Source organism: Diospyros lotus, chromosome 11 (genome assembly GCF_014633365.1).
Source record: "Diospyros lotus cultivar Yz01 chromosome 11, ASM1463336v1, whole genome shotgun sequence".
Classification (NCBI taxonomy): Eukaryota; Viridiplantae; Streptophyta; class Magnoliopsida; order Ericales; family Ebenaceae; genus Diospyros; species Diospyros lotus.
In genome coordinates, this window is record NC_068348.1 from 16,336,190 (window position 1) to 16,397,332 (window position 61,143).

Genomic DNA, 61,143 nt, shown 5'->3' on the forward strand with positions numbered 1-61,143 from the left:
GACTATGGGCTGTTTCACCCTCAAATCGAGTCCATAACATAGCAATCAAGGAAACACAAATTTGGTTTTGATAAAACCCTTACCGTGAAATTGATCGAGAAAACCAAAGGGTTTTTTCGATTAGGTTTTGATTTCGCACAACCCAGGAGCCACACAAGGCTTTGATACCAATTGTTACGAAAATTACTACAAAATAGTAGGTTAGTACTCAATCGAAATCAAACCAAAACAACCAAATGTAAGAACAAATCAAGGCACAAAAATAAACTCCCTGTTTCGGCAACAATGGCAGTCACGAAAACTGCTCCAAGGCTCAGATCTGGGCTCGTTCAATCACCACTTAGGCAACAACCAACGAATAGGGACACCAAGCCACAAAAGAAACCCACACGCCCAAGGATTCGAAACCCCCCTCAAACTGAAAGCCCAAAAAAGACCTCAACACCTCTCGGCTGAACAGAACGAAGTACTCTCCCACCCCAATCGATCAAAGTCACACAAAGTAGGTCACCACCAAGGTAGATCGATCAGCAAGATGAAGGGTCAAAAGCACAAAGCCAAGAGATGAACTTACCCGAAAAAGAAGACCTCAGCCTCAGATATCTAGAGGTTTCAAACGACAGTAAAGGACCGTCTTTCGCACACAAGGAAATGCGATCGAACACATGGAATGATGGATCAACCACAGAAGGCAAGAAGATCCCATCACAATCGGTTGAACAATGAAGGAGGGAGAGAACAATCAGCCAAGAAGGAAACAAGAGAGAAAGATCGACCGCCACATAAGGACAAGGAAGAGAAACACATTCCCTTTTATATTGTGGGCCTAGGGCAAGAGATAGATGGGCTAAGAAACGGGCTTGGGCTTGGGCTTGCTCCCCTTCTCTTGAGCAAATGGGCCAAGGCCCATTTCTCCTCCAATGAAAGGGTTAAGGGCTTATGGCCCGACTTCTATAAATGGGCTGCCAGTAAGTGGGTTGAACCGTTGCTTCAATCCCTGGCCGAAGCCTATGAATCTAACCCGAACCATCGTCATTGCCTTGGGCCTTATTAGGAAACATAAAACCCAATAATTGTCTTACTATCAAAAATATCTTTGAATTGATATGATAAGTATTCACTCCCACAATTAGTTCAGGAAACTTTTACCCTCAAGTTCAACAGATTCTTAAGCAAACTTAAAAAATGTCTAAAGCAATCCAATACTTTAAACTTTGGGGATATTAAGTAAACTATTACATGAAGTGTGTAATCATCAATAAAAGTGATGAAATATGAATTGCCATTCTGTGTCTTAACATTCATAACTCCACATATATTAGAATGGATTACCCTTAAAAGAGCGGATGCTCTTTGTGCCCTTCCAAAGGGCTTCCTAATTAACTTACCCATTACACAAGATTCACAAGTGGACAATTCCACTTTAGTGAGTGAGCCTAATAGGCCTTCTCTAGCTAGACTTCTCAAGCAATCTTATCCAATGCGACCCAATCTAGCATGTCATTTGATACTTTCATTCGCATTATCATCATGTGAAATCAAATAGGAAACATTAGAATTAGAATTAAAATAAGCATCCTCAACATAACATTGTTGAGCCAACTTGCTCCATTCAACCTAATATTAGTTTTAATGGTTAACAAAAGCACATTTTTGTATTAAAAATATTATTTGATGCCTTTAAATGATATCTAATTAATTTATAAGTTTTTATCTAAGTCTTATATATATGCTAAATTTAGTTTCTCAAATTATAGTAGTGTTATAAAGGTTGTATAGTATTTTTTTAAGTGTTTCAAAATTTCTAGACCAAAAGTCAACTCCCATATAGGAGAAGTCGACTTCTCTCATGCCAATCGACTGGGCTTAGCCACAGTCGATATAGCCGAAGCTTGGGTTATATAGAGTCGACATAGCCGAGAGCTATGTTTCGACAGTCGACTCCCTTCAAAGGGAAGTCGACTTTTTTCAAGTTGTAGTTAACTATTGGATAGGACAATCGACTATCCCGGTCCAACGTTCAAATTTTTTAACCCAATTTTCTGCTCGTTTCTTTAACCATATATAAGCATGCTCTTCAAAAGAAAAAAGATATACAAGGTGTGTGTGCTCTCTCAAGAACTAACTCTCTAAAAGCAAGAAAGTGCTCAAATCTCTAAAGCCCACTCAAGAAGCACTCAAGCTCACGGATCTACATTATGCAACCATCTTTGGAGCTCTTGCAATCAAATAAATGAAAAGATACATTGCAAATCCGCTTGAAGGTTGCTGTATATTTGATCTAATTTGTGTATCTTGTATTTATAATTGCTTCATTGTAATCTATTGTGCTTTACTATTTTTGTCCAACGATGGACATTGTTGTAAACTCTATAAACACTATCAGTGCGGTTGTTGGTTGGTTTCCTAGAACCATTATAAAATATAGGTGTAATAGTTTTCAAGTGGGGTGTTTTAAGAATAGTGGAACCCTAAGTGTAGTTGATACCTTAGGAGAGTGGATTAGGCGTGGGATCGTCAAACCACTATATGTCTTGTGTGCCTCATTGCTTTATTTCTTGTGCAATCTAATTTAAGCAAAACAACTATTTAATGTGAATTTTTCCTAATTCATGGGAATAAAGAATGTCATAAAGAACCAATGTGTGACTATCTCGCAACTTCAGCTAGTAGGTACTAATTCCTAGAACCTTTGTAAGTGTTGTATGCCCTAATGCTAGATTTAGATGACATTTAGTATGTAATAGGGATACTTGTATGATAATATTATAATTAATAAAATAGTCATATCCTCATTCATAGCTCTCTAATTGTATATGAATGAGTAGATTTCCTAATAATCTTGTTCTTAAGCAGTTAAAAATATGTGACAAAGATCTATAACATAGTATTTCTTAAAGTTATTACTAGTCCTTAGATTTCTTAGATGGGGACTATGATTAATTGATTATGAACTAGCACATGGGCTACTACCTTTGATTTGTATGAGATACTAATGATAAAGGATGGTAAGTCACATGCCATTTTGCATGAGATGAAAATAATAAACATGTGAGTAGGTGTTGGTTTAACATCTATTGAATTTGACACTTCTAATAAATCACATGGCTAAGAAGATTAATCATTTGTTACTAGTTTTTTTATTATGTATCTAGTCCTTAAACTAAAGGTGACACAATCAATCAAACAATACTAGATCTTGGCATAGTCAGCGAGTCTTATGAGTTTGATTAGTCAATGGCTCTCACTCAGTCAGATGTTAGTTAGTGGAAGGATTATAATGCACGATAATCAAAAACCCTAATAGGTTTACCTAAAATAATAACTTCATTGCCATTAATATCATCCTAACATTATACTAGAATTCACTCAGGACCTTTTGGGGTGATGTGAGGAAATAGAGAGTTTCTCATAGTATATCGAAGTGTTTGATTGGCGTAAAAGAGTTTGACATGTCCCAATTGCTATATGGTTGTGAACTTAAAAGATCATTCACAAACTAGGTAATGCATTGGATTAGTTATTCTTAGCTATCATGTGTTCTCAATCACCATTAAAAGCTAATGATGATGATGGATGTCTAGTTAAGAGTTAACAAATGGATCAAGAAACTTTTAAGAGTTAATATAGACAAACCATTAAGAGTTAACAAGAGGTCTTGGTTCCATTAAGAGTTAATGGAAGGGCTATTAAGAGTTAATGGTCGGCTTTAATGCAATTTGAGGAAACTTTCAATGAAAGGCATGAAAAAGTCAACAGACCTTCTTGAACGACAGAGCATTTAATGCTCTGTTGGTGGTTGTAATAATGCGTTCTCAAATGCATTTATGAATGAGAGAAAATATGGAGACAAAAGTGAGGGAAGAGCAGCATGATCTTCATGTTTTAACCATTCTATGTTTTGTGTCTCTCTAAGAAATGCATAAACAAAGGCTCTCAACTGCTTTGGTTCTTAATCTTCTTCCTCTTTCTCTATCATTGCTTCTCTTATCCTTGCTCCCCTCATCTTCTTGTTGGTCCGTCAATCATGAGACAACAGTTACATCTGAGAAGAGCCAAGTATAGCTTGGCATCACCTTCGACCATACCTATCTAGCTCATAGGTAAGGCGAAGGGTTCCATTGCGACCTAGGTGTGAGCTACCTAGGTCCCCTACAAATATGGGAGTTGGCGTGGTCGCCAAAGTGTAGGAACTAGAGTAGGCGAGGCTTGGAGCAAAGCTATTTTGTGGAAGCTTGCAAGAGACCAAAAGAATTCAAGTCTTAGTGCATCAATGAAGCAACTAGCGGCATCCTAACGTGCATGAGGTAACAGTTACTTTCATGTTTTCATTTTAATGCTTTTGTATTACATATGGTTGTCTACACTGAGTCTTGCAAGCATGTTTGTTTAATTTCTGCTACATTTGTGTTGAGTTTTGTGAAAAAGTTTTGAAAACCACCCTAACCCCTTACATGATACAATAGGCATTGGTGTATTATAACAACCTCTTCATTAGTGTTGTTCCCTATGTATATTTTTTTTCCTTCGGAAGTTGGCAATACTCTATATACCCTCCATGATCTCTCACTATGTAATTTGTTGCTCTTGTGTATGGAAAGAATGAGAGACAAACACATTTCTACAAATAAAGATTGATGTACGAGAGACAAGGTTAAGGAGTTATTTTTCTTTCTTACGCTGTAGTCACGAGCGAAGTGTCTCGACTTGCCATAATTTTAGTAAGCATTCCTTAATTTCCCTTTGCCTCTACCACACTTATCCTTGCAACGCTTGGTGGTCTTTTCCTTTTGGGGACCAAGTCTTTGTAGTTGAGGGTCTTTCTTCCCAAATTGTTTTTGCTTAGGACCAAATGCCTTAAGTGATTTTGACTTTGTGAGAAAAAGCATTACCGTCTTTTGTCTCTAAGTGCTCAGCCTCAAGCTCAAGCTGTCGAGATTTGTCTTCGAACGTTTGGATGTTCTTATCATGCATTAACATGAGCTGTAATAAATGATGGACACCCAAGAGGGGGTGAATTGGATTTTTTCAAAAACTTTTCTTAATTTTAAAGACTTTTTGAATAAATCAGTTTGGATTTTTCAAACTATAAACACTAATGCTTTAAATATATTCTTGACAGAAAATGATATGAAATAAGTGTAAGATAAATTCAATACAAGAAAACTTAGGCTCTGTTCTTTTTGCTGTTTTCAGTTTTCAATTTTCAATTTTTCAAAACAGTGAAAACGTATTTACTTTCATATTTTTAAAAATGCATTTTTGAAAACAAAGAAAAATTTTGTAAAGAAACTCAAAATAACAAAAATTAATTTTGATTGTTTTCATTACAAACACGCTCAAAATTTTTAAAACGTGAAAAACACTATAGACAAAAAGAATATGTTTTTAGCAATCTTAAAACAGACACTTAAAACACAAAATTCAAAATAAATTCAAAACTCAAAACCAAAACACGAAGAGAAAAACCCCTTATCCTTTTTAAGTTTTAGAAAGCTTTTGTTGAAATATTAAAACTAATATCAAATTTTCTGTAAATAACTCCCACTGAAAACAGAATGAGAATGTTGAAATAAAAGAGAATAAACAATGCAACACACAAGGATTTTATAATGGTTTGGCTCAACCAGCCTAATCCATTCCCTAGGGTCCTCACTAAGGATTTCAACAATCCACTATAGTTTTTGCAGGCTCAGCTATAACCTCAGGTTTTAACGGGTGCAGCTATAATCTATGTTTTTCAATGGCTCAACAGTAACTAAAAACAAACTTTACAACGGTTTTTAAAGACTCAACCAAAACTAATGCCTTTTAAAGGATAAATCATTGCCTTTTTAAAGGATAAGGCGTCACCTCTTACGTTTTAGCGATTAGGAAGAACCACAACAAGATGGGTAAATATTACAATTTGAAATACTTTGAGAAGCTCTTATAAGATTTGAGATCAAATAACAGAGGTAGTTTCTCACAAATAAAAGAGAGATTGAAAGATTTAGAAGATTAGCACTCTTTCTCTCTTTTTTTAATTGGAGATGAAAACTTGAAGAAGCTTTTTGTCTCAGTGGTAGAAAGTATTCAAGAATAGCATACTTTTATCTTTATCCTTATCTCCTTTTATACTTGTTGTCAAATAGAATGAAATCTACAAGTACAGCTATAACACCCCGCCCTATACAGGCGTGTCACTATAAGGAAATTCCCGGGGTTTCTTTTTTTTTTCAAACCTGTTACTCACGGCGCCTGTGAGCACAATCTTCACATGCAGATGAAACACTCGTCGTAAAACTACAGCCGGCACCCGCGGTGATCTTAAGAACAATCTCCACATGCAGATATATACCCCGAGAGTTCCAGTTTTACTCGTTTAGTTAACAATAACAAATCTTAACCGAACGAGACAATATAAACACAGCGGAAAACTTAATTAATCAAAATGACGTGGCCTATCATGTGTTACACACCAAAATGTTCCCATACCGTCATATGAATACAACATCAAAATTATTACAACATCGTCAAGCGATATATAACATCAATGCTTCCAAAATAATACAACAACAACAACTATCAAACAAACACCACTGGCTCATCGGTCGTGTCCTCGACCTCGCTGTTGTCCCTGACTGGAACGTTGAATGTTCCAGGGGCATAACCCATGTTAGAGGATAAACCATCTAAGTGAAGGTATGAAACAGTTATACAATGCATGAAAGACATACGAGCATGGCATACTATACGACAACATGCAGGACACGTCTAACTCAAGATATCACCCTGACATGCTTAATCCCTCGAATGTCCCACTGTGGCACACGTTCACCTGGTCCAACGTTAATCCCTCGGGTGCACCGTCGTGACACCCGTTCACCTGGTTTAACATTATTCCCTCGAGTGCCCCAGTGTGACACCCGTTCACCTAGATTAACATTGTCCCAATCGCAAGTAGACCCCATACCGCCCCATACGGACCCAACAGTGCAATTAGACTTGACCCCACATGATATGAAAATTTACACGCCATGCACCAATATTTTAAAAATAAACAGTTAATGCAATGCAGTGAATATCGACACAACGAATGTAAGTAAAAGCCTTGTAAAATAAGCTAAGTCTAGGAGGGTATAATTACTCATAAGAACTCACCAAAAGCACTTAAAAACACTTTCGAGTCAAGGTAAGGCTAAAATCAAACCACTCACCTCAATTCGGAAAAGTCCAGATTTCGCCTCGAAAAACGTGCCACACCTTAAAAAATGTGTAATTCTTCTTCCAATGACCCAATTGATTCCTATTTCACCATTTAAGACCTTTGGAATCAACATTTCTATTTTTCCACAATTTTCTCTATTTTTATTTAATTTTCAAACATTTCTACCTTCGGAAATTCATTAAAAATACCTAACATCAATTTTCACAAAATATTTTTCCATGATAATTCCTAGAATAATTTTACCTAAATTATGAAATTAAAAACACATAAAAATCATACCTCACGCGCCACCCAGAGGTCTCGCGAGTGGGAGCCACGCTCCGCCGCACAGTCTTCTTCTCCGGTCGTCTTCCCCGATTTCGGCGATGTCCAATGCCCTAAATTCTTATAGGGGCTTGTAGAGCTCTTCAAGGCGACCTCAATGGTGCCCTTGTTTGTCAGAAAATGTGGCTGGAGGTAGGTTTAAAAGCGAGTTGCAGGTCGCGGCGGCGGCGGTTCGTTTTTCCGGCCAAGCTTCTAAAACCCCTCCATTTCTACACCAAACGCCCCCAAAATTTCCAGAATCGATCCTTAGAACACTAAGAACAAAAGCCCCTTATCCTTGTGCCTCGATTCAAGCCCGAATGCCCTGAATTTCTCTTGATTTTGAAGAAAACCCTCGGCCTCTCGACGTCTATTTATACCCTCTCTCGACCCAATTTTCCACCATAGATCGGTTGCCCTTATCCCCTTAACCCTAGATCTAGCTTCTAAACCAATTAAGAAGCACCAAATCGCGAGCCTAAGCCCCCGAAAGATCAGGCCAAATCGGAAATCTTTTGGCCATGATTTCCGATCAAATCACACCATTTTCCGGCCAATGGAAGCTCCCAACGAGACCATCATCGTCTGGAGGCTAGCCTAGAGCCTCCGGGCGACCTGCCCGATGCCCCAGAAGCGACCGCCAGCGGCCATAGGCGGCCGGTCGGTTTCACACCAAGAACTTTGCAAAAATTGCATTTTAGCCCCCAACCTTCTTTTAATTGAATTTCCTCCCTTTCTTAGATACCCCTGGACTTTCTAACACTTCCACAACGGCCCTCAAGTTCTATATTTTCCATTTCCTTTTGGAATTTCTGAAAAATTCGTCGATTCGACCTCCTTTTGATATTTTGCAAAATCTGCACTTTTGCCCAAACTCTCCTAATTGCGTGCTTTTGACTTCAAACCTTTGAAAATCCTTGATTTTTATCAAATATCGTCTAATTGTGCCATTTCTCGTCAATTGGCTCATCTTAACTTAGTCATTCCTCTTTCGTTTAAGTTCTGAATATCGCACTTAGGCCTGAAACTTTGCTAAATATCATTTTTGACCCATATCTTCAAAAATTCTCTTATTATTTAATACCGGGTATTACAACAGCCTTCTTTTTTATAAAATAATCATTAAAATATTTAAATATCATGCTAAAAGATTGAGGAAAACTTTAGAGCTATTTTGGAGCCTTATCGATCAAAACTGTGCATTAAAAGCACTTACAATAGCTATTTTAACGGCTATAAAAATCAACTTCAGCACACATTTACCCAAGTAAGTTTGGCCCTTACTCTACTAATATAGGTCTCTACTTGAGTAAGCTTTGACTGCACTCGGGTATACTTAACAGATACTCAATTATACTTGATTTGCTCACAGCCCACAGAGAGATGCAAAAGATACTCAATTATTTCTCAAAGACAGTCGATTATACATCAACTTTTACTCGATTACTCATGAAGAACACTCGATTAAAAGAAAATAAAACTTCATAATCAATGCTCAAACACAATTACTCAACTATGGAATCGACATACTCAACTAAGATAAGAATTTACTTGATTAAGCTTAACTCTTAGTTGATTGAAAAAGGCATAACACTCGATTATAACTTTGATTACTCGATAGCTTTTGAGATAGCCAAAACTTGCAATAAACACTCGATTTAACACGGATAATACTTGACTATTATTCAAACAACATATATTGTTTTGAATATCATCATCAAAACAACATCTAAAGAATCATAAACATTGAGCTTAAATATAAAACTCAATTTTCTCAACATCTAAATAAGAAACATAAACATTAAGCTCAAACAAACACAAGTGTTGTTTGTGAAAGTTGGATGAAACTAACTTTCCAAATACATTCATTTGGTTACATAGAAAGTCTTAGAGAATAAAAGAGATATTCTTAAGGCATATGGCTTTGATAACAAGTTGAAAACAATATATGTTACTCAACTAAAAGCTTCTATTTTTCTATATTCAAATGAGAATCATTCTACTAGGCTCGTACATTATTACACAGCATGAAACATAAAGATGCATCATTATAGCTTTATGAAACATACTCACATAAAATATTCATAAGTCAAGTAACTTATATTTACTTAACTAAAACATATAGAACATTGCAAATATATTGATCACACTATATGTTACTCAAAGCACAACATATATCACAAAGATGCCCTAACTTGATCATCATGATATTTCATTTATATTTATCAAAACAAGAGTACACGTAAGACAAATAAATCATATCTATGATATATATTCTATAAGCTCTATTAATGCGTACTTTAAGTAATTCTTGAAAGATAGAATCCTTAGAATTCTACTACTCAAATGAAATGAATCTAAACATGAGCAACACTAGAAAGTATTGCTTGGAAAACATACAACATTTAAATTCATTCAAGAACTTAAAAGATTCTTCTTATCAAGCAACATACATTCAACTTAATAAGTTCTTCAAGAGGTCCTTTTAAGATTTCAGGACTTGAGAATTTTAGACTCTATGAGATAGAACTTAGGATCATTTGCCTAAGCATGAATACATTTACTCAAGAGAATAGATGATAGAAACATATTCATTAAATAAAAACACATTGCTCTGAGATATGAGAAATGCTTCAACATATTTTGAGTACTTAAGGCATTCCCCAACCTTAAGCTTACTCTAAGCATTTTGAGGTCCACATGACACTCATGCAATATGGATACTTAAGATATCCCTTGTGACATATCAAGCATATTTACAAATAAGAAACAACAAGATTAATCACAAATAAAACATATTAAGCTTATTAACACAACCTTAAAATGAAGGAAAAGACAATATAAATTCTACAAAACAAAACTCAAGTACACACTTGAGTATATGATCATTTACTAAAAAATCTTGATGATTAACACTTAAGCATTAGATATGAAATATAGAACACATTACTCTTATACTTTGAGTAATGATGCCACATAGAACACTTAGAATATCATGAGTAAAACACTTGTGCATTATCTTTAGGATGACCCCAAAGAGAAGTACAATAAAAGACATATCAATAAAACATATGGCTAAAATAATTTTAGCTCATATGAAAACGTTAATAGATAAAACATAGTAAAAGATAAACCTGTTAAGGTTCCCTGACCTTATATATTCTCAAAACAACCTCAACATATATTCTATCAAGATAGGCTTAACATATCCTTAAGCAATATTCTAACTAAGGATAAAATAATTTCTACATATACAAAATATATTAATAAGCCTATAAGAACATAACATAAGAGGACATTAAAGTTTCAACATAAATGCAGTCATCATCAAAACATTCATAACATAAAACTCAACATAAGCTTTATTTGATCCCAAGAGTCAGGAAGAGATTAGATGACATCTAGGACTTTAGGACTTGTTGCTCATCAATGAGGTTGTTTCTAGTAGCCATTAGATCATGGATCATGTTTGACATCGTTCTTAGATGTTCACGCATGGTCACACTTGTGAGCATCTTATACATGTTAAATTTGATGGTCAAACCCCGCAACCTCATGGTGCTAAAACCACCATATTTTGCTTTTAAAGCAATTCACGTCATTTTTTTTATGTTTTATATTCTTCAAACTCTCCAACCATATCATTATACATGCAGTTTAACATCGTAAAGTGCACGCAATCGAGCATTCTTATACCAAGCTTGGTAAGTTTAGAGTTTAGTTTGATATGTTGAAGATTTTTTGTCTAGCTTGGACATAGTATTGGTGAGATCTTCTAAAACACCCTATTCTTCCAACAAGTATTGGATTTTTCAGTGCCATATATAAAAATTATTTTCATTTAGTTTCTCTCCATTGTTGAAATCAGCAATAACATTTTTCGAGATCATAACTAGAAATGAGTCACATAAAGATTATTTTGTGATTAAAGCACGTACACAAGTAATTGCATCAATTAACATAAATTAGAAAAATAAAATTCTTTATAAGTCACATCATCAAAATTGGGTGCTATCAAATAATTTAATATTATATTTCTAATTTATTTAACACGCAATTACAATGAGTATCAAGGCACAATTTAAGCAATTCAATGTGTAACTATGCTCAAGGATTTAAAGTGTACATACACCCTAGTATATCTTAAAATTGTGGAACATTTATAATAAATACTTAGATTAATTTAAGCACATGTGCCTTATAACATACCAAAATAGCATTATAATTGTCATGTAAGTATACAAAATTAAATTCCCAAAATTTTCATGCATATGAGTACTTTTTTGGAATTAATTATGCTATATATTTATTTTATTTTTATTTTTTTCTCCCTCTTAAATAAAATGGGTCTTTATCTTTTATTTTTTAAGTTTATTTAATGGGCTAGTCCAAGGAATTAATTGAAGCCTAGCCCAGCCAAAAAAGTCCTTGGTCCAAATCCCTTTAAAAATAAATTTTTGTCCAAAAGGGCCTGGCCCAAAAAGATTAAAAAAACCCGCGGTGGACTGGGCAAAACCGACCCAAGAAGCAAGAAGAAAAAAAGGGTCCTATCCCATGTCTTCATCATCACCATCATCTTCTTCTGGAAAGCCCCGGGGAAATACTGCCTGAATCGGTTCCGACTTTCGAGGGAGACCGCCATCGCCGTCGATCAGCTGCCGGATCCGGTGCTGGACTTCGCCCTCTAGGGCCAGAGAAGACGAAGGGCCTGCAACCGCTTCCCTTCGCCGTCGAGCGCCAGTGAAGTCGAAGGAGCTGCCGCTGCTTCCGTCGCCATCGAGCGACAGTGAAGTCGAAGAGTCTGCCGCCGCCACCGCGGCTTCCCGTCGCTGTCGAGATGGCGCGGGAGAGGGAAGCTGCCATCGCCGTCTTCGGTGTCTCTTCACATTCCGCCAGATCTGCAGCTTGCCGCCTCTGCCGTTTCCTATGCATCTCGCCATCGTTGCTTCAGTCCATCCCTGACGCCTGTTCCGCTACCGTCCAGTGCTAGAATGGGGAAGGCGAAGGGTGGGGCCGGAACCACGAAGGCGAAGGGTCTTCCCAGATCTTCAGGCTGCATCCTCCGCCGCCCTCGACCACTTCGCCGTCGCTGCTTCCCATTGCCGTCGGGCGCCAGGAACGGGAAAGACGAAGGGTCCCAAATCTGTAGGTCGCGACCAATGCGGTTGCTGTTTCTGGAGAAGCAACCGCCTGTAGTGGGGATGACAAAGGGTCGCCGAATCTGCACCTTGCGGGCACCGGCTGTTTGAAGTAGAAGATATGTATGTATGTATATGTGTATATTTCTTTTTCTTATTTAACACGAACTTTATGAAGAATAAAAAAATAACCATAAAACACCCCTATCAAAAAATACGGTTGAACAAAATAAGCCTAAACCCCATATTTTCTCACCTAAACTTTAAATCTAACATATTAAATATTTAACATTTATAATTTACAGCTATTAACTACATAATTATCTTATTTATCATTGAGCGTATAATAGACGTGCTATTAATCGAAAACAAAGCAGCAAAACACTATGACCAGTGACTATTGATTACAAACTCACCGGTAGATAAGTTGTGAGTCATTGGTTAGAGTAAAGAGAACAGGGAATGATGAGTCAGTTGTGGGTTGTTAATCAAAATAAAGAAAAAATGGAAGGATGGGTTGACCGCGACTTGCAGGTCATTGAGGGTGGGGAATGGTGGGTCAATCATAAAGTTACCAGGTCAGATCAAAGAAGAAGATGAATGGTGGGTTGCTTGTGGGTCACTAGTTAGAAAAGGTGAATGATGGATCGATCATGACTCGCGGGTAGCTAGTTAGAAGATGAAGGGTTGAGATGGCAACAACTGATTTAGTCAATTATTCTTCTATTCTTCTGTTTTTCTTTTTTCCAACTTACATTATGTGTAACTATTCGAGACAATAACAGTCGAAATGAGACTTGGTTCTTCCATTCGATTGATAGGAGACGAGAGAAAGGAGCAAAGACAATAATGAAAGACTAAATGGAAGGCAAAAAGAATAATTATTTTAATTAGTTCTTCTTCTGTTATTTTTTCTTTTCTTTTTTTCTATTTTTCTTCTTTCGAACTCAATTCAAGTGTAACTCATGCATTATTTTAAACCATGTTAGGTATTCAATAGATGTATATTATAAATGTTATGTATTCAATAGGTCAATTTTAAAATTCAAGGGGTGATAGACTTTAAATGTAAAGTTTAAAAGAGAAAATATGAATTTAATAAAATAATAATAATTAAAAAAATACCATAAAACACCACAAGCATGGCTCCTCTAATACTAATGTAAAAAATATCATATATATACATAGTGAAATAATAAATTATTTACATACCTTGATAACTTCATAATTAGATTTGTACCATGAACTTCTAGACATTTCTAAGTAGTAAATCTTCAATGCTCCCATTGTATGGTTATCGTTAGAACAACCATTAACACCCAAGGTGTAAACCCCATGAGCTTGGCTCTTGGACAATATATGGAAAGAGAGATTTGTATTTTTATCTATGTCTAAAATTATGAGATGATGTATTTATATATAGGTAATTGGTAATATGGATAATTGAACTCTTTTCTTATCCTAGATAAGTATTGAGATAAATCTTATTTCTGATAAGATAAGATAAATCATATTTCTTAATTATACTCAACAAATGAAAAGACAAGTTTTATCAATGTGAGGACAAGTTAATCTGCATCTCTCAATTATTTTAAGGCTTAATGTACTTTTTAGTCCCTGAACTAATAAAAAAAATGACTTTAAATATATCAACTAAATTGTGCTCATTATTCATTCATGGATAAAATAATTTTATACACTTTTAGTCCATGCCTTAATTTACGTTAACTGAAAAGTTAACTTTGCCTCGTCACATCGTCACATCACTCCTCAACATTGTCACGTCATCATATATACACACATAGCTTAATGCATTTTTTAGTCCCTGGACTAATAAAAAAAAATAGCTTTAAGAACATCAACTAAATTGTCCTCACTATTCATCCTTGGACAAAATAATTTTATACACTTTTAGTCTCTGGTTTAACCGACATTAACTGAGACATTAACTTTTTCTCGTCACGCTGCCACGTCATTGACATGTTACTACCGCATCACTCATAATATCCACGTCTATTGTCCATATTTTTATAAAAAAAAAAAAAAAAAACAATATCTACACACACCCAGCCATGGCTCCGATGACTAAAAAATGTATTAAGCCGCGTGTGTATATGTGGTGACGTGGCAGTGCTGAAGAGTAACGTGGCAGTGTGACGAGACAAAGTTAACATATCAATTAACGTCGGTTAAGGCAGGAACTAAAAGTGTATAACATTATTTTATCCAAAGATAAATAATAAGTACAATTTAGTTGATATCCTTAAACCAATTTTTTTGATTAGTTCAGAGACGAAAAAATGGATGAAATCTTATTTTAAATAAGAAAGATGATTAAGTAATTTATTTTTTATTTATATATCTCATATAAATACAAGATAATCATCACTTTAAGATAATTAAATGCATATGGATGCAATTATATCTCTAACAGCCATGGAGCACGTCAAACTATGCTATAAGGAACTCATCAATATGAACCCATAAGAGTCATGTTACATGTACATCATTTTTGTACATCTTAGGCTACACAAGGTATATCAATGACAAAAATACCCTGCGTCTCTCCATGCGCCTCACGCGCCTCTATGCGCCTCAGAGAGATATTTTTGTCATTGATACACCTTTGTGTACCCCAAAGTGTACACAAAGGTGTACCAATAACATTTTTCGAACCCATAAAGCCCCTCTTGCTCCAAATGCAGCATAGTCAAAAGTCAAGATTAAAGAACAAAACCCCTTAATGGACTGACCAAAAGGCTAGGCTATTTTTATTTCACTTCAACAGATCAGATCATTAGATTATGAACCCAAAAAGGGATAGGTTCGCCTAGATTTCTCTTTGGTTAGGGAATAAGACCATTAATATGGCTAAAAAGATTACCAGCAAAACACAAAATAACTACAACATTACTTGGGCCCAAAAAAAAGCAACAAAACCAAAAGTCAAACACAAGCCTTAAGCCCAACAAAAATAAGGCCCAACAAGACGTCTTCAATCCTAAACACAAAAGGAAACTTTTAATTTAGATTGCATGGAAAGGAAAATGGGAAACAGATACGATACGAAATAGAAACATGAAATGTTATTTTTCAAAAAAATAAGAAATGAAAACACAAGAGAAAAGCGTAAATAAAAAAAATATAGGGGCATTTTTGTAAATATAATTTTTAATATAGAAAATTATAAAAAATAGTTATTCAACCTAAAAATAAATATAAATTTTATAATGTATTCAAACAAATTCTATAAAAAATTAAAAATTTTGAGTTAAAGACAAAAAAAAATTCATCTTTGTTCATAAATAGAAATGTGTTTTTAAATCAAAAAAAACATTTACGATATTTTCATAATATTACAAAAATGACCACAAAAGTTTTTGAAATTACAAAGCCCACAAACGTTTCTTAATGTTTTGAAAACGAAAATATTTCAAAAATCCCGAAACGATTCTCCTAAAAAGGTTTCGTGCATCATATCTTTTAACATCCCAAAAACAAGTGAAACTTACCTTTCCCTAAAACAATTACTATGGGTGCTATGGAGCAATTATCCAATTGTAAATTGTAATTTTCTCTAAAACAAATTAGTTTAAAAGGGGGATGAATTAAGCTCTCCAAAAAATTATATTTTAAAAATTTAATGTAATAAATTGAAAGATCACCCAAGAGGGGTGTGAATTGAGCGTTTTGATACTTTTGAAAATATACTACAATAAATTTATTTGAAAAAAATAATTTTCTTAAACTTCAAACAAAATGCAATTGCAGACAGAATAAGCATAAATGCATATGCAACACAGAGAATTTTTCATAGAAGATAGTCTGATAAAACATTAGACATTTGATAAATTTATATATGAAAATATTAATATGAGAGTGTATGCATTTAAAAAGGAATTTAAGAAACATTTGTGAATTGAGAGAAATCAGTTTGAATCATATCAAATTTAATTGTATGTATGAAGAAATAAGTGTTTTAACATAAGTGTTTTGTGAAAACTGAAATCAAGTTTATTTTAGTCAATTGAATTTTAGGGAAAAAAAAATAGCAACAGCAAAAGAAATGGATTTATAAAACAGAAGAGAAATAGATGCATAGAAGATAAAAAATAATAATAATGTTAAAATACACATCCACTAAGGATATTAGTTTTTAGGGTTCAATTATAATCCATACACAATTTTTACAAACTCAACTGAAAGTTTTACTTTTACGGGTTAAGTAAGAATCTCAATTTTTATAGATTAAGTAGTAACCTCCACTTTTACGGGCTAAATAAGAATTCTAGCTTTTACATAAGCAGTTGTAATATTTACGTGAACATTTTTCACATTTGACTCCACTACAACTTAGATATTGCTTTTCAAAAAACGTAAGCAATCATTTAATCATGTATAAATCATTAAAAGATATCAATTTTTTAAAACATTAAACACAATTTCTCATGTAAATAATAATTAAGTTTTGAATCAAACTAAACAAATAATCATATAATCCCAAAATTAAAATTCATTCAAACCCTAACTAAAACAATTTACCTAAACATAATTAAAATAAAAATTGAATGTTGAATGGAGAAAAGAGGAACTCCCTATCCAGATCTGAAACAGATCTGGGTAAAAGGGATTCGCTTCGCGTCCCAACAGCTTTTCAGCTGCCGTGCATGCCTTACGTCTGCCAAGCATCGCGTGCGTCTTCAGCCTGGGTTGTGCCGAGCCTTGCGACTTTGCTATGCGTGCGAGTGTCTGCCCAGCAGCCTTGCTGTTGCCCCTGCTTGCGTTTCCCAGAATCCTTTCTTCCTCTGCCGCCTCCAATCTCCCTTTTCTTTCAATCTCCCCCAAAATCACTTTATAATATACTATACATACATATATATATATATATGCGCATTGCTCGGCCGCCTAGCTTCCTCTCCATCCCCTTTATATATTATAATATATATATGTGCATCGACTACCCCTGATCTCCCAAGTTCACGCCACCGCTAATATATAATACATATATATAAATATTATAAAACTAATTATATTAACTTTAATTGTATTATAATAATAATTATATATCATATTTATTTATTTTTATTTTTATTATAATATTAATTTATAATATTTTTTTCTTTTTATGCTTAACTTTTTTAATTTAATTCATTTATTTGTTTCTTGCAAACAAAAATTGGATAAAAATATATATACAATTAAAGTCTATCACATTGCTTAATAAAAAAAAGTATGACATTAAAAGATATTATAGTAATATTTTAAAAAATGTATAAAATTATCTTATGTATGTATGTGGGGTAATTTTGTGTGAGGAGGGGAGAGAAGGGGGTGGGGTTGGTGAAACGTGGCACTGTCACATTCATGTCGAGTAAGATAAGAAATGTTTGACACGGACAGAAGATTAAGCCTGCATCTAAGTGTTACATGAAGAGTATAAAGAGTGAAAGTTTTGAACTTGGATCTTATTGAATGTTTTAAACAACATTTTTAGAGATTTATTGTTTATGATCATTATTTGTTATAGATTTTAATTATCATCAAAATATGTAATTAAGATCATAATTTATCATGAAATAATATTTCAAAATTTTTAATTTTGTAATCGTTAAATCATAATTTAACTATTTATTGTATATATCTATTCAATAAAAAAATAATTTGAACATTAACCTTTTAACCCTCTCCATTTTTTTTATTTGATTCCTAGTCTAGTTTTTAAAACATCAATAATTCTTAAATAATTTAGATTTACTTATAACATAATTGTTATATTATCCGCATCAAATAATATAATAATTACACAATGCGAATAATATGGACATAAGTTCCAAGAAGAATAGTAGAGCCCACATAAGCGTCGAGGGTATATGTCTCTTACTTACAATTTTGTAATGAGCCATTTAAGTGGAAGGAGAAAAGTACAAAATATACTTAGTGAACAAGTGGACAAAATCAAGTAATATTTACCATTTCGTGTGTAACTATTCATAGACAAGCAGCAAAGGAATTTTTAATTTTTGGGGGGAAAATGCTACTTCACCTGAATGGTTGACGCACGGAATGATTGAAAGGATAAATCGTTATAAACCGCAATATTTTGACACTGTAAATATTGCGATATTTTGTTTAAATTTTGGTGAAAGAAAAGGCGTTGTCTCTGTCTTTGAAGTTTGTTCCACATTAAGTCTCTCTCGATCGCTGTCTTACTTTTGTCGTCGGTTGCTCACAGACGTCGCACGTAGCTCTCTCCATCGATTGCAAACGATAAAGTCGCACGGTGCCTTTTCGCCTTCTCCAGCAAACACTCACGCCAGTATAGCCACCAACGACGGCAATGTCGGACCCAGGTTAACTTCTTCCTATTTTTCTTCGCCTCTGTTTTGTGTATATGGATGCTTGCATTATTTTCTGTATTTGTTCAACACAGCAAACCCCACCCATTTGTTAATGGATGCCGCATTGTTCAAGTCCGCCTGGATGAAGTATCCGACGGACTTTATATGGGATGAAATCTGATAGAATAACTGGTGGGCTTCATCCCATATAAAGTCCGCTGGCGGACTTCAGTATCGGCGGACTTCATCCCATATGAAGTCCACCAGTTATCATCCAGCAGACTTCATCCCATATGAAGTCCGCCATGCTTCATATCTGTGCTGTTTTGAAATTTGATTAAATTCTTCATGCATTGAATATGAGATCAATTTTCGAATTGTAATGAAGAGAATGTAGTTGCCGAGGATGATGAGATTGAAATTGAAGTAGGGGTGGACAATGAATGCACATCAGAGGCCAGTGAGATCATTGTGCCAACAGTTGGGATGAAGTTTAAAGACCACAATGAGATTTTTGAATTTTACAAAACATATGTTTATAGTGTGGGTTTCCCTGTTAGGAAAAGATCTTCAAGAAAAGATGATGATGGGTTGTTGAAGTATGTGACATTTTCTTGTAGTCAGGAAGGACGGAGAACTGGGGATACGAGCAATTCTTTGAGGCCTCAACCAACCATCCAAACAAGGTGTTTTGCTAGGCTGACAGCTACGACAGATTTGAATGGAGCATGGCGTGTTAACAAAGTCATCTTAGAGCATAATCACCCTACAAGTCCTTCAAAATCCAGGCTTTATCGATGTAATCGACAATTGACTGAAAAGGTGAAACGAAAACTTGAAGTCAACGACATAGCTGGTATTCCTATGCACAAGAGTTACAACTCAGCTGTTGTTGAAGCGGGTGGATATGAGAATCTGCCATTTATAGAAAAGGATTGTAGAAATTATATTGATCAGATTAGGCGATTAAGACTTGGGGAGGGTGATATAGCTGCGATACAAGCATACTTTACAAAAATGCAAGCCCAATGTCCTGGTTTTTTCTCTAGTTTGGATTTGGACGATGATTGTCGATTGAAAAACGTGTTCTGGGCCGACAATAGGTGTAGACAAGCATACAAGGAATTTGGTGATGTTATCACATTCAATACGACGTACTTGACTAATAAGTACGACATGCCTTTTGCCCCTTTTATTGGTGTCAATCATCATGGACAGTCGACGTTGTTTGGATGTGGGTTAGTATCCAATGAGGATACTAGGACTTTTGTTTGGTTGTTTCGGACTTGGCTTAAGTGCATGGAGGGTTAGGCCCCTGCTGGTATAATAACTGATCAAGATAGGGCCATGCAAAATGCCGTTCAAATTGTTTTTTCAAACACAAGGCAAAGATGGTGTTTATGGCACATATTGAAGAAGTTGCCTGAAAAATTTGGGGGCCATGCTCACAAGGCTACAATACTTTCTGCCATGCATGAAGTTGTTTACGAATCACAAATCGCTGAAGAATTTGAACGGGGTTGGATTTCATTCATTGACATATATACATTGTATGACAATGAGAAGTTGCGTGGGCTATTCAATGAAAGATGTCGTTGGGTACCTTGTTATTTGAAAACAAGTTTTTGGGCTGGGATGTCAACAACGCAACGAAGTGAGAGTATGAATGCATTTTTCGATGGATACGTCACCTCAAAGACCTCGTTGAAACAATTTATTGAACAGTACGAGCGAACTTTGAGGTGTAATGTTAAAAAGGAGGTCCAAGCAGATTTTAAGTCCTATTCACGGATGGTACCATGCGCAACTCGGTATAGTATAGAGAAACAATTCCAAGAGGTTTACACAATCTCAAAATTCAAAGAATTTCAAGAAGAGCTCACTAGAAAAATGTATTGTGATATTATCTCAGTCGAAGTTGGGTGTCATGGAACTACATATGAAGTCAAAGAAGACATCATACTCCACAAAACAAGAATGAAGAGAAAGAGATTTACAGTTATGTTTGAGGGAGAAAAGTGTCACATTGATTGCAGTTGTCACTTGTTCAAATTTCGAGGGATAATATGTAGACATGCTCTTTCGGTATTGATCCGAAATGGTGTGACATTGCTTCCCAACCATTATATCTTGAGGAGATGGAGGAGAGATGTGCGTAGAGCATATAGAAAGGTGAAGATAAATTACAATGGTTGGGTTACCACTCTTGAGCAGGCATAATACGATCAATTGCGTGGTTTATTTGACGAGGTGGCAAATTTGGTGATAGATGATGATGAACGCACTCGCAATTTAACAGATTTGCTTCAAAATGAAATTAAGAACTTGACCATTTCGAGACTGATAACAAGCTATGGTAGTAATCCCCTATCCCAAGGCAGTGTTCAAATTGCCTCTGATTGTCCCGAAGGTGCAAGGACATCATCTGGTCCCATTTTGGATCCGCATTGCACGATAACCAAGGGAGCTCCAAGAAAACTTCGTAAGAAGGGGATATTGGAAACGATGTCCAAGAAAAGGAAGGTATGTTTACGACTCTATTTTATGCGTCTATTATGTACTTGTACTATCAAATGTTGGTATATAATGGTTGAGACTATTTTTTTGCCTAGGTACCTTCGAACAAAAGTAAAGGAAAGATGACAATGCAACAGGAAACACAACCCATTGAATGCCTAACACAAGCATCAGTCAATCCAGCGCAAACCCCACTAACTTATGAACAATAGTTGATGGTGCATGATTGTTGTGTTGTTTTACTTTTGTATACTTAGTTTTGATGATGAAAAATAATATTTTATTTAATCCCTAAGTCATGATCTGAATTGTAACTAAGAGATTCATCTCTTAGATTCTCTCATATTCTATATTTTTTATATTTCTTAGCTTGTGTAGCTAGAGGGCCCATTTGTGTGGAAGGTTTTGTAATTTTCCTAATCGCGGACTAGAGGACCTACTTGGTTTAAGTAGGGAGTTTTAGTGGATTGTTTGAAAAATCCTTAGTGACGAGCTAAGGTAGTAGATTAGGCTTGGGTTAAGCCGAACCACTATATATCTTGGTGTTCTTGTGTGCTTGTGTTCATTAAATTCTCTTTATTGTCAAGCACCTATCCAATCCTCACTTGCATTGAATTCTTATTTTCCATCAAAAGTTTTTCAAGTTTAATTAAGTTTTTAAATTACCCAATTCACCCCCCCTCTTAGTATGTGCCATAGCATTTCAAGTCTAACATGTTGGATCATATACTACATTATATTTTTTCATTTTGTATTTTGTAGAATTTAAACTGAAAATTTTTATCCTCTTTGCAGGCTGCTCAATATTAATCTTGGCAATCTTTTAATACAGATTATGGAGTGTACTGGGGCCGAATTAAGTGTATGGGTTAACCTGAGGAAGACGAGGTGATAGGATCATAGTTTGGAGATAGCAATAACTTGTGATATCATGACAAATTTGTGTCAAATGTAAATTTAATAACAGTAAGCTTGTTGATGCATGACAAATTTGTTCCAAATGTAAATCTCCAAATGATGCATGCAATTGCTTAGTCATTTTTTTCTATATGGTATTGAAATGGTTGAGGCATTACTTATCAAATGGACAAATTTGATATAGAAAAAGTCCTATACCTATTGTTAATGCATGAGCAATGAGTTACTGCTAGGGGTGAGCATAAAATCGGTTTAACCGATTAAACCGAACCGAACCGACCGATTCGGTCGGTTCGGTTCGGTTATTCATGGTGGGCGGTTCGGGTTCGGTTAATTTTTTGCAAAAATTTCGGATAATCGGTTCGGTTCGGTTATTTGGGAAAAAATACCCATAAAACTGAACCAACCCGCGCCCAACAAAATCGACCCGTGCTGCTACCACCGACTCTGTCCATTCCTTTCTTCTTCCTTCTTGGCACTTGCGCATCAGTGAGTCGCGGTGTGATTCACACCCGATAGCCCGCCCGAGCCGAGAGATCGCCTCATAGACCCCCCCCCACTCGTCGTCAATCTTCACATCGTCGTCGCCGTTGGAGCCAAACACCTTCGTCGTCGGTTTCTCCCCCACCCGACCCAACACCCAGCCCCCCTCACTCGTCGTCGTCGTCGAAGCATCAACCCACAACCCTAGCCCTAGGTCTTTGGGGGCTAACCCTCACCTTGCCATCGTCATTAGACCCAAACGCCTTCAAGCCCTTCACGCTTTACCGTCGACTTCTTCCCCACCCAAGTCCAACACCCAGCCCTTCACACTTCACTATTGTTGTGTGATTTGGAGACTAAGACCGACCGATAGAGAGAGAGAGAGAGAGAGAGAGAGAGAGAGAGAGCGAGAGCCTCCAGCAAACAAGTCAATCGCACAAATCGATCGATTTTGTGTCAGTTGGCGCGTTGCCATGGGTGAATCCTTGTGCTTGGACGATCGATCCACACTAATGACCACTGACCGTCGACAGAGGTTACTCAGGTTAGTATCGACAGTTAGGTTAGGGTTTTGTAAGATTTTTTAATTTTTTTAAACTTTTAGTTGGGTTTGGGTTTTGTATTCTCTCGTACTGTTCTCACTTGCCATATATTCTATCTTATGGTTTTGAAATACTATCTTATGAGTTGTATTTCTTCTGTTCTTCTATATTTTAAATGGGTTTGCATTTTTCTGTTCTTCTTCACTATAATTGGATTTGTATTCCTTCATTTGCACAAATGTTGTTCCTCTGTTTATGTAAATCAATTTGTTTCTATATCAATTTCTATATCAATTTCAAGTTTTGCACAATCGATTTTCGGTTCTCGGTTCGGTTAATTTAGTTTAAATTTCGGTTAGTTCGATTTCGGTTAGTTCGGTTAGTTAGGATTAGTCGGTCGGTTCGGTTCAGTTAATATTTTTTGGTTGGTTCGATTCGGTTATAACCGAATGCACACCCCTAGTTACTGCTAAAAACACAACCAATACCTATTGTTAATGGACAAGGACGTGGTCGATCATCTAACAGGAATTCATTGTCAATTGTGTGGGAAACCTGGACAATTGTCTGGGCGGACTTGCATTTTGGCGGACTTCATCGCTGATGAAGCCCGCCAGATAATCGGTGGGGCGGACTTCATTAGCCAGAATGCGGGATGAAGTCCGCCAAATTGATATAGGCGGACTTCATCTGGGATGAAGTCTACCACCTTGCTACTTCAGGCAGACTTCATCAACGATAAAGTCCGACCAACGTAGTATCCGGGCAGACTTCATCCCAGATTAAGTCCGCACTGCTGGTGGACTTCTTGATGGGATCAAGGGGTTTCTATGAAAAATCACTAACCATATTGATTTTAATCTTTATTAAAAATAATTTTAGACATTTGTTAACATTGATGTATTATAATAAATATTGTTTTAGGTCGACCTTAGCTCGAACCTTAATATTGTGTTGCCAAATTTAAGAATTACGAAATGATTTGGAGATTAAAGAAACCAGAAAACATGTATTAAACAGTGGTCAAACAATTCGCCTTCGCCATGAAGTTTGGATTCCTTTTCAGCAATTCAAAAAACACAAATGCATTACAAGAGGGAGGAAGGCTACAGCCTTACTGTTAAATGAGAAGAGAAAATACACAAACGCATAGAAATGCCTCATCGATCATGCTTGGAACTCGGCCGATTCATTTTAAAAATCCAGAACTAATACATCACTTTTTTTTTACAAAAAATGCCAATGTCTCGGTTTATCAATTAGAAAAAATACAAAACAATACTCACAAAAGTAAAATACAACAGCTAACTAGAAAAAACAATGAAAATTACACGGAACTAAGAAAACACAATATAATAATTGTTACACCTATCTAACTACAAGAAGTAATTCAGACCAGACATCTATGGCTGTGGTGTACTTGGTAGCCCCAAATATAAGCTTACAACTTCGATAGTATCTGGATCAGCTGTAAGATATAAGTACATACACCACATGCAAAACAAAGTCAACTGAGATGCAAATTACAAACCAACACTTTAGCACTCCCAAAGTTGCATAACCCAAAAATAAAAGTTAGTTTGACAGAGGTTTTTACTAACCTGTTCAAATTTCCTGGAACATTCATGACATTGGACAACACCTAAATAACTTTCAGTCTCAAACAAATTAGTATGTGGAATTCAAGACATGCACAATGAATAAATAAATATGCCTCAACACAAACAATATAGTTAACCACTACAACAAACACATAAAACATAGCTAAAACTATTGCAATTACACTTTTTTAATGTGCAGCATTGTGTAGCGAACAATTACACCAACCATTTTACCATTTTAATAGTTAATGGGAAACAACCTTCAGCAAAATGTACATGAGGCAAATGCACATCTGAACAAAAACACTTCCACTTGCAGCTTCTTGGACCTAAAATAGAACAAAAGCTATGAGCGAACGCCAGTTAAACAAGCAGCCAGATCATTGTAAAAATTTAAACAAATCGAACCATTCGTATTGTCTGATAAGAAAAAAAAAGACTATAAAACCAAGTGTATTTACAAAGTGTGACTTTTTATGCTTCAAATCTTAGGTAAAACTGAATCTGCCACTGTTGAGCTTTGTAGTAGTAGACCATCAGGGCTTACTGATGAAGAAAGAAATGAGGTGGTTAGTCTTATGCACCATAATTTGTGTCAATCTAAGGGGGAAAACGCATGTGATGTTCAAGAATATTTGATAAATAACAAACTTACTAAACATGCCCCATAAATGGCCAAATCTTTGGATCTAGTAAAACAAAACACCATGAGATAAAAAATAAATGGCCAAATCTTTGGATCTAGTAAAATTGGGCCAGCATTCAAATATGGCACAAACCTTAATCACAACAATGTGTGCTGGTAAATTTAGTCCCCATGCTAAAGTAGCTGTGCATACGAGCACCTAAAACAAGTGCAAATAGAGGTCTTAAACAAGGGGTGGAAAATGTAACAGCATAAAGATCAAACGTGAAGATATAAACTACAAAAAAAGGTTTAATATAAGTTACTTTCAATAGTCCATCAGCGAAAAGATGTTCAGTTAAACCCCGATCGCCATTTAACATCCCAGCATGATGGATGCCAATACCATATTCAAAGAGTTGAACAAGCTCCTTGTTTCTAGACTTCAACACTTTTCTCTAAAATTCATAAATAAAGTCATTCAAAAAAACAAATTAAACATATATGCTACTGTGCATATGCCACACAAACAGACGAGAAAAGATACTTACTTTCCTCAACTCAACCTATGGATGTGTATCAGTTATAAAAAGATCCAGCTCGCCATTTTTCTGGGCAAGTTCAGCCCTGTGAATATTCACTTTCCTTGAAATTCCATCAATTAAACAACTGGCACAATAAATATTTTGCATAATCCTGGAAAAATAAAGAGAACATTTTTTCAAAATTAACAAGCATACCTTAAACAAGATCAAACGGTATAAAATGCTTGCCCCTCCAAAGTTATGTAACTGCTCAAAGGAAAAGAGAGTTTGTTATATAAAATAAGATACACGGATTTCGTTAAGACCAAAGCCTAAGAATCCTTACCAAATGTCAATTATCATCAATTACTTTATTATATCTATACAGATAATACGCAATTTTGTTTCGAAGGTGCTTAGCATCATCCTTCTTCTGATTGGTGACCCAACGATCCTCTTTGTGTCTCAAAATGTCATCAATGAATTTTATTACATAGCATCTGCAACTACTACTGCATTACAAATAAAAAAAATTAAATGTCAAACCATCAGATGATAACATTTTAATGTATTCAATTGACTTTTGTATATAGGGGTTTTAAAAGTTGCAGTACCTGTCGGGTTGTTGTGGAATGTTAATTTTCGCCGGATTTATACTCTCCACCTCCCATTCTTTAGATGGAGGGGAAGGCGTGGAGACATGTTTGTAATATTCACTGCGCCTCATGATTGTGGGTAGGAGGCTCCCGAATGGCTTCATGAACTCGAATCTAGACTTCCTACTATCTTCAGACTGTGCCAAAGAGTTGTAGATGACTATTTTCATTGCTTTCAAACAAACTTTGCCAAGGATCCAGTGCTTGTTATTTTGAGTACACGGAACCAAGACCTGCATGTAACAAAATACGTTACGTGCAATTAACTAAATCAATCATTAAAACTAAATACAACTTACGTAGTCAACTCGCCACCAAGGGACATTGTCACCAGTATTTCCATGGATATAATCAACCAACTTTAATTGCTGATTCTAGTTATCATTCCCACTCCAGATGGATTGGAACAACCCCTGAAAGACAAAGGTTTGAAATCTATCAAGGGTGACACACAAATGAAGAAAAATATTAGTTATGTGAGATGTGTTGAGAACTCACAAAAAATGAGGTTGGCATCACCGCATAGTTTGTATCATACGGAGGACGCTCGGGCTCTTCATCTCTCCTACGTCGGAGGCAACATATGTACATGTCAATCATAGACCCATCCAAACATGACGTCAAATTCTGTAAATCTTAGAGGTGGCTCGGTAATAGATTGAGCAAGAAACCAGTGTCCCGCCTATAATAAACAACAATTATTATTAGGGTGATAATGCATTACCAATGTAAATCAAAAAAGTACTAGTTGTATATACTAACCTAATTTTTTATTTTGAGCTGATATACTGAATGTATCCCTCAAGAGGGGATAATTCATCGTCTAAGCCCGGTGCAATGTCTACAGGAGGACCATCCACTCATGTCCCATCTTGCACCTGGGGGGGCAACACAGTCATGTCTATTATTGGATCCACTTTTACCCCCTTCGGGACCTTCTTTCTATTCCTCTTCCTATAAAATGTTTGTTCCGTCAAATCGATGGACTGTTTCATCGGATCGGTGAACGGTGTGCGACAATATTGTGATTTGACTCGTTCACGCCCTGTTCATACACCTTCCATAACCACGTCTTCCGCCAACTATTTTTAATTAACCATTATAAGATGGAATTACTTCAAAATCATATGTAAATAGGATAAATGTAGGGGCTTACTCTAGAAGGGGATGTCTAGTGCTCCTTATCTAGCTGCTGATCTGTGGGGTCGGGGGGAGAAATCAAGATGCGTATCACAATTGACAATTCTTCTTGACTTCTCTCAACTCACATCAATCGAGCGTCCATGCCTAACAAAGCTTCCTGATTTCTTAGTACTTGCCCCAACCGACTATCCATATCTTCTTGATTCCTCTCAACTTGCCTCAACCGAGAGTCCATACTTTGCAACAAGTTAAGTGCTTCAGTCAGCATCTTGGTCATCTACGAAAGGGAAAAAAAATTAAAATAAAAAACAATTACAAACAAATATCGGCGGATTTCATACAAAAAATATGTAGCGAACATACCTCAGACTCAGTTTGTCCATCATGCGTACTCTTGGGCACTCTTTCATTTGACATCTCATAGCTAGGAACAAACCTCTCACCCTCCACCCCTTGCCCGCCCTCCCTGCCTCCACCTTTTCCCCGCATTCCTTGCCTGCATCCTCAACCCTACCCACCCTCTCTAGCTCAACCTCCTCCCTACTCTCCCTGCCTTCAATATCTTTATCATCATCGTCACCCCCTCCACCTCCATCTTTGTACACATTAACACCAACCCAGTGCAGCGGGTGAAATGACCTCCAAAAGGCCGTGTCCCTCTCTACCTCAGTGGGCTCAAGCGTTCAGCTCAATCCTCGTGCCTACAAATGCTATAATAGGTAGCCAAATATTATATATTAAAACAATCTAGAATAATAGGCTAGGTTAGGTTACACACTTACCTTATTAAGACATTCATCATAATTAATTTGTTTAGGCCTCTTGCTAGATAGCCACTTCCTGCATCTAGAAATCATGGTTGTGACGGGTACTCTTTGAGCCCATGTTCCTTGAACCCAAGGAAATGTCTCAATCAACCACTACTGTAAACAAGAAGAAGTTTTATAATCAAAAAAATAAAAAATACAAAAAAATCATATACAATAAATGATTTCGTAATTAAATAAAGTAATATGTTACTGATTGTACCTGAAATGCCCAAACAAATCCATAAATATTCGCTTTCTTTCCAGACTGACAGCTCCGCTTCTCAACCTTAGTAGCCAAACGAAGGAAATATAGACTCTGGCTATATATATATGTGCCCCACGGGAATGCCTGAAATGCTTCTAAATCTTCAATCATTGTCCATAACATATCAGGCACATTCTTCTTCTCATCGTGCCCCAATAATATCATGTTCACCACTGAAATATAACCCAACTTCAGGACATTGTCTGCAGCCAGATTCTCTCTAGTGAGTACAACATTTATGTCATGCCCGGACACCAACTGTTGACATGGGAATAGTCATGTCCATAAACTGTCATCCCCCATGGGCCTCACTTCCAACAATTGCTTATCGATTGGGCCGAATCGGAGTCCACTTATTAGGATGAACTCCTGCTTCCCGTACCTATATGTTTCCCCGCCAATCTCGAACCACATTTCATTGTCACGGGCCTTAGGAAATGTCACCTCCCTAAGCAAAACTTGGTATATCAGTTGTGGCGCAGACATTTGAAGGGATAGGGGGATCTGAAGGAAATGACTGAGTGGGCCCGTCAGGAATGTTTCCAGCATGTTATAATGGCCGAGAGCGAGTCGAACTGGCCCAAGTTGGTTTATCCCACAGTGTGTAGTAGCCCGTGTTCCTGGGGGCAGTACCCTGTCATCGTGAACATAAGTATATTGCCTACTTTGCTCATCCATCTGTATAAAAAATCAAAACAATACAAAACAGCAATTGAATCAGTACACTATACACACATCAAGAATAATAATACAAATTGTAAGTATCAAAAAATAAAAAAATATAGTGGCGGACTTCATATGGGATGAAGTTCGCCCAATACCGGCCTCGGCAGACTTCATCTAGGATGAAGTTCGCCCAACCCTATTCGTCTTCGGTGTGGAAGGCGAATGGACCTAAGGCGGACTTCATTGTCGATGAGGTCCGCCCAAAGTCCGTTCATCTTCCTACTCCAGACGCCGGTACAATGCAATGTTCAAAAACACTAAAAACACAAAATAACACAAATTGTTCCAACAGTGTGCTTCGGTGGGTTGTATCAATTCTCAAAAACACAAAATCACACAATGTAATGCTGAAAAACACAAATAACACAAAAATGAACTGCTAAAAAATCACCAAACATCGCTGTAGATCTTACCTGGTCAGCGGTTGCACGGAGGTCGGACGAATTTACAGACATCACACGGTGGCCGGCAACTCTTTGACAAAGAGAAAGAAAGAGAGAGAGAGAGAGAGAGAGAGAGAGGGGGGGGGGGGGGGCGGGAGTCGCACGGTCGCCTTCGACGGTCACACGGTGGCCTTCAGCTCTTTGACAGAGAAGGACAGAGAGAGAGAGAGAGAGGCGGGAATATGAGGGATGGCTTTCTTATATAAGGGCATTTTCGTCTTTAAATTTTGAAATAGGGACAAAATAACAATGTTTTAAAAACCGGAGCGGAGAGCGAACCGGCCTATTAATTGGGTTACGGGTCAGTTGGTTCGACCGGTTAGACCAGAGTGGTCCGACTGGATGATGTCATATATATATTTTATAATTAAATAATATATATTAAATATATATTTTAACATATATTTAAAATACTAATATTCTATATATTATTATGAGAAATGTTATTATTAACTAATATACAACTAATATTTTATATTTAATTGTTATATATGTTATTAAAGAATTAATTAAGAATTAAAAATTTAAAAATAAGTGAGAGGGTGAAAAAAATCGGGGTCAACCCGGTTCCCGATTCACTGGTCCGATCGGATTTTGATCGATTTTGATCGGATTAAAGGAGATTTGACTTTTTATGTCAAATCAGACCGAATAGGCCACTGATTCCCGATTAAATCGGTCCGACCGGCCGGTTGAGTCCGATTTTTAAAATAATGCAAAATAATCATTTGAAACTTTCGATAAGTCGTGCATCAACTATTCAAGCCCTGTAGTATGATGTAAAAGGCGTAGCCAATCCTAGCCTAATAAAATCAAGTCAGGAGGAGGAAGGCAACAGAGACGGAATAACTGCGCGAAGCTGCTGCAACCCTTCTTTAACAAAACAAAAAAAATCCCAATCACAGTACAGAAGGAAGATACGATTCCACCAAACAGGGTCTCAGTAAAAGCGAGCTTTTTTTTTAACTCAAGTCTTTAAAGATTTCATTAAAAAAACTAAAGGAAAGAATAGACAAAATCACCGCCGCATTGGGTGGGAAAGTAGTGGCCACCAATAGTTACTGGCCTCCACCGACAATGGTGGTGGTCAACCGGCCTATTCATTATTCTACTCTTCTTTCATTTTCCTTCTCTTTCTCTCTCATTTTATTTTCCCGGAAAAACAAAGACAAGAACAAAATCCCTCTGTATCACTACAGAAGCAAACCGAACCCAGTTCCCAAAATGTACCTTCTATCGCTTTCTCACTCCAGAAATCCCCAAAGAAACCAAGTTTAGAGAGATTCATTCAGTTCGCCGCCGCCGCCGGCCAGATTTCCGACATGGCCGATAAGCCTATTTTCGCAATCTTCTTCTTGTTGATTTTCTTGGATTTTGGTTCTGTGAATTCCGATCAATCGGATCTGGACACCGACTGTACCGATCGGTGGATCCACATCAGGAACCTGCCCACCGAATTCAATCTGGACCTGCTGGCCAACTGCTCCGAGTACCCGGTGTTCGACGACTTCTGCCCGTACATCGCCAACCACGGCCTCGGGCAGAAGACCCACAACCGGACCCACAGCTGGTACCGCACCGACCCGGCCATGCTGGAGCTCATCTTCCATCGCCGCATGCTCGAGTACCCGTGCCTCACCGCCGATCCCGCAGCCGCCTCCGCCGTCTTCCTTCCCTACTACGGCGGCCTGGACTCCCTCCGCTACCTCTACGGCCCCGACGCCAACTCCAGCTTCGAGCACGGCCTGCACCTCTTCCAGTTCCTCAAGCACCACGACAAGCCCCGTATCTGGGACCGCCGCCACGGCCACGACCATTTCCTCGTCCTGGCCCGACCCGCCTGGGACTTCAGCCAGCCGGTCGATACGGATCCGCCCATTTGGGGCACTTCGTTCCTCGAATTACCCGAGTTCTACAACGTCACCGTTTTGACGCTCGAGTCCCGGGCCTGGCCATGGCAGGAGCAAGCGGTCCCTTATCCGACGTCATTCCACCCGCACAACATGGCGCTGCTCGAGTCCTGGATGCGCCGGGTCCGCCGCTCGCCGCGGAGCACGTTCATGCTCTTCGCCGGCGGCGGCGGGACCTCGGCGGGGCTCAACGTCCGGCGGAGCATCCGGGTGGAATGCGAAAACAGTGCCAATTTGAGCGCCGCCAATAGTGGGTACTCGAAGTGGTGCGAAATTGTGGACTGTTCGAAAGGAGTTTGCGAGCACGATCCGATTCGGTTCATGCGGCCGATGTTGCAGGCTAGCTTCTGCCTGCAGCCGCCTGGGGACACGCCGACGAGGCGGTCGACTTTCGACGCCATCCTTGCCGGCTGCATCCCGGTGTTCTTCGAGGACCAGTCGGCGAAGACCCAGTACGGCTGGCACTTGCCGGAGCAACAGTACAGTGAGTTTTCAGTGTCAATACCAAAAGAGAAAGTGGTTTTCCAGGGGCTGAAGATTATGGATACATTGATGGCTATACCGAGAGATGAAGTTGGGAGAATGAGGGAGAAGATTCTGGAGTTGATGCCGGGAGTTTTGTACAGAAAACATGGAAGTTCGCTGGGTTTGAGGACCAAGAAAGATGCGTTTGATATTGCAGTGGAAGGCACTTTGGAGAAGATCAAATCTAGATTGAGACAACTCTCTCTTCAATGACCCTAAACCCTGTAACTTCCAGTGTTTATTGTTGTGTTCTTTACTACTCTTTGTTCCTTTCCCCCTTTTATTGATCACAAATGTTGTAGAGAGAAAAAGAAGAATAGATTTTTGTACCTACATTTACATTGTTTAAGTGTATCTTTTCATAATCAAGTGCAGGTGGATAACATAATATTCATAATATCAATTCACTTTTAAAAGTCACATTGATAGTACAAATCTATACATGCAGTGACAAATTTTATAAACTTCTACCATGTGAAAAAGTGGCAATTAATGATCTCTGTGTCTATATGAAGAGCAATGTACAGTTGCATAAGGTGATGAAGATGAAATGTGAAAGGCAATTACATTCCAGTTCCATGAATACATGTTGCTAATGGCGTAAAAGTGATTTAAGTCAACAAAATCTGAAGTAATTAGTGAGAGTTGAAAGGGGATTCTTCGTTCTTGTATGGCAACCTAAAGGACAACTGGATGACATTCAAAAGTGGGAGCAAGGATGGATCAAAGATGCAGTTTATTTGATTTGAAAATCCCTTCTTCTTTGGTAGAGGCAGTCTTCATCCCCATCTAACAATGGCAGAGCCCCATGTGAGACCGGCACCAAAACCTGCGGCTGCAATGGTGTGCCCCGGTTGCACCTTCCCACTCCTCACGGCTTCATCCAATGCCAATGGGATGGAGGCTGCACTAGTGTTCCCATAGTTTGCCAAATTCGATATGACTCGTTCTGGTGGGACTTCTAAACGCATTGCCACTGCATCAATGATCCTTTGGTTCGCCTGCATAAACCAGTCGTTTGCAGACCAAAATCATCGATTAATACACAAGAGCAAGATTTAACACGTGTAGGTATCCAAGAGAGCTTTTGCATGTAAAACGTATTCATGGCCCACAGTCTGGAATCAAACTTATGGGAAATGCTTTTCTTAAAGAATCACACTAGTAATGGATGGATAGTTTTGGTTCCAGTATTTTGTAGATACAAGCCTCATACCTGATGGAGCAATAGCCAGTCAATGTTAGATCCAGTGAGACCAGCCTTTGAAAGGGCAGACTCTATCGACTGCGGCACGCAGCGGACAGCAAACCGAAAGACCTCTTTACCTTTCATTTGGATGCAGGAATAGGAGGAGCGTCCAGGTGGGAATCCTAGCACCGAACCATTAGAACCCAAAGCACGATCCACTTCATTTTCTTTAATGGCTGCATTTAAATTCCTGTACCACAGTGGCGGTGGGGGAGGACTCAACTCTCATTTCATGGAAAAGAGAATATAGAGTTTAACCTCTGAAAGGGATGGTTACCTCTGACCATCACCATCGCTATGCAAGTCAAAACTAAATAAACCGTCCTCAATATCACAGGCCTGTAAAACAACTGTAATATCAATACTACAACTAGAAAATAATATATCAAGCATTTATCCCACTATGTGGGGTTGGCCGAATCTTACTATAAGTACTGTAAAATTGTATAACAATTACTTTCTCACAGAAAGAAAAGGGGTAAGGTATGCCTATCTTTTTAACAGAGGCAATAACATGATTGTTTAAACTATTTATAAATTGATTTGAGGAGATACTTTATCCAATGGCTGATCAAGTTTGGAAACACTGCATCTGTATCTGTAACAATACATCAAAGAAAAGATGACTCAACTATGAAAAGCATGGCCCTAATTTTAACCTCTTCGTTATGCAAAAACCTATGGTAAGTGCAAGGGAGAGAGGGGAAAACAGAGAATCAAGAAAGGAGAAGGGTACTAGAAGTAGATTAAAAAGAGGACGTAGGAAAGAAGACATAATGAGAACAGGAGGAATCTGATGAGAGAAACCAAGACATGGAGACTTGGACGAACAGGGAGGAACTAAAACATTCTGTAATTTAGTAAACCAATATCAAAATTCTAGAAAACCAATCACTTCACATTCAAAACAGAACTCCTACTGGGCTGTTTGACAGACTCTTAGTTTTCTAGTTTCAGTTTTCATCCTCAATATTGCGTTCAATTTGCATTTTCATTTAAAAATGAAAAATGAGCATGTTGTTTCACAACTATGTTTTATATAATTATATTCAGTTCTGTGGTTGATTTTTTTTTTTTTTCTATATTTTTCTGAAGTTCACCCACTCACTGCCTGTGATTGTACTCACAGGAGTCTCCCAGACGGAGGAGTTGCCCGCCAACTCCAGAACCATCAGGAAGTCATACTGAAGACTGGTGACTGCAGATGGAAGGTTGCCGAAAATCACTGGCAACGCCTCTTGCGAGCTCAGTTTCCATCATTGAGAGTATGGGGGAAGGAAAATAATAAAAATTTTAGAAACAACTTTTTCTTGTTTTAAAATTTTTAAAAAGAAAACAAGTAACCTCATTTTCTATTTCAGTTGTCAAAATGACGGAAATGAAAAAGAAGAAAAAAAAAAGCAGATCCAAACAGGCTGTGAAGAAGTAATTCTCCACTAAGAGGTGTGCATACTAATGGTATGCAATGATAGGCCGCGAAGAACTCGTTAGGTTGAAAGATCCATCAGTTGAGCAGAGTAGAGGAGAATTTCATGCTTTTCTTAAAACAGACATTATTCCATAATGGTATGCAATTAGTACGCTAGACTTTGCTTCAGTGAAGTTAACATAACAAACCGAGCAGGTTGCATCCCTGATCACTGGAAGCCACTGTAGCAGGTCTCCTGGATGATGTGACCAGGAAATTTATGCAGATTTTTTCTTGAGGGGTTTACTTGCGGATTCTACTGATGCAAAGCATGCTATCAAGGAAACCAGCAAGTACAGAATTTCAGATAAGCAGCAAAGAGGCCCTTATTAATCAAGTCTTGGTTGGACCATGAATGTTAACTCCTATTTATAAATATTGATTTTATTGGTTTACATGCTATTCGTAGCATAAATGTTGTTTTTTCATTGATATAACTGTTGTTTTTTCATTGCAGCTATGGATGGATATGTGCAATGAGATTAATATGCTCATTAAGGGACACCTCAGCAGCTTAGTCTGCATTCCTCAATAAAAAACCTTCCATGGAGTCTCACCAAATTACCTATAGGAAAAGTTGAACAAGGCCCATTACCTGTACTACTACAGCACCAGCAGCATCCCCAAAGAGAATACAGGTCCCTCTATCAGACCAATCAACATAACGTGAAAGAGCATCAGCACCAATCACAAGAACAGTACTAAAACCACCACCTGAAAATTTATAATAGCATAATTCAGTTTTATTAAGTATTTAGTGATAACTGAGATCTCGTGTACGAAAAGGAATAAAAAATTACCCCTAATATGGCAGGCAGCCGAAACTAGACCCAATACAAACCCACTGCAAGCAGCAGTAATATCATAAGCCAATGGATTTCTCTTGCAGCCAAGGGCCTTTTGGATCTGAAACATCACACAGAATATACATTAAAATTGCATAAGAAGCTTGAGGATTCTTGTGATGCCAAATATGAAAAAGATCAGTAGTCTTAAGCAGCAGTAGTATTTCAATTGTAAGTTTGTCAGGGATGTTAACTAAACTGACAATCTATAGATGACGCGTGATAAAGCTTAACACTAACACAACTGTTGATAAACCCAAAAATGCATGCTTATATCCTGAAATAGCTTTAAAGAATGTTTTCAAGAGCCATCTCGAGGTGCAACCAAGCCATAATCATAAGATGGAGTAAGAAAGCTAGTTCGCATCTAGAATTTCCTTTCCAGGGAATTCTACACTGCAAGAGTGCAGCTAACTTCTGTTTTATTATATGTAAACTGATACAACTTTCTCAAGCCCCTAGCATATAAAAGCAGCCTACTTATTATATCATGTAGAAGTATAGAAGTGAGAAACCAAAGACTTAAAACATTTTTTATGCCAATCAAGGAAAGGAAATATGTGCATTTTACCTTCTGATTTGCTTAACTAATGCAATTATACTACAAACCTAAATACTTCATTTCAGAATTCATCAATTGCTTCTGGACAAGAAAATATATTTCACTCGAGACATCCTTGAGCAGCTCGAGTAGATAACTTCAGAACTTGAGCCACCTCAATGCACTCAAGCGATCCTATGTTATCTCCAGCTTGGTTTTTCAGATCCATCATCTTTTGCAGCATTAACTTGTGAATTGCTTGCACTTGGACACTAATATAATCTGTTTGTCTCTGGACTTTCCTGTTAGACATCCTAACAGCAAGGATCAGTCTATCCCACCCCCACCCCGCAAAACACATATATACAAAGTGATTCTTTTTTATTTATTTATTATTTTATTTTATTTATTTATTATGTTCAATATTTTGACAAGTAACTTTGTCCATCTTTAGCTTTCTTATTATGTATTTTCAAGAAATAAATGCCAATGAAGCTTTCTAATTGATAATAATGTCTGTTTTGTACTTTAGATGGAGAACTTCAAATAAAATTCGGCAGTGATATTGTAACATGTCTTGCAGGGGACCAAGTCAATAGTGAGCAACTAGGACTGTGCTAGATAAGTTCATTCAAGCTGGTTGACCAATTAAATGAGCCATGCTAAATACTCAAGCTCATTCCAACAAAGAAAAGTATTTGAGCAACACAAGGCTCAAACTAATTACAATCATCAACTTTTGGGGTTGATAGTTGAGTGTGATCTTGAAAGCTCTACATCTTCTATCCAGCTACCTTACAAAAGAAAAGAATCTAAACTGAAAATTTAGCTCTCTAATTACCCTGATCCAAATAATTGAGTAAGTTTTATGCATTCATTTCTATCATAGAACTTCATTCTTGGAAAAGGTAACAGGTAACAACTGCATCCATCCTTATGCCAAAATGTTTCATATTTCTCTTAATACCTCTTCTTTGAATGCATCCATCCATCCTGCTACATTAAACCCATGGATTCAAGTCATTTTCCAATCATAATTCCACATTTATTCTATGGTGCTTAGGAGGGATGTAAATGGGTACCCAATCCCATTTACATACTTGTTTTAATAAATTTTCAAATAAGCCTTGTGCCTATATTCCCGATTTACGAATGTGTATACTTGTTTTAATTTTAAATGGGGTTAACTTGGATCCATTTACATCCCTTGTGCTTAGAAGCATTCATTAACATGCACTTTAAGACTTCACAAAGCTGAACCATGAATCAGTTACTACTTCACTTCATGTACAACTAAGCTAAGAATTCTCCTGTAAATTAGTACCTGAGGAGCACTGCCAAACAGGTCCTCTGGAGTTGATGTACACAACAAGACTAGATCTATGTCATCAGGATCAATCTCCGCCATCTGAAGAGCTTTGTTTGCTGCCTCAACAGCAAGAGATGTCAAGCTATCTTTCCCTGTAAAGAAGCAAGTACAACCAAGGCCATTTAGAGTTTTCATATAAGATTCCATTCTTGAACAAAAATCCATATGCAGAATTCATCCATGGAAAGACTGATATTGCATTAAAAGAAAGACCCCAGGCAACTGTACAGAAGATAAGGACCAGGTATAAGTAAAATTTGTGAAGCATCAAAACAGAGTAAGGACTTAGAATAAAGGAGCCATTGTAAGATGCGTCACTCTTATCATTATGTGTAGGTGAATGCCTCTCATCATCTCATAGCTTAAATATCAATTAGTTTCACATCCAACCATATCTTTCATATTTACATTAGGAAATTATGGTGAGAAGAGATGCCAACCAGGACAGAGCCCACTGATGCAACGTCAAAATCAATAATTAAGGGCAGTTGGTAGAAAGATTATCCTATGGTGAATATCAGAGGAAGAACTAGGGTGAGGCAGCCATGAGCCATGCCCCCCCCCCCCCCCCCCCCCCCCGCCCGTTCCATCAATTCATGGCCCTATAAATGTGCTCTTTGCTTCCATGCCCTCAATTTTTTGTTTGTGGCTATTGCTTGTTTTGGTTCTTTAGCTCAATTGTCTGTTTTTCTAATTCTTTAGATTTATTTTTTGTAGTCTGTTTTGCGTTTTAGGGTAGAATCTTGGTTTTGGTTCAATTGGGTCAAGATTTTTGGTGCTTGGGGAGTATTTCTGCTCTATGCATTTTGGGCTGCCTTGGGAGCTTTTCTCTTTATTAATAATAACATCCATCACCTTTAAAAAAAAAAAAAAAGCAAGTAGTTTAGTAGTTGTTTCTCAAAACTCAAAATAATTAATCATAAATCCTACTTTATTAGGCTTCAATTTCTTTAAATTTATCACCCTAGAGTACAATCTAAATAAAATAAATTTAATAGTTTTTAAATAATTATTTATATTTTATTAATTATTTTGTTGGTATATGTTTGTGCCCCCCACCGGTCTACTTTTTCCAGTTCAGCCCCTGGTGAATATACATGTACGTGTGTATAAAAATGTGTCAGATGGTGAGTTTTGAAGCCACAATTTCTCATAGCTGGGTCTAATAGAAGCAAAAGTAGAAAACTTGGGACATGGAAATGGGTGTTATAATTTCCCTGTCACAAAATGATTTCTTTTAATTAGGGAAAAAGAAGATTTCTTTCTTTCAACCAGAGAGAAAGAAGACGAGGAATTTATAGAGCTATCCTAAGCTAAGATAGGAATATAAGAACTGGAGTTCAGGTAACATCAAACAAAACTACCTCAAAACTTTTCATAAGACCATATAAAAGCCAGGAATGCCCTCTAAGGAAAACTGACCAGTAAGGACACGTCGATTACGAATCCCAGTGCGAACAGATATCCATTCATCTGAAGTATCAACAATTTTTGAAAGATCATCATTGGAAACCTGAAGACTAGGTACTGCAGAGCCACATCCAACTAGCTTGCAACCTCTACTGAGAAGCCTGAAAAAATTCATCAACAAAATCACAATGTAAGTGAATAATCTCTCTGATGAATAAGATATGCTGATCTCTACACATTCCAACAATGAATAATCATAAATGCAAAATATAATATTGCTATGGAGAAGGTTATGATAAAGCATGCAAGTTTGGAAAAGGGACATGGAAATAACAACATGAGCTAAGAAGTGTCTACTTTTCAATAGGATGAGCAAAAGATGAATCCCATATCAAGCATATTTTCAATAGCAGTAGCCAAGGACCAAGGTTCAAGGATCTGCCACTTATGAAGTATTAGCATGCATGCATCTAAATAATAACATATGTCAATTGTCGCCACACATGATTATTCATGTATACATATGCCTATATACTTCTACCACAATGAATTTTGATTCATAATTAATTAGATACAGAATATATGTAGATCCTAGAAGATTTAACCTTCAATAACTTAATTTTTATGTTGAGTTTAGCTTTATTATGAAACTATAAAGCTAAAATCAACATGAATATTCTCAGCCCCAAGCAAATGGGGTTGGCTACATCAATCAAGTTCCTCAATGTCACGGAAACACAATTGTAATAACCAGTTGGAGCCTTTGTTAGTTGATTGTTTAGGCGGGAAGAGTAGTTAGGCAGTTAGGCCTGAATTTTGAATTCAAACTACTCGTGTAAGTGATGATCAAGTGGGCCTTGGCACCAATAGTAGGAGCTGGATCAGCAAAAAAGAACACTGATACTGCGCCCCAAAGCATCAAAGATCAATATCAATACAAATTCTCCCGCTTATTTCTCTCTCTCTCTCTCTCTCTCTCTCTCTCTCTCTCTCTCTCGTTTTATTCCCTCTCATTTCTCTTTGTTCTTCCCTCTTAATTTCCTCAATTCTCCCCAATTCGAAGAGAATTCACCCCTGTCAGAGTTAGGCTTTGACATTCTAGTATCAGAGCACGGTCTCAGACAACGATCATCATAGGAATTCACCATGGCCGATGGCACTCACATGAAGCAGATGGAGGCACAACTACAACAGGTCACCGCAGCAATATCCGATATGCAAATTTGGATGGGAGGTATAGAATCGACCATAGAGGTAGTGGTAGAAAGAAGGATTGAAAGAGCCATAGATCGATGGCGGGAAGAGAGCCAGAAGCAACATAATCAACTAAAGGATCAGATGTAGATGTTCGTAAGAATGGTCACCCGCCAACACTAGGTACGACTCTCTCTAGAGTTTCCCCCCAGAGAGAGATTTGATCTGATCTTGCTTGGGCACACTCCGACCCCATGAACAGTGGACGCCTATGAATTTGAGGCGGATCCGTTGGTAGTTGGGGAGAATACAATGGAGAGGAAGCAAGGGACTTAGGTTGCTTCCCATTAGCCGGTTTCCTATTCCCTAAACTGGAGATCCCTATGTTTGACAAGGTGAATCCAAGATGATGGGTGCATAGATGCGAGAGAATTATCAGCTTCTACCATGTGCCTGAGTAGCAGTGAGTAACTCTTGCCACTGTTTACCTTAATGACACAGGGGATGCATGGTTTCAAGGATGGATAGGAGCTAAAGAAGGCTGTAGGTGGGTTGAATTTGTGGAAGATCTATGTGACAGATTCGATGACAGAAACATTATGGACGTAGTAGAGGAGTTTAACAAGCTACGTCAGGAGGGATTGGTGCAGTCTTACCAATTGAGATTTGAGGAGCTCAAATCTCTCATGCTAATTTTAAACCCACATCTAACAGAGGGGTATTTCATCTCTAGTTTTGTGAGTGGATTGAGCGAAGAATTGAGGCCAACTATTAAGATGCAGCAACCAAAAACTATAAAGCAAGCTGCAGAGTGTGCAAGGCTACAAGAATTGACAGTGGAGGCATTAATGAAGAGGCAGAGGTGGCAGATGAAGACCATGAATTCGGGAGTGCTTCAGATAGGGAGTAAAGGAGTAGAAAGAGGAGGAGGAAGAACTAGCCAAGGGGGCATAGGAGGGAGTCATTCTCTTGTAATTGTTCATGTCCCTATAAATAGCAAGAAACTCGCATAATAGAGGAGGAAGTCCGGCCTATGCTTCCGTTGTGGGGACCAATATGCCCCAGGACACCAGTGCTGGAGGCAACTCTTACTGGTAGAAGGAGAAGAGGAAATAGAGGAGAATGATAAGGGAGCATTCACTTAGGGTGAAGGGGAAGGAGAGGAAAATGTGGAGATATCACTACATGCCCTCAGAGGTCTTACTAACAGCAAGATCATTCAGGAAAGGTGCAGGACAATCGATTAATGGTATTAATTGACACCAGAAGCACACATAGCTTCCTTGATGAAGGGATATCCAAGAAGTTGAAGTGTGAACTATCTTTGACTGTAGCAAACAGTCACAAAGTATTATGCTGATCTGCATGTCAAGGATTTTGTTGGGAGATGCATGGGGAAACGTTTGAAGCAGATTTAAGATTGCTAAAACTAGGGGGTTGTGATATAGTCCTTGGAGTGGACTAGATGAAGGGAGTCGGCCCTATAAGTTTTGACTTCAACAAAATGGAAGTCATATTTGAGAAGGATGGGAGAAGGATGACCCTCACTGGCAGTCCAAAGATAGGGATATGTAAGATGATAACTAGGAGGAGGCTACAAAAAATTTTAAAGTCCAAATGAACCCAGGTGGCCCAACTCTTTTCAATTCATGCAGTGGAGCATGCAGAGGAGGAGACAAAACAGAAGGAATCAGGAGGAACCACCAACAATCAACCGTGGAAGGTACATGAATTAGACTCCCTTAATAAACTTTTGCTTGAGTTTAGGGACCTATTTGAGGAACCCCACTCATTACCTCCTCATAGACATTATAACCATTCCATTCTCTTAAAACCCAACGCTAAACCCATTAACATCCAAGCTTATAGATACCCCCCTAAACAAAAAGCTGGGATTGAAAACTAGATTAAGGATATGCTGACAAGGTCAATCATTCAACCAAGTCAAAGCCCCTATGCTTCACTTATACTCTTAGTAAAAAAAATGATGGTAGCTAGCGCTTTTGCATTGATTACCGCCAGCTTAACTCTCAAACAGTAAAAAACAAGTTCTCAATCCCTATAATAGAAGATCTCCTAGATGAACTTAAGCATATTGTGGTTTTCACTAAATTAGATCTGAGGTCAAGGTATCACCAAATCCGAATGAGCCCTGATGACATACCCAAAACTGCTTTCACCACTCATCAGGGGCATTATGAATTCTTAGTAATGCCTTTCGGCCTTACAAATGCCCCCGCCACATTCCAGGCCTTAATGAATCATGTTTTTTAGCCATACCTCCACAAATTCATACTAGTCCTTTTTTATGATATTCTTGTGTATAGCCTCTCATTCCAATAACACCTTAATCACCTAAAAACCACCTTAGAGGTCCTTAGATTCAATCAATTGTTTATCAAGAGATCTAAATGTGTCTTTGCTCAGCCACATGTGGAATATTTGGGACATGTAATATCTAGTGCAAGGGTGAGCACTAATCCTAAGAAGGTGGTTGTTATGCTTGCATGGCCAAGGCCTACATCAGTGAAGGCCCTGAGGGGATTCTTGGGCCTGACCGGATATTATAGGAGATTTGTGAGAGACTATTAGCAAGCCCCTAACTAATTTACTAAAAAATGAGGGATTCAAATGGGATGAGAAGGCAGAAGAGGCCATCATACAACTTAAAAAGGAAATGAGTGAAGTGCCTACTTTAGGACTCCCTGATTTTTCTAAACCATTTACTTTGGAGATTGATGCCAGCAATATAGGGGTGGGAGATGTGCTTTCGTAGGAGGGAAGACCATTGGCTTTTATTAGCTAAGCCCTAAGCACAAGGCATCAGGGACTGAGTGTATACGATAAGGGATTGCTGGCAGTTTTGATTGCGGTGCATAAATGGTGACACTACTTGGAAAGAGGGCAATTCATCATAAAAACGGACCATGAGAGTCTAAAATTCTTCCTGCAACAGAGGCTACACACACATCTCCAGAAGAAGGGAATAGCAAGACTGATGGGATTGGATTATGTCATCCAATACTGAAAGGGAAGAGAGAATAAGGCAATTGATGCCTTATCCAGATGTACAAAAGAAGCAATGGTAGCTTCTATCACAACGGTTGTTCCTGATTGGTATTAGGAGGCCACTGCCAGTAATGAACAAGATGAGTGGACGAAGGGAATCATGGAATAGCTCATTCTAGACCCTACCACTTGACTTGGGTTTACCATCAAGAATGGGGTGCTTTGGTACTATGGGCGATTAGTCATTGGGGACAGTAAGGCATTGAAGAAGAAGATCTTGGACATCCTCCATGGATCTCCACTTGGGGGTCATTCAGGGATGTAGAATACTTATCAAAGGGTTAAGCAACTATTCTATTGGCCATGGTTGAAGAAGGAGGTGGTTGAGTATGTGATGCAGTGTGATACATGTAGGAGATGTAAGATAGAGACAGTAGCAACTCCTAGGCTATTGCAACCACTTCCTATACCTACTCAAGCTTGGTCTAACATATCTATGGACTTTGTGGAAGGGCTGCTAAAGTCAGAAGGAACGGATTGCATTTTGGTTGTGGTGGATAGGCTCACCAAGTTCTCTCACTTTATTGGTTTAGCTCACCTCTTCACGGCCCAGGAGGTAACCCGCTCATTCCTAGATAGAGTGGTACAGTTGCATGAAATTCCCCAATCCATCATATCAAATAGAGACAAGGTTTTTAAGTCTTTTATGGAGAGAACTGTTCAAGAACCTGGGAGCCAAGTTACACATGTCCTTAGCATATCACTCGGAGACAGATGGTCAAACTGAACGGGTGAACCAATGCTTGGAGACTTATTTGAGATGTCTCTGCTTCCTACAGCCTAAGGGATGGCACCAATGGTTATCCTCTCTCCCTCTCTCTCTCTCTCGTTCTATTCCCTCTTATTTCTCTCTGTTCTTCCCTCTCAATTTCCCCAATTCGAAGAGAATTCATCCCTGTTAGAGTTAGGCTTTGACACTCAAGTCCGAGTTCTAAAGAGGCATATCCTCAAAATTATATTATAATGAAGCACATGCTTTTCACATCCTCAACTCTTTCTTCATGACATTGTGTTTTTTTTATTTGGCACCATCATCAATCTACTCCTTTTATGAGAGTTGGTTTGTTCATGTTGAACATGAAAATACTACTCCAAACAGCATCCATCAATGTAATTTATACAGAAATGGTGCCAATGCATTTCTAAGTTAGCCTTAATCAACACCATGCACCCATTTTATCACCTCATTTTGGTTCCACTTTTTGGAACAAGTTATTTCTTGACCACCCAACACTCTTTATTAATCAACATAGCTAGGTTACTTTCCTTCTCTTAGCTTAAGCCTTGAGTCTTGACCACGAAACAAAGAGTTCCTCACAACGACCCTCCCATCATTCAAGCGTTCAAGAAACACAACCTCCAACTGAACCTTTCTTCAGGAATTAAGAATTAGGAAAGCCAGATACATCACTAACTAACATTTGAGATCCTAATATTGTGAAGTGTCTTCTAAGTAAGGGGTCTGGATCACTGTACATGGATCCTTCAAAAAATGACCATGCAAGAACAATAAACTCACTCTGCTATCCAAAACCAAAAGTGCCCATAAGCATAAAGATGTCCAAACAAGAACAAGATGCAAATTAGGTGAACTAATTTGACACAAGATTCAACTCCAAACCAATAACATTTCAACCCAATTGCACTAATTAATCAGAAAATCATAACTTGAAACAAAACCCAAATGATTAATCACCCAAGATTCAAGAAATCAGGGACTGAACTTACTTGGGTACTCGATATTCAGAAGGGGAAACACCAGACCCAAGCTTCTCTGCTCCATTGACGGCGCTGCAAGAAACACAACACCCAGATCGAAATACGCCGCCAATTGGCGGAACCGTTCTCTTTCTCAGACTCAGAACTGCAGGCGATAACATCCCAGATGCATTCGCCATTTACAGAGCAAGAAAGATGCTAACCAAGGAGATTTCTGCTTAGATCTCTATAACTTGTCGATGAAAGACCAAGAGTGTGAAGGTTTAGAAAGAAAGAAAGGTATAGAAGACGAATGCATGCACAGAGAGATGTTGAAGAAATTGGATTAATTTGAAGGAGGGAAGAAACAATGGAGTATTGGAGTTTTCACAACATACGGAGGGCCCAAAGATGAGAAAGATGGGCGATTATGCCAACCAAATAGAGGTAATCTCAATGCAGCAGCATCAACACACAACGGTACGTATACATAAACATCTGCTCTCTCCACTCTCTTCTCTCTCTCTCTCTCTCTCTCTCTCTCTCTCTTTATATATATATATATTTATATATTTACATGTGTGCGTGTGTGTGTGTGTCTCTCTCTCTCTATATATATTTTTTTTAACCATGAGAATCACTGACAATGAACTGCTTGCTGCCTGCCCGCCTCAGTCTGCAAAGATTTTTCTTTTCTTTTTGTACACGAATTGGATAATACAGAATACAGACTAATTGCACCCGGAAATTAGAACAAAAAAATAAATAAATGGGATCGATCACATTGATTTTACTCGATTTGATCAGTTCGTTCGGGTACCTAATTTCCATCATTCATTATTATTTATTAATATTGTATGTCCTTATCTAATTAAACTCATAAATTGTATAATATAATCGGTGCACTGCCAAATTACAAACCCAAAAAAATTCAAACACTGGATCATCCGCCGTTAACTATATCATCTGCCATCACATTGGTGAAATTGTGTTCCAACACTAAGGATAAACTTCTTGTTTTGGAAGGAAGAGACCTTCTTGTTTTGGAAGTCAGAGACGAGGGAAATCAAACCCAAACCCTGTTTATTTTGTATCCAATTGTCGTTGCTTTATTCTTTTTGTAACAGTATTTGGATCCTTGGCATCATAATCGCAATTGGTTTGGCTGATGAGACTGGAAAACCACTCAAAAATTGAAAATCAATGAAGCTAATTGCTCAAGCAAACCCATTTGCTAATTGCTAATTGCTAATTATTTGGCAATTAGCAATAGAATCATCCAACCATTTGCTAATTGCTCACGCAAGAGAATCATTCAATGAAGCTTGGGCAACGGATCGATATTTGCCTGTTTATTTAGGTGAAGTTAAAAAGACTAGGTAAGGTTGTCCAACAACCACAAATTATTGTGAACATTTATTTATTTCTGTAAAAGTCCTATAATTATTTAAAATAATTTATTATTATTATAAATTAAATTAATCATTATCAATCACTTGGTTTTGTATGAAAATTTGTTATAAATTAATTTAGTAAGTTACTGTTTTTAACGAGAAGGCCCTTTAATAAAAATATTTTTCCAATATTAATATTATTATTATTTATTGGAAGTTTGGCATAAAATATCTATTTATATTTATATGTCTCCTCTTTACCTAATTTTTCCTTCTTCAAACTTAAATAAATAACCATAAATCCGGCTGATAAAATGTAGACCTAAAGATGGTGCATAGATACCCCTTGGTGGTGTCACCTTAGGAGTTATGATCCGGCTGATAAAATTAGATTTAAAATTAATTTAATTACACAATAAAATATTTAATCTAATTTCAAAATGAACATAATGATAAGGGGTGGTGTGTGGACCCCACTGCCCTATGGAGCTCACCCCCTCTCTCAAATTACACACATTAAGCAATTATTATGTTGCTCGACCTGAGTAATATAATAATTCTAATGATATCTATTTAGTAATATATATTTTAAAAAAATAAACAAGACAATAATTTGTATAAAATCTAATTTAATACAAATAAAAATATGAATAAAACTGATTTCATTACTAGTTTCAACATGGGCCAATAAATTTAGTTGGGTGGGACATATGTTAGATAATGTTGGTCTCTAAGAGTATGGCCACTTAAGAGGGGTGAATTGAGTAATTAATTTTTTTTAAATTTTAATAAATATTATTGATTAATGATTTTATTGAAAAATATATATTTGATAAATATAATAAATTATATTTGACATTAATAATAAATGTAAGTCACAAAATATAAAAAAATTAAATAATATGAGGCACAACACAATTTATAGTAGTTCAGTATTTTCACACACACCTAATCCACTCTCCCAATGTCTAATCACCCTTGGGGTTCCACTAGATCAAAATCACCAAGATTTTCACACTAACTCACCTTGAAAATTAGATGCACACCTAAATTACAATGGGTTCTAGGCAACTAGTACACCAAGGTTTTCTCCCTAATTTATCTTGGAAATTAGATTCACCTAGATTGTAACAGATCTAGGAAACTTATACAATTCTAAATAATAATTTAAATATTTACAAATAATTTGTCCACATTTGGACATAAATAAGCAATTAAGAACAAATTATACAAGGTAATAATATTTAAATAAATAAATAAATTTGTAATCTCAAATGGAGAAGTTCGGATTTGTCGTAGAAGACTTGAAAAACTTTTCTCCTCTTGCCTTGTGGCTCTTCGGTGGATGCTTTGCTTGAGAGCGTTTGAGAGCTTTCGGGTACTTTAGATATGCAATGGAAATACTTGGATATCAAAAAATGAGTTTATGGGATATTTATAAGCATTTTAGTCACTAAAGAAATTATTAATATGAAGTTTAAAATTCAAAAAATGTTTAGACTTTCTCAAACAATAAGAAAACATGTCTCACCTTTAATTCAAAATAAATTTACTTCTTGCATGAAAAATCAAGATTTGAAAATTCAAATATAAACTTTTGAGACATAAATGATTAAAACAAGAAAACATGTCTAAAAACAATCTTCTTTAATTCAAAATAAATTTACTTTTTACATGAGTAAGAGAAAACATGTCTAAAACCAATTATCTTTAATTCAAAATAAATTTACTTTTTGTATGAGAAAAAAAAAAACATGTCTTAAAGTAATTCTCTTTTAATTCAAAATAAATTTACTCTTTGTACCCACTTTTAATTCAAAATAAATTTATTTTTTTTATATGAGAAAGAAATACATTTATATCATAAAAATATTTTTGTCAATCATCAAAACTTAATTTATATGAGCAAGTTGGCTCAACATTCTCCTTCTTTTTGATGATGACAAAAAAAAATGATTTATGAGATTATTAATGTAATAAAAAAAAATTGAACTCCCTTTTAATTTTATACTATAAGCTCCCCATTTCAAAAATATTAATAGCATAAAAATGTTTTTGATATAGCTTAATAGATAAAATAATTTTTAAGAGTTTTAAAGACCAAACCTGATTATCAAATCTGATTGTTTTGATTGTACCTGCTTGATATCCTATCTCTCATATATACTATTTCCTCACATACACGAAAAAATATCATAATACATTTTTCTTCCCCCATACAAAAATAATATACAATTCACACTCTCATACGTACAATCTTTCATCTCATAACATCTTATTCTTCTCCCCCTTTTTGTCAAAATCAAAAGGACATTGTTAACGAAAAAAATAAAGATATATAAACAATATAGCTCATGAGAGAAATTTATCGAGCATAATCCATAATATCGTGCATAATTCAACATTACACAACATCAAAAAGGATAATCATAATATAGTCAAGGGATATAGTAACATTACAAAATTTACAAAACAGTAATCTAAGGAACCCACGTTGATAGCTTTGGATTTTGCCGATGCTCAATGCTGATGATGATTGTCGAACACAACGGATCCAAGTTTATCTATATCACCTGGAAATGGTCATTGGCTGCTATTAGTTTCGACTGGATAAGGTTGCAAACTAGCCTCTTGGAAATAAGGAAACGACACATTTTCTTCTTGGATAACTGGGTTTTCAAAATTTCAAATATGGTTTGGATCATCCACAAGGAAAGATCTATGGTCATAATATGGGTTTGAATTGGTTTCTGGGTGAAACCAATTTTGAACATTGAGAGGGTTTGTATAAGAGTTTATAAATAGTAATTCCTCCAATAAACATAGATGAAATTGAAGATCGGCGATCTGCTGTTGAAGGGCAAAAATGTAGGATATAAAGCAAAAAATAGGATTTTGAAGCCTAGTTTGAGCTTCATACAAGAGCATAGCAACAGCCCCATAACGGTCACTAATCGAAAGTTGGTCTAGTAGTTTTGAGGCATTACTGGTATTAAAAACCTTATGAATAGCAGCAAAATCAGTAGCTCCTTCTTCATAGCAGAAGTAACGGGCAAAGACGCATGATTGAGTATATTTTCTCTTAATACTTTACAGGCACCGTACGGAGAATCGAGTCCTGACATGATCTTTTAGTTGTTTTAATTTTATTTTTATTATTATTATTATTATTATTATTATTATTATTATTATTATTATTATTATTATTATATTTTTATTTATTTATTTATTTTTTAATCAATAACTTGTCACTAATTTTTTTTAGGGCTTTGATCAACAGGGGCAAGAGTGCAAGGGCGAGAGCAAAAAGGCAAGGGTGAGAGCAAGACAGAGTAATGAGAGGCAGTGAGCGACGGAGCATTGAGAAGCAAGAGATATGGCGAGGTGCGAGAGCGAGGAAGAAGCGAGCAAATTAATGAGAGGCAAGGGATTTAAGGGCTGGTGAGCAGGTCGCGAGCGGCAGCGATAACAACAAAGATGCAGATGGTTGTAGACAAGACGGACGCTGTGGGCGACAGATTTGAAGGCCAAATCTGGGCAAATCTGGTCACGAGAGAGAAGGTTGGAAGCTCACAGGGGGCTGAGAAAAATGGTGGGGGTTGAAGGTGAAGGTTTGGAGCTCACCGTGAAACCCTAATAATAACAAACAAACACAAACACACAAAAAAATTGAACAACGAAGAATCGTGGATCTGAGATACACAAAGGAACAATGAAAAAAAAATGAAAAAACGAACAGAGACTCACTGTGGATCCAATCGATGTCGTGGATCTGATTGGCTGCACGGCGGAGAGACGGCAACGAACTAGGGGACGATGGAGAAGGACACGAGGGCAACGAGAGAGAGAGAGAGAGAGAGAGCAGAGAAAGGATTCGGGTGAGATAAGGAAGAGAGTGAGAGAGATAAGTGTTTGATTTCTTTTTTCATTATTATTATTATTAATTTTTTTTAAACAAAAATGAAATTTGCACAAGAAATTTTCTTATTTCAATATTTTAAGCTACCAAAAGAGATTTATCATCCCTAATTCATTCTTGAAAATTCATTGTGTTCCAAATATAAAAAAAAAAATTGGTTTTGGAACTAATTTTCAATCTTCATTTTTCTTGCACAACTTTGATCCAAAATTCATCTTCTAAGACTTGATTCATGCAAGTTAGCTCAATCATTAGATATGAAGGCTACATTGTTACAATATTAGTGCAATGATGCCCTACTCCTTACATCTTGACTTAGTTCTCTAATTATTTGATCTATTGGATGATCTTGCACAAATTTATAATTCTTGGGAAGCATACCTAAATCATTCTCATCTTAGAGAGACAATTTTATCATCTTACGCTCTTTGAATTCTCTTAGCTTTCTTTCTAAAGATTTAAAAAATTTCATCATTTGAAAACAAAAGCACAACCAAGTAATCCTAGAGAAATTATCTACTACAACATATAATGTTTTCCACCCAAACTTTTAGTTTGTGTGGGTTTAAATAGATCTAAGTACAAGAGTTGTAGAGGCTTATTGGTTGATATTTCATTCTTAGAAAGCCTAACAACTAGATCAAAATTTCCTGGATTAGGTTTGGATTTACATAATCTAATATATCTTTTATGCCACAAAAAGAATATCCTCATTCTTTACTATTAGGCATTATCTCAAGAAAGTGACATACCTTCTTTCTTTGGGAGTGAAATCTATAGGTCTCTCCCAATAGTCATGTGCGGTAAGTATCCACTATCCATATACAATTTGTTTCTCATTGTGGTCCTCATGCACATCTACATATTTGATAAAATCACATTTTAGGTTTGGGTACCTATCTATGAGCGGGTCCCTTGAATCTTTCTTCATTAGGATCAAATGATTTAACTATTCTTGATATATGTGGATGAGGAACAACATTTAAAATTTTGTGATCTAAATCATTCATCATTTGTATTACCCCTTTGGGTATCCACATTTGCACTATATTACTTCTCTTATGTTGAGGTCTCCATCTAGGTTGTTTCTATTCTCTTTTAGGTGCTTTGTACCTTGATTTGGGTTTTGAATTTTTCTTTATTATTAATACGGCTAAACTTTTTTCTATGGCTTTCTTTGCTACTAATAATTTATCATTTTGAGTTTTTAATATTTTATTTTTTCTTGAAGATTAGCTAATTGATCTTTTAATTTATTTTCATTTTCTTTATTGAGTTCTTGTGATTTTTCTTTTAAATTCTTTATTTCACTCTTTAATTTTTCATTTTCTTCTTTATGATTCTTCTTGATTGTTTTTACTTCTTTCTTAATAGATAGATATTTTATATATAATTCTTCGTATGCTTTTTGTAATTCTTCTAACTCTAAGTTATCTTCCTCTTCTTCATCTTCTTCCATAGCCATAAAGCATATATGTGTCTTTTCCTTGTTGGATTGGAATGACTTACTAGAATCATTCATATTCCATGCGGAAATGATATTTCTCTTTGATTTCTTGACTCTTTTTTCTTCATTCTTCTTCTTTTTTTCTCCTCACATTTGAATGCTAATGTTTTATTTTCATTATACTCTTTGGCATCTTCATTCATTTTCCTTAGCATTCTAAAAATATTTGAGGCTTTTTTGAACCATCCATTCAAATTACTAATTGTCTCACTAAGTCATAACTTACATATTTGATATTGAGACATAAGAAAATCCATTTTATAATTATTGGTTTCTTCATGAATTCTCTCTAATTCATGAGATGTGGAGCATGAAGATAATTTTTCACACTCACTAGGCATTAAAAAACTAAGAATTAAATACCTTGCTCTATGGTCCATTTCTATTTTTCTTAGATCTTCCTTTGACCATTCTTCCTCATATTGAGAGGATAGATCAAATCTATCTCTAATAAGTCTCCATAAAAGATAGCTTATGGAAATGATATAAGATTTCATCCTAATCTTTCAAAAAGTATAATCATTTCTAATGAGCATTGGAGGACTAGAGGGAATTGAGACATCACCTAGAGATCGACTAAAATAAGAGGTCATTATAAGATCTCATCCTAAGATTTGAAATTGATAATCACAAATATTTTAGGACTTGCTCTGATACCAATTGTTGGTCCCTTAGGGTATGGCCACTCAAGATGGGGGGTGAATTAAGTGATTAAAATTTTTCTTAATCTTAATAAATATTATTAATTAATGATTTTATTGAAAAATATATATTTGATAAATATAATAAATTATATTTGAGATTAATAATAAATGTAAGTCACAAGATATAAGAAAAATAAATAATATGAGATACAACACAATTTATAATGGTTCGGTGTTTTCACACACATTTAATCCACTCTCCCAAGATCTAACCACCCTTGGGGTTCCACTAAATCAAAATCACCAAGGTTTCCATAGGTTTACATACTAGCTCACATTGGAAATTAAATATACACCTAGATTACAATGGGTTCTAGGCAATCACTACACTAAGGTTTTCTCCCTAGCTTACCTTGGAAACTAGATTCACCTTTATTTTAACAAATTTAGAAAACATATACAATCCTCAATAATAATTTAAATGTTTACAAATAATTTGTCCACATTTGGACACAAATAAGTAATTAAAAATAAATTATACAAGGCAATAATATTTAAACAAATAAATAAATTTATAACCTTAAATGGAGAAGTTCGGATTTCTCGTAGAAGACTTAAAGAACTTTTCTCCTCTTGCCTTGTAGCTCTTCGGTAGATACTTTGCTTGAGAGTATTTGAGAGCTTTCGAGTGCTTTGGATATGTAATGGAAGTACTCGGATCTCAAAAAATGAGTTTGGGGGTATTTATAAGCATTTTAGCCACTAAAGAAATGATTAATATGAAGTTTAAAATTGAAAAAATATTTAGACTTTCTCAAATAATAAGAAAACATGTCTCACATTTAATTAAAAATAAATTTACTTTTTGTATGAGAAATCAAGATTTAAAAATTCAAATATAAGTTTTTGAGACATAAATAATTAAAACAAGAAAACATGTATAAAAACAATCTCCTTTAATTCAAAATAAATTTACTTTTTGTATGAGTAAGAGAAAACATGTCTAAAACCAATTCTCTTTAATTCAAAATAAATTTACTTTTTGTATGAGAAAGAGAAAACATGTCTAAAAGTAATTCTCTTTTAATTCAAAATAAATATACTCTTTGTACCCACTTTTAATTCAAAATAAATTTATTTTTTTACATGAGAAAGAAATACATTTATATCATAAAAATATTTTTGTTAATCATCAAAACTTAATTAATATGAACAAGTTAGCTCAACAGATAATAATATTGTTCTTTATTTTATGTTATATATAACATTATAATTTATTTTCTTTATAAGTAAGAGTTAGTTCAAATCCTTAGATTGATAATGCATAGTGTCTTTGATTTAACGTCGCAACACTAAGGATAAACTCATAAATTGTCTTTGACTTAACTTCTTCATAATTTATTTTCTTTATAACTTCTGCCTAATGTGCCTAATGTCTTTGACTTAAGTGAGATACCAATTGATAATGCCTGATACCAATTGATACTGTTGTTTGATACCAAATGAAAATAGGTATCACTTGAAAATTATACATGAGAGTTTAAATTTCTCCCCGTCTCTGAGGGTATAAGGTGTATGGCATTTATGTTTTCTCCCCCACATGTCTTCTTTTTTTCCATTTTTGTCAAAAAAAAAATTAGATGTATTTAGTTTTCAAGGTAAGTTAAGGAGGAAACCTTGGTGTTGGTGGTTTTTCTAGAACTCGTTATAATTTAGGAATGTATCTAATTTTTAAAGTAAGTTAGCGTGAAAATCTTAGTGAGATTAGTGGAACTCTAAGAGTGCATTTGATTGTAAGGGTGGAATTTGAGTGAAAAAAAAATAAATTCTAGATAATTGAATTAGCTAGAATTAAATTTCAGATAAAATATCAATTGAAGGTGTTTGATTGGCTTAATTGAATTCCAAAAAATTATCTAAAAATAAATCAAATATACTACACAAAATATTTAAAAAAATCAAATATATATACACAAATATACATACACAGTTTGAGGATGCCATAACTGTCGCTGCCCCCATCGCCGCCATCACTAGCCCCCGCCGCCGCTGCTTTCGCTCGCCCTCTCTCTCGTTCAGTTCCTCTATCTCGCTCAGTCCTCTCTTTCACTTAGTTCTTTTCTCTCGCTCGCCCTCTTTCTCGCTCAATCCGTCGCCGTCGCTTCCCCTCACATCATCGCCATTCACCCCTCGGCCACTGCCTCTCACTCGCCCTCTCATTCTATCGCCCTCTCTCTCGCTCAGACTGCCGGCCGAGCTTCCCCTTATCCTCACGATTGCCGACGACACTTCTTCTCCTTTGCCAAATTGCTGCATCTCTCCTTGGTTGATTTTCCATTTCATTGGAAAATCAATTCCAACCCCCTCCCCCCATGGGAAAATGATTTCTAGTAAAAGTAAGAAAAGTGGGTCACGTGAGTCAAAGTGAAAAAATATTTTTTATAGAAAAATTGGTTAATCAAACACTGCAAAAATTAGAATTTGGGTAGAAATTGGCCATTTTTCATGAAAAAATGTGCAATCAAATACACCCTAAGGATAGTTGAGACTTTGGGAGAGTGAAATAGATGTGTGTGGAGATACTGAACTACTATAAATTAATTATTATTTTATTTTATTTATTCTTACTATATGTTATGACTTATAATTATTATCAATCTCAAATATCATTTAGAAATAATCAGAGACTCACGAGGATATTGAGCTTGCCGGCCAAGATAGAGGAGATCATTTTCATCAGCTTCTCACGTTGGGATCCGGAGAACACATCGGAAATGGATCCCGTCATAGCAAGCCCCCTGCTCCTGCATTCTGCCAAGCACTGATCCTTCCAACTCGCCGTGTGTTACGGGAACACGTGTGAACCTGAACCTTTGCTCCAATCCAAACTATGCCACTTCTTCCACCATCGCTTTCCGAATTGATCAAAACACGAAATCAACATCAAAAGTCTTGAATCAGTGGTGGGTGCATCCATCCATATATATAGAAATGGAATCTCAATATTTCGATCTATTCTGTCTGTCTGTCTGTCGTACATCAACTGAAAGAAATAATGAAATTTGCAATTTCAATTGAGTATATATAATTTTGTTGTAGAAGAAAGACGAACCTTATGCCTCGACTGCCGCGCCGTCGTTCCCTTGGCGGACCAGCGGCGACGTTCTCTCTCAAGCTGCATTTAGTTTAGTGATGGAGGAGAAATTATTATTTGGCGCTTGGCACGCAGCAAATGATCAGTTTCAACATGCATGCAATGCCACACTTAACTAATCGTAAATTTTCATTTAATCAAGATCTATTTTCATAGTGAATTACGTTACATTACACAAATTAAGGTTATTTATTTAGTTCCAAATTTTAATAATTTAATGGAAAAAAAATCATGTGCTTGGTTTTAAAACGCTTTTCATTGGAAAATACTTTACACCCAAAATTATTTTTCATCTTATTTTATAATATTTAGTTTGCATGTGAAAGTATTTTTAAAAATAGATTTTTCCTAATTTCACATAATTTTTTTTTTTTTCAAAAATTTGCTATGATGGGTTATCTTTATTTTGTTTTCATTTTTGTTTTTACAAAATTAATTAAAGACCGAGGAATCGAGAATTATAACTTTATTAGTAATGTTTAGAAAATCAAACCAAGATATCATATAAAAAAAAGAAAAGAAAGAAAGGTTCAAGAGTTAATACTCGGATGGATCATGCTCCTTCAATCAAGATGCAATCTTATAAAATGAATAAGTAAAATGCATCACGCGGCCATCAATTGTTTGGAGCTTTAGCAACAATGGTGAATTTTTAGTAAATTTTTTTAGATTTCAATTGGAAAGGGGGGCTCCTAATCTAAATAATGAGGTAAGTGGCCCATTCCCTACCTAAGGTTGAGATCTTTGGTTGGTTGGTTGGTTATGGTGGCAAGGTGCATTCTAAGGAAATTTTTTTTTTTTTTTTTTTTAAAAGGGCATTATTGATGAGGATGAACTTCTTTATCTACTTTATCTCATGATTGCTCTTATCTTATTTCCTTGTTGGTGGCTTTAAAGAATTGGTCGTTAAAGTTTTTATCAAATATATATATATTTTAATAAAATTATTAATTAATAATATTTATTAAAATTAAAAAAAATAAATATTCAATTCACCCTTATATACCTTAAGGGACTAGCAATTGGTATCAAATCAAGTTTCTAAAATAGTTAAATCCTTAATTTATACTTTAACTTAGAAAGATCTAAATGGCCTCATTCACCAACCAAACTATAGTCGAAAGACTATCACCCTCTAGGGTACCATTCTTTGATGACACAAATTTTTCTTATTGAAAAATGATAATGGAATCTTATTTGATTTCAATAGATTTTTACTTATGAAAAATTGTTAAAGATGGTTTTAAAATATCTAAACCAGAAGAGAGAGATTGGAATGAATAAGATATCAAAAAATATCAAATGGATCATAAAACAAAGTACATAATTTTTTGTTCAAATCTTCCTAGTGAATTTGAGAAACTTTCTGTTCTACATCGCATGAAATATGGAGAAATTTAGAAATAATATATTTAAAAACATAATAAGTGAAAGATACTAAGATTGAGTTTGATTGCACACATTTTCCATGAAAAATATGTAATTATTACACATTTTTTATGAAAAATAATCAAACACTCTTATTTTTTTCATGAAAAAATATGTATGGTACAACCATTTAAAGCTTTTTTTCATGGAATTCATTTTCCAAGGGAGTGAGATAGTTTTTATTTTCTAGGTAATATTACCTAGAATTAAATTTTAGGTAATACAATCAAACACACCTTAAGATTAACTTGCTAATGTCCCAATATGAGGAGTTTAAATTACTCAAAAATGAAAACATTAGTCAAATGAATGGTAGATTCTAAAAGATCATAAACAACCTAACAATGCTAGGAAAAATAATTTCGAAAGTAGACCAAGTTAAGAAATTTCTTAATTCCCTATCTCTAGATATGGAAGTCTTTAGTGATTGCAATATCCCAAGTAAGAAACCTTAAAGAGTTAACAATGGAAGAGTTCATAAGAAATCTATTAACTCATGAAGTAGTCTTAAATAAAATGAATGAATACATGAACGGTAAAAATGATAAGAAAACCTTAGTCCTAAAAATAAATGAAGAGAAGTCACATGTGTGCTATATGGGTATAGAAGAAGAAGATATGGAGTTAGAAGAATTCTAAGAGTTATATAAAGAATTATATATAAAATTCCAATCCACTAAGAAAGAATTAAAAAATTCTAAAAAATCCCACAAAGAAGAAATTGAGAAATTAAAAAATGAAATAAAGAACTTAGAAAAAAAATCACAAGAGTTGAAGAAAGAAAATGAAAGTAAGGCAAATGATCAATTAATCAAACTTCAAGAAGAAAACAAATTTCTAGAAACTCAAAATAATAAATTATTAGTAGAAAAGAATGCCTTTGAAAGAAGCTTAGCGATATTAATTTCAAAGAAAAATTCTAGATCGAAACCAACATATAAGACAAAATGGAAACAACCTAGATGAAAACCCATCCTAGGAAGAGTAACGAGGTGCAAATTTGGATACCAAAAGGGGTAGTCCAAAAATTGAGATCCTTAGAATATAAGATCTCAAATTCTATAAATGAGCTTCATGAAAATGCTTCAACTTAAATGAAGAAAAATGTAAGGGACATGCTTACAAATGAGTGTGTTATAATTGTATAACAATGACACCACAACCTAAGATGAGGGTGAATTGGGTTATTTTAAAAATTTAAACACCAAATCGCCCTGCTATAGCTATCTGTTTTGAATGCAAGCATTGTAATAGTTGGCTATTCTTCAATGATAGGCTGCCAACCGAATGCCAGCTTGGTCCCTTAACTCATCCCCCAAATCTAGGTTATCAAATAGTTGCTCTGAATTTCTCTGCTCATCTAAGGCTAGGACTCATGGAGACTAAATGTTTACCTCAACAAGGATGAGGGCTTTAGTTCCATACACAAGGTTAAAAGGGGTCTTTCTAGTAGATGCTCGGTTGGTGGTGTGGTAGGCCTATAGGATAGCTGAAAGTTCTTCCACCCAAGCACTGTTTGCCTTATCCAGCTTGGTTTTGAGGTTGCAGATAATGACTTTGTTAGCTACTTCGGCTTGGCCATTCACATGTGGATAAGTAACTAATGCCATATGAAGGCAGATTCCCCATTTGCTACAAAAGGCACGGAAAGCATCAGAATTGAATTGTGTGTCATGATAGATGTTAAGGATCCTGGGGATTCCAAAACGGCAAATGATATCCTTCCATACTACATTCTCCACCTTCTTTTATGTGATGATTTCCAAGGGCTCTGCTTCTACCCACTTGGTGAAGTGGTCGATGGCCACAAGTAGAAATTTTCATTGTCCAGAAGCAATGGAAAAGGGACAAAGTATATCTAGCCCCCATTGTACAAAGGGAATAGGCTAGAAAATTTGTTGGATATCTATTATAAGTGAGGAAGATAGCAGTGCATGCCTCTGGCATTTATCAAAAGTTCGAATCTTTGCGAAAGTGTCTTTATGTAACGTGGGCTAAAAAGTCTTACCTCATGATTTTGGTGGCCAATGATCTCCCTCCAAGGTGCTCATTACAATCACCTTCATGTACCTCAGCCAGCACTTGTTGTACTTCTTGAGGACCAAAGAACATCAATAGTGGCATGGAAAAGATGCGCTTCTATAGAATATTGTCTATAATCACAAAGTGAACTACCCAAACTTTTAGCATTTTGGCTTTTGTAGGGTTAGCGGGAAGCTCCTTAGTGAGTAGGTACTGCATAATGGGTGACCTCCAAAAATTCGCTGTGTCAATAAATTGTATTATCCTTGTCTCTTTGCCTTTTTCCATACTTGGCTTCTGGAGGATCTCTATGTGGATTAGGCTTCCAGGAGTATTTCTTGTTGCTGCCAACTTGGACAGTGCATCTGCGTGGTGGTTGAGGGCACGATTGATCTGAACTAGCTAAAAGTCATGGAAAGAGTGCGTTAACTCTCGTAGCTTCTGTAGGTACTGAGTGAGCATTAGATCCCTAGTTTCATAGGTACCTTGAAACTGTTGCACTACGAATTGAGGGTCGTTGTGAGCTATCACCTTTTTTACAACTAACTTTTTGGCAATAGATAGGCTGGTGATGAGGGCCTCATACTCTACGACATTATTCAAACTAGGAAAGGTGAATTGCAAAGAGTACTCCAAAACTGCGTCCTCAGGGGAAATCAACACAACGTCGGCTCCACTGCCTTGCACATTTGAGGCTCTATCCACAAATAATTTCCATTTGGATGGGGATTCTTTTTCAGGTTCTGGCGAGTGAGTGCATTCCACTATGAAATCAACCAATGCTTGACCCTTGATAACTTTTCGTGGCTTGTATTGGAGATCATATTCACTAAGTTCAATAGCCCATTTGGTAAGCCTCCTCGAGTGCTCAAGCTGCTGAAGAATTTGTCATAGGGGGTTGATCAGTGAGCACTATAATGGTATGCGCTTGAAAATAAGGCATAAGCTTTCTCATCGCCATAGCCAATGCAAATGCTATTTTTTTCGTGTAGGGGTAACAGATTTTGGCCTCACGGAGCACTCGACTAACGTAGTACACAGGCCAATCCACCTGATTAGTTTTCTTTAATAACATTGCACTGATTGTTGTTTGGCTGACTCCAAGGTAAATGGTTCAACATTTATCCTATTTCTAGCCTGGTAAGCAGAGGTATTTCTTAGAGATAGTCCTTTAGTGCCATAAATGATTGTTCGCATTTATCATCCCATTGGAAATTCCTCCATCCTTTTAATACTTGGAAGAACAGTAGGCTCTTTTCAACAGATTTGGAGAGAAAACGACTAAGGGTTACAAGACAGTTAGTTAATTGTTGAACTCTTTTTATACCAGAGGGAGATTGCATGGTTAAAATAGCTTGATTTTTTATGGATTGGCCTCTATCTTATGTTGTGTAATAAGAGAGCCTAGGAACTTGCTTGACCTAACATCAAAGGCACACTTAGTTGGGTTAAGTCGCATACCATATTGACAACACATGGGAAAAACTTGTGCTAATTTCTCCACGCGGTATTCCTCGCTATGGCTTTTGACCACTAAATCATCAACGTAACCCTCC

At 36.4% G+C, this 61,143-nt stretch overlaps 3 protein-coding genes across 3 annotated transcripts; 2 read left to right on the forward strand and 1 right to left on the reverse strand.

Moving 5' to 3' along the window:
- Positions 1 to 18,988: 18,988 nt before the first annotated feature.
- Positions 18,989 to 24,108, forward strand: LOC127812748 (protein FAR1-RELATED SEQUENCE 5-like). The gene is made up of 4 exons (XM_052353271.1): positions 18,989 to 19,001; positions 19,378 to 20,223; positions 21,289 to 21,512; positions 23,956 to 24,108. Exons 1-4 carry the CDS (start codon positions 18,989 to 18,991, stop codon positions 24,106 to 24,108), a joined length of 1,236 nt encoding a protein of 411 aa, XP_052209231.1.
- Positions 24,109 to 31,346: 7,238 nt separating this feature from the next.
- LOC127813587 (probable xyloglucan galactosyltransferase GT19) lies at positions 31,347 to 33,064 on the forward strand. Its single transcript, XM_052354630.1, has one exon. The coding sequence runs from the start codon at positions 31,564 to 31,566 to the stop codon at positions 32,887 to 32,889; it is 1,326 nt and encodes a 441-aa protein (XP_052210590.1). The 5' UTR covers positions 31,347 to 31,563; the 3' UTR covers positions 32,890 to 33,064.
- An 86-nt stretch (positions 33,065 to 33,150) lies between these two features.
- Positions 33,151 to 46,064, reverse strand: LOC127813588 (beta-ketoacyl-[acyl-carrier-protein] synthase III A, chloroplastic-like). Its single transcript, XM_052354631.1, has 8 exons — positions 45,550 to 46,064; positions 39,571 to 39,719; positions 38,104 to 38,240; positions 36,194 to 36,299; positions 35,989 to 36,107; positions 34,203 to 34,264; positions 33,893 to 34,115; positions 33,151 to 33,677 (listed from the first exon to the last, which is right to left on the reverse strand). Exons 1-8 carry the CDS (start codon positions 45,717 to 45,719, stop codon positions 33,456 to 33,458), a joined length of 1,188 nt encoding a protein of 395 aa, XP_052210591.1. The 5' UTR covers positions 45,720 to 46,064; the 3' UTR covers positions 33,151 to 33,455.
- Positions 46,065 to 61,143: the final 15,079 nt, after the last annotated feature.

Coding starts and splice junctions, on each gene's coding strand:
- LOC127812748 (XM_052353271.1), top strand. Junction 20,224..21,288: donor ACAGTCGACGTTGTTTGGAT/GTGGGTTAGTAT, acceptor GCAATTTAACAG/ATTTGCTTCAAAATGAAATT. Junction 21,513..23,955: donor CGATGTCCAAGAAAAGGAAG/GTATGTTTACGA, acceptor TTAATGGACAAG/GACGTGGTCGATCATCTAAC.
- LOC127813587 (XM_052354630.1), top strand. CDS start 31,564: ATGGCCGATAAGCCTATTTTCGCAATCTTCTTCTTGTTGATTTTCTTG.
- LOC127813588 (XM_052354631.1), bottom strand. CDS start 45,719: ATGGCGAATGCATCTGGGATGTTATCGCCTGCAGTTCTGAGTCTGAGA. Junction 39,720..45,549: donor TCTGAATATCGAGTACCCAA/GTAAGTTCAGTC, acceptor GAATTTTTTCAG/GCTTCTCAGTAGAGGTTGCA. Junction 36,300..38,103: donor TGTTTGGCAGTGCTCCTCAG/GTACTAATTTAC, acceptor GTGATGTTTCAG/ATCCAAAAGGCCCTTGGCTG.